A 72,089-nucleotide genomic window follows, 5' to 3' on the forward strand; every position below is an offset into this window, starting at 1 on the left:
TTAAGGCTGAGAAGCCCTAGTGTTACAATTAAACCATACTTTGGTAATTGGTATAAACATATTTGGTGCGTATAAGTTAGCGCTCTGAGTGGATCTTGAGAGAAAAACTTCTAACTTGAGAAAATCCACGTGCTCCCCAGGAATAGGAATCGACTCCTCACAGAAGTTTTGGATCTAGTATCTTTCAGAGAAACCTACCTCTGACCCAGGATACTTTTCAACTGCCAATTAATTTTATCACCTTAATGTTTTTCTAAGTTTAATTTTTAAAGCCATTCTCTACAGGACACTAAACAGCCTCATGTGATGCCCTTGGGTTTTATGGTACAAATATGGTTCTCAATATAAGTAGCCAGGAGGATCACTCATTTATCACAGAGAAATCTAGGCAGGACAACTCACTTAGCAAGACACTGAGTTTCATGATTCTATTCTTCAGGCCCCAAAGATGTAGATAAAGCAGAATCTACTTTTGCAATTCATGTAAAAATGACCACCTCTTTCACCATCATTTCTTTGGGGCTACCCACGTAAAGCTTATCACTTCCTCACCTTCATTTCCCACGCTGAAAGTGAAAGTGTTAGTTACTCAGTAATGTCCAACTCTTTGTGACCTCATGGACTGTAACCTACCAGGCTCCTCAGTTCAGTTCAGTCGCTCAGTTTTGTCCAACTTTTTGTGACCCCATGAACTGCAGCACGCCAGACCTCCCTGTCCATCACCAACTCCTGGAGTCTCCAAAAGCATCAATTCTTCAGCATTCAGCTTTCTTCACAGTCCAACTCTCACATGCATACATGACCACTGGAAAAGCCATAGCCTTGACTAGATGGACCGTGGTTGGCAAAGTAGTGTCTCTGCTTTTGAATATGCTATGTAGGTTAATCATAACTTTCCTTCCAAGGAGTAAGCATCTTTTAATTTCATGGCTGCAATCACCATCTGCAGTGATTTTGGAGCCCCCCAAAATAAAGTCTGCCACTGTTTCCACTGTTCCCCCATCTATTTCCCATGAAGTGATGGGACCAGATGCCATGATCTTAGTTTTCTGAACATTGTCAAGCCAACTTTTTCCACTCTCCTCTTTCACTTTCATCAAGAGGCTTCTTAGTTCCTCTTCACTTTCTGCCATGAGGGTGGTGTCATCTGCATATCTGAGGTTATTGATATTTCTCCTGGCAATCTTGATTCCAGCTTGTGCTTCTTCCAGCCCAGAGTTTCTCATGTTCCATGGAATTCTCCAGGCAAGAATATTGGAGTAGGCTGCCATGCCCTTCTCCAGGGGTTCTTCCTGACCTTCTGGATCTCCTGTATCACAGGTAAATTTTTTACTGTCTAAGCCACATGGGATATTTAGCTCATATTGCTTATACAGTCCTTATTACATTGTATCACTTATAGGTTCAATTGCCTGATTCATAATGTGAAATTAGAACAATCTGAAAAAATGCACAGTGTTCTATTATTGCACTCTTCATAATTATTTAATACAAAGCATTTGTTAGGTCTTATGAAGGATGCAAGAAGGTGTGTAACATCATATCCTGTTCAAGCGGGGGTAGTGGTAAAGAGTCCTGCAGGAGACACGAGAGACAAGTGTTCAGTCCCTGCTTCGGGAAGATCCCCTGGACAAGGAAATAGCATACTCACTCTGGTAGTTTTGTCTGGGAAATTCCACGGACAGAGGAGCCTGGTGTGTTACAGTCCATGGGGTTGCAAAGAGCTGGACATGACTGAGCACGCACACACACACACACACACACACACACACACACATACACACCTCACACCTGTTGGAACACATAGAGACACACTGAACACATAATAGACACACAAAATTCATCCCTACCTATCCTTACCTGGTTTCCCTTGTGGCTCAGCTGGCAAAGAATCCACCTGCAATTTGGGAGACCAGGGTTCAATCCCTGGGTTGGGAAGGTCCCCTGCAGAAGGGAAAGGCTACCCACCCCAGCATTCTGGCCTGGAGTATTCCATGGACTGTATAGTCTGTGAGTCGCAGTCAGACACGACTGAATTTCACTCTCACTTTCACTTTCTCCCAGAAACTTCGGAGCTTTTTCAACCTAAGAGTATTTGAAATAAATTCTTGGCTTAGTATTTTTAAGACAAAATAGCTAATAGAATTTCATGAACCCCTGAGAGCTGAGTTCATCATTGCAATTTCAGTGCCCAAGTATGCAGGAGTCCTCAGTTCCTTCTCACTAACTGTGGAGAAAATGCATCAGGTAAACTTACTGGCAATAGGTCACTACAGTGTAATCTGCACTCTCTCAAGGAAATGTAGATTTCAGAAGAAGAAACTGTGGTATTTGTGTGTGTGTGTGTGTGTTAGTGAGGGAGAGATCAAGAAAGAGAGAGGGTGACTGAGAAAGATAAGTACACTTTATGCTGAAGATGCTTAACTATAATGATGCCAGTAAACATAGAAACAAATGTAGCAATGCTGCTGCTGCTGCTGCTAAGTCGCTTCTGTCGTGTCTGACTCTGTGCGACCCCAGAGACGGCAGCCCACCAGGCTCCCCCGTCCCTGGGATTCTCCAGGCAAGAACACTGGAGTGGGTTGCCATTTCCTTCTTCAATGCATGAAAGTGAAAAGTGAAAGTGAAGTCGCTCAGTTGTGTCCGACTCTTAGAGACCCTATGGTCTGCAGCCTACCAGGCTCTTTTGTCCATGGGATTTTCCAGGCAAGAGTACTGGAGTGAGGTGCCATTGCCTTCTCCGAATGTAGCAATAGCATTCAGTTTTAAAAGCCATTTTACAAAACTATTCTAAATGAAAACTATCCTTAATTTAAAAGCTTTAAAATTACATTTTAAAATTTATTAGTAATCATCAACTAATTTGGAATGCCAAGAGTTTTCCAATGAATGGTGAATAAATAGTCTTACAGACAAAAGGAATTACGTTTAGCTCACCCAAATAGTAACATTAAGTAAGAGCTTAAATTCTTTAGGGAGGTTAAGTTTTGCATTACAGACACAATGATATTATTATAACTTAATCAAAACCCCCAGTTTGCTTACATACAAACAGCTTTGAAATGTTGCCCATGATGTATGTGTGAATGAATGGAAATGAGTTTATATGTGCTTCTGCTTTCCCCTGAGGAAAATAAAAGCTCACATTGGACAAAGAGGACTTCCCTGGTGGCTCATTGTAAAGAATCCACCTGCCAGTGCAGGAAACACGGGTTGATCCCTGATCCAGGAAGATCCCGCCTGCCATAGAGCAGTTAAGCCCAAATGCTACAACAGTTGAGCCTGTGCTCTAGAGACTGGGAGCCACAACTCTTGAGCCCATGTGCTAAAACCACTGAAGTCCACATGCTCTAGAACCTGCGCTGGGCAACAGGAGATGCCACTGCAATGAAAAGCCCATGAACTGCAACTAGAGATCAGCCTATGCAGCTAGAGATTCCCTCCACTGGCCACAGCTAGAGAAAAGCCCTCACAGAAATGAAGATCCTGCATATCCAACAATAAATATATAACTATAATAATTAAAAAAGAACATTGGACAAAGAGAAATATTTGTTCTCCTATACATCATTCTTATTTTATATATACATCTCTGTAGATAAATTATGCATTTTGTGATGATTTAAATGCATGATCTTAATGTGTGAATGACATTTCAGTGGCTATGCGTTTCTGTGTTGAGATATCAGGATATTTATTTGTTTACTTATATCAGAAGACATAGAAACATTATGGATGTCCAAGTTGTAAACTTGTTGCCTCATCGCTGTACTAGATGAACCAAGCTACAAGAGAGAAGCAAACTATGTTTACACTATTAAGTCAGGATGTGTTATTAAGAAAAAAGAGAGCACCCAAACATTCCTTCTTTCAAGTAAAAAGAAATTAGTATTTGATATAATAGGTAAAAAATGTGCAAAATAATCCACATGAATATTAATTTAATTTGTGAGGAGAAATATGTAGCTTTGTACTTGCAAAATGACACTAATTCTACCTACTTCTCAGTTAGAATGATGGCACTTTGGCTGGGGTACATGACATGTGCACAGTCTGGCTACACAACAGCTATTAGAATCAGTAAAAGAGAGACACTTATGCTGTTGTGTCTCTTAAATACAAAAATATTGGAAAAGGATTACATATCATAGTATTTCTATTTTCAAAACAAAGATCTATGGACAAATCTACTTTTCACATTGAAAAAGGCATTAACTGTCAGGCTTAAGTTTTTCAACTACCCAGTGAGGTTATTATAATTTGAACAAAATTCCCAATTTGTTTATGTGCAAAGAGCTTTGAAATGTTGCCCATAATGCACGTGTGAGTCAGTGGAGATGAATTCACATGTGCTTCTCCTTTCCCCACAGGAAAATAAAAACCATTAGCAAGACCACCATCTTTATGCACTTACATTAGAGAACTGAATGAAATATGTTGTTATTTCTTCTACCTCAGATTGTAGTCTAGTAGATAAATAGATAAACATTTCCTAAATTCATTACTACATTTTTGAATAAGAAAATCAAAATCTTTTTATTCTAACAAAGGATATAAACAATGTCAATACATATACCTGTGAACTTGGGCTGAAATAGTCTTCTCTATTTATTAATTTTAGCTAAGCTTGACTACTTGTATCAATGAGAGAAAATTCACTTTTTCCCTCTGAATTTTAATTTTTTCTTGTTTTTTGTAAAGGGTAAAGTTCTTACTTTTTGTGAATTCTCTAAAGCTGTGTACTAAGCAGTAGTCTTTTGACAAATGAGTATTGATGAAATGCAGAGAACAAAAGTAACACAACTTTAATTTGTTAAAACTGTCCTGCCGATCACTTTGTTCATGGCTTCTTTCACATCTTTGTTCCTCAGACTGTAGATCATGGGGTTAAACATGGGGATCACCGTGGTGTAAAACACAGCCACCATCTTCCCCTGCTCCACAGACTCCTCTGTGGGACGTCTGAGATACATGAAAATAAGGGTTCCGTAGAACATGACGACAGCTGTCAAATGGGACCCACAGGTGGAGAAGGCCTTGCGCCTCCCTTCCGCTGAGTTCATCCTTAGAACGGCGATGAGGATGAACAGGTAAGATATGATAACTACAGTTAGAGAATATACGAAGTTAATGCCAGCGAGTATGAGCATCGTATATTCTTTTACAAAGGTTCCAGCACAGGCCATTTTGATGAGAGGTGGGTCTGCACAGTAGAAGTGGTTGATCTCAACCTTCCCACAGAAATACAAGCCATAGGTCCATAATGTTGCTGCCAGACTAATCGGAAAACCATACACATACGGGAAAGAAATCAGTCGGATACAGACAGCCCTTGACATTTTGCTGCCATAGAGCAAAGGGTTCCCAATGACCATGTATCTGTCAAAGGCCATCACAGCAAGAATAAAAACGTCTACATGGACGAGAGCAATAAAAAAGAAACACTGTACCAAACAGCCAGCGTATGAAATCGTTTTTGTCTCTGATAACAGGTTTTCCAGCATTTTAGGAGTGACATTGGAGGAAAACCACACATCAACAAATGACAAATGACTCAAAAAAAAGTACATGGGGCTGCCGAGTTGTGGACTGACCTTAATTAACAGGATCATGCCGATATTACCCACCAAGGTGATCAGGTAGACCAGCAGGAAAATGACGAACAAGAGAACTTGCCATTCCCGACGACTGGTTAGTCCCAAAAGAATAAACTCTGTCACATCCATGAAGTTGAGCATTTTCTCTTCTTTAAGTCAATGTTCAATACAAACTTCTATGATAAGTTTTAGTAAATAAATTTAAAATCAAATGTTGATTATTCTCAATTTACATTTTATTCATGCTCTCTTTTATTTTTTTAATTAAATAACTATGACTTCATTTTGACAGTCTTTTTCAGCAATTTTTTTCTGAGCATCTGCTGTTTAACAAGCTCCCTGAAGGTATCTACATTGACAAATATAATACACTGACCCACTTACATAAGAGTTGTACAAAATGTGATTGAAACATGCTATTCCTAAAAATTGTAATTGTCCAAATGTCCAAGTGTATATGTGTGTGTGTGTATTCAGTTGTGTCCGACTCTTTAGGACTCCAGGGACTATAGCCCACCAGAGTCTTTCCAGGCAAAAATACTGGAGTAGATTGCCATTTCCTCCTCAAGGGGATCTTCCCAACCCAGGGCTGAACCGGAGTCTCCTGCATTGGCAGGTGGATTCTTTACCACTTAGCTACCAGGGAAGCTCAAGACTATTTCTTAAATATCCCTTGCTTTCAACTGGCATTTTGGTAATTATTCATTTTAAGATATTTATGGAGGGTAAGATTTCTCTTTTTAATGTCACTCAAAAATAATATTTTTTCTCCTTTTTAATATAAGCATGTTCTCCAGGATTATGGGCTTCCCTTGTGGCTCAGACTGTAAAGTGTCTTCCTGCAATGTGGGAGACCTGGGTTCAATCCCTGGGTCAGGAAGATCCCCTGGAGAAGGAAATGGCAACCCATTCCAGGATTCTTGCCTAGAGAATCCCATGGACAGGGGAACCTGGTGGGCTGCTGTCCATAGGGTCGCATAGAGTTGGACACGACTGAAGTGACTTAGCATGCATGCATGCATCCAGTACTCTTGCCTGGAAAATTCCATGGATGGAGGAGCCTGGTGGGCTACAGTCCATGGGGTCACAAAGAGTCGGGCAAGACTGACCGACTTCCCTATCACTTCCAGGATTATAGGGCAAAACCATTTAATCCAATAAACTGTCAGCCCTAAAGATCAGATAAAATTTGTTTTTAATCTAACCTCATACTTGGACTCATTTAAAGAGGGACAAACTGTTCACAGTAATCTTTGAAATAAAGGATTAAATTACTTACACACTTTCATATATTGTGTGTATTCCCTGGATAAGGACTCTGACAAACCTAGCATGTAATTATAATCTACTAGACACCCTCCACTGTTATGTTCTGCAGATTCAAAGATAAGACCAGGAGATCAGTGTCACTAGTGAGAAGTGGTAGTAATGTAATTAAACCTTGTAAAATCATGATGTATTCCTACAGTGTTATAATACGGGGATAAAGCAGGGAATGATTGACTCTTCCGTGGAGATCCAGTGGTCTAGGAAAGCTACAAATTTATTTTCAAATACAGATTGTATCATATGAACCTCTCCAGGACAGTACTTCACAAAATATTTTCCTGAGAAAATACTAGTGCCTTGCATTCTGTTAATAAGTATTATGGAGGAAAATCCACAAGCGTTTATTCATCAAAAAATGAGAAATTTTTGTGTCTTATCCAAATTCTTATAATTATGCAACTTACCTCATAAAATATGCAAAACAGTTTGGGAAAGAATTCTAATACACTTAGTCTAGCTAGCATTTACTTAGCTTTAAATGAGAGAAAGGAGAAAGAGATAGAGGTGACTTTAAAAGGATGTGCATAGGTTTTATGCAATCATGACACCATTGTATACAAGGGACTTGAGCTTCTGCAGATTTGGGGATCCTGGGGAGATAGGGTGGAGGGTGATGCTCTAGAAGCAATCCTTCTGAGATACGAAGGAGAGCCATATTTGTCCTAAATGTGCCACAGTATCATTTTGAGCTGCTTATGAACCTGCTCAGTCCAAGGGAACCAGAACAATAAAAACGGAACACAGAACTGTTTGTAAACCACCCAACAATGCAGCTTAATAAAAAGTTTTAAAAATAGTATGTTAGCTTTTGAATAAGATGAATGTCCTCAACAAAAAAAAAAAGGATTTTTAAAGATTGAGATATTAATGAAAGATATGTTTTAGACACCATCATAAATGATAGAGAAAATATAAAGATGAAGGAGAGATTCTGAATGTGGAAAGAGATTACAAATATGTTAATAGAGCATGTTGATATTGTGCTAACAAAATGTGCCAGGATTTTCCACTTATTTTTAAAACAGCAGAAGAGGAATTTTTATTTGGAATGTCAGATCTCACTGCATCTAACTGTACCAAGGATGATCCAGAAAGATGATATAAAAGATCAGTGTTGTTAGTACTTCACAAAGGGAAAACACATGAAAACCTGTGTGGTGGTTAGACAGGTAATTGAGAGCTCTGAGGAACTCACAGGGAAAATGGAATAGTCAGATCTGATCTTAGGAATTATGGAGACTGGAAAAAAGAGAAGGGTTTGGAGACAGACGGTTTTGCTCACCACCTTCTTCAGGCAAAAATATACACACAAACTACCCATATTGTATCTCCCTGGATTTCAAATTAAGTTACCAGTAATTGTAGATTATTTTCCCCCAGGACCAGAAAAGAGGAAACATTAAGTATTCCAGTTAGAGAATTCTGTTTCTGTTGTAAAGTGGTTTTGAATTCTGGCCCCATGACTTATTTTGTGAACTTAGGCAGGCTTTGCTCTTAGTTTGTTTTGTGTTTCATTTTTCTGTGTCTTAAGATGATGTAACAAGTATTAATTAACAGTATTAACTTCATTGTTTGAGAGTATGAAAAGACATATTCAGCTCTCTAGCAACCCCATGGGTGGTAGCCCACCAGATTCCTCTGTCCATGGGATTCTCCAGGCAAGAATACTGGAGTGAGTTGCCATTTCCTCCTCCAATAATAAATAAGAAGGTGCAATTATTACTGAATGCACTTGTGGAAACTGTAGCTTCATTAATAGCTTTTAATCATCAAATATTCAAATCTAAATATAAAATTTCTGTCTCTGACAAATAGACACCTCCATACATGGATAATATAAATGGAATAATTAATGAAGAATATAATAAAATAAAATATATAATGAAAGCTTCATCTTCCAGCTTCAGATAGATGTGTTTGTATACCAACCTCTAAATAGAGCAAAGTATTCCCAGGAAGGATGCAGAATGGGAAAGTGAATGTTGTGTAAGAGATGAGATGATGCCAGGTAGAAAAGAAACTGGAAATCCACAAGAGAAGTTTCCCTTAAATTATTGCCTTATTTAAAAAAAAAAAATTAAGAATCTTCTAGAAATAATCCTGGGGAAAGTATATCTCTAGAGGAAAAGTTGATCACTGAGTTTTTGTTTTGTAACAGATTAACAAAAAATCCACCTCCCCCATTCAAGTTATTTTGAAAGTATTCTGGGATCAAATAACGTTCTTTGCTTTGGGTTTGCATCACACTAAACTTGGTGATGACGTTCCTCAACATTCATAAGCCCAGCTTGTGTTCTGTGCTTCATGGCTCACAGGATCTTGGCCTCTGGTCCCTTATCATGCCTATGGTCTCATATTCCATTAATTTTCTCACTGCCCTGGGCTGCAGCCACATTGGCTTCCATTTGTTCTTAAAACTTTCCTTGAACGCTTGCATCTGCCTTTCCCTTAGTTACTCCATCTTCTAAAACACTGCTCCGTAAGGACCTCCATGGCTCATCTCTAAACCACCTTCATGAGATTTTTGTTCAATTATCCTCTTCTCAATGAAATCAACCTTCATTCTCATATCTGAGCCAGAGATCCCCCTTTGCTCCTTTATCTTAGAAGATGATTTTTTCCAGATTTTTCTATAACATCACTAATATACTCTAAGATTTATTTATGTATTTTCCTGATGGTTTATGCTTGTTTCACACAAATGGAATATAAGTCTCATGAGATCAAGGATTTCTTTTTCTGTTTTGTTCACTGATAACAAATAACTAAAATAGAGCCTAAAACATAACAGGCACTCAGCTAATATTCGTTGGACAAATAAGTGAATTAATTAATTCAACTGAAGGTTAAAATGCTTAGAAGTAGGCCAAAATAATTATAAATAAGTTTATGTATTTATTATTGGCATTTTAATATGATTAGGGATAGAGAGATTATTAATTTACTAATGGTAATGTCTTATGAGAATTAGTGTTGGTATCTTGCTTCAGACTGCATGCAAAAACTAAATTGCAAACTATATAAATTAAATATTTAAATATGTGTGTAATGCAATAACTTTTATGTAAATGATTATATAGTTTCTCATAGTAGTTAAAATTGCACTAGTTGCATAATTACCTCTGAAATCGTCTGGCTTTCAAATTGATTAAGTTTTATAATCTAGGGCAAGAATACAGCTAGGTAGAGAAATTAGTTCTGCTGTTGGTAAATTAGGCAGTTTAGAGTTACACACATAAATAGAAGGATAAAAATAGCATACAAGATTATGTTATTAATGTTGATTATTTTATGTGACAACTAATTTAACCCTGAGGTAAATTCTTAAACAAAATTCCTAGAAAGTATTGATCAAGTTGAATACTCTGGAACATACATATGCACACACATGTGCAAACACACATATAACCTACCTATATATGTGTAACATATATAACATTTATACTTACATATATAATGTCCACGGATAATTTTGTTTGATTTGTGGAAATCATTGTGAGAAAAACTTTATTTTTAAAATTTTCTTATAAAATATTGATAAATAAAAGAAAATGAACAGAATTTGAATATTGAAAAGAAAGCTTAAGATTCATTCACAATCAAGCAGCTATCTGTGCCTCAAATTTTTCTCATCTTTCAAATAAAAACATTTTGAAAACCAGGCAACAGTATTGCTAAAAATAAAATTCAGGATATCTGCTATATTGATAATGTGTTCATTTTAAAATCAGATATAAAAGAATCACATTACATATGTATGTACTAGGACTAGCAAGGTTTCTGCTAGTTTCTGCTATCACCAAGCCCAAAAATAGTTTTTAAAAATAAAACAAAATAAGAGTAAATATATTTTTCTATTTTCCAAAAATTGTCTAAAGATAAGTTGTTGAAATATATTTACGGAAACACATCCCAAACTCCAAATCAACAGTGAGATTATATTACCTTCTGATAGTCATTATAAGGTAAGACACAAATAGGGCCTTAAATAGAAACCATATAATTAAAATACGCTTACATATAAATGAGGTTTATTTAATTAATTAGTAAACATTTGAAAATCCAGACTCATCTAGGATACAGTTGCATTGATTAATATTATTGCATGAGGCTTGTAGCATATTTTGAATAAAATATTCCACAATCAGGGATATTATCTACAATTATAACAATGAGATACAGTGAAATAACGTCAATTTAAGCACCTAAAAATAACAGATATCCCAAACCAATATCTATTTTAGGTGCAAGAAAAGACTATTACACTTTCTCTAAAATCAGAATCTAAACAGGAAACACATGTATACCTGTGGAGGATTCATGTTGATATATGGCAAAACCAATAAAATATTGTAAAGTTAAAAAATAAAATTAAAAAAAAACTGAATTTATAAAAATTGCAACTATTTTACATAAAAGTTTTTCCAGTCACACCTACTAAATTTAGATTTCATAGACCCAGAGACTCTTGTTTCAAATGTGCTTATTTTATGTTTACAGTATTATTCCATTTTCAATTATATATAATCTTCATCTATTCTTGGAAAACATAAATGACAAATTTCCTCAAAATTACCCAAAAGAAATGATAACTGTCTACCCCTTCTATTGAACCATGGGTCTCATCATATACTTTAACTTTCAATTTTATTTAGTTAAAGCTGTTCTGCTAATTGCTTTGCTCATGACCTCCTTCACATCTTTGTTGCTGAAACTAAAAATCATAGAGTACAACATTTAGGAATTACTGTGGTGTAAAACGTAGCCACCATTTCCCCCTGTTCTACAGACTCTTCAATTGGACTTCTGAGACAAATGAAGAAAAGATTTCCATAAAATATTGGGACCGCTGTCAAGTGGGGTCCACGTGTAGAGAAAGCTTTCTTCCTTCTGCTGAGCGCATTCTCAGGACAGCAATAAGGATAAATGTGTTCAGTTCAGTTCAGTTCAGTTCAGTCACTCAGTTGTGTCCGACTCTTTGCGACCCCATGAATTGCAGCACACCAGGCCTCCCTGTCCATCACCAACTACTGGAGTTCACTGAGACTCACGTCCCTCGAGTCGGTGATGCCATCCAGCCATCTCATCCTCTGTCATCCCCTTCTCCTCTTGCCCCTAATCCCTCCCAGCATCAGAGTCTTTTCCAATGAGTCAACTCTTCGCATGAGGTGGCCAAAGTACTGGAGTTTCAGCTTCAGCATCATTCCCTCCAAAGAACACCCAGGACTGATCTCCTTTAGAATGGACTGGTTTTATCTCCTTGCAGTCCAAGGGACTCTCAAGAGTCTTCTCCAACACCACAGTTCAAAAGCATCAATTCTTCGGCACTCAGCTTTCTTCACAGTCCAACTCTCACATCCATACATGACTACTGGAAAAACCATAGCCCTGACTAGATGGACCTTTGTTAGCAAAGTAATGTCTCTGCTTTTGAATATGCCATCTAGGTTGGTCATAACTTTCCTTCCAAGGAGTAAGCGTCTTTTAATTTCATGGCTGCAGTCACCATCTGCAGTGATTTTGGAGCCCCCAAAAATAAAGTCTGACACTGTTTCCCCATCTATTTCCCATGAAGTGATGGGACCAGATGCCATGATCTTCATTTTCTGAATGTTGAGCTTTAAGCCAACTTTTCCACTCTCCTCTTTCACCTTCATCAAGAGGCTTTTTCGTTCCTCTTCACTTTCTGCCATAAGGGTGGTGTCATCTGCATATCTGAGGTCATTGATATTTCTTCTGACAATCTTGATTCCAGCTTGTGCTTCTTCCAGCCCAGTGTTTCTCATGATGTACTCTGCATATAAGTTAAATAAGTAGGGTGACAATATACAGCCTTGATGTACTCCTTTTCCTATTTGGAACCAGTCTGTTTTTCCATGTCCAGTTCTAACTGTTGCTACCTGACCTGCATATAGGTGTCTCAAGAGGCAGGTCAGGTGGTCTGGTATTCCCATCTTTCAGAATTTTCGAGTTTAATGTGATCCACACAGTCAAAGGTTTTGGAGTAGTCAATAAAGCAGAAATAGATGTTTTTCTGGAACTCTCTTGCTTTTTTCCATGATCCAGAGGATGTTGCAATTTGAACTCTGGTTCCTCTGTCTTTTCTAAAACCAGCTTGAACATCTGGAAGTTCACAGTTCATGAATTGCTGAAGCCTGGCTTGGAGAATTTTGAGCATTACTTTACTAGTGTGTGAGATGAGTGCAATTGTGTGGTAGTTTGAGCATTTCTTGGCATTGCCTTTCTTCTTGGATTGGAATGAAAACTGATCTTTTCCAGTCCTGTGGCCACTGCTGAGTTTTCCAAATTTGCTGGCATATTGAGTGCAGCACTTTCACAGCATCATCTTTCAGGTTTTGAAATAGCTCAACTGGAATTCCATCACCTCCACTAGCTTTGTTCATAGTGATGCTTTCTTTATAGTCCAACTTTATAGTCTCAGCTTTCTTTATAGTCCAACTCTCACATTCATACATGACAACTGGAAAAACCATAGGCTTGACTAGACAGACCATTGTTGGCAAAATAATGTCTCTGCTTTTTAATATGGTGTCTAGATTGGTGATAACCTTTCTTCCAAGGAGTAAAAGGTCTTCTAATTTCATGGCTACAATCACCATCTGCAGTGATTTTGGAGCCCAAAACAATAAAGTCTGCCACTGTTAGAAATGGACTTGGAACAACAGAATGGTTCCAAATTGGGAAAGAAGTCCATCAAAGCTGTATATTGTCACCCTGCTTATTTAATTTCAATGCAGAGTACATCTTGTAAAATGCCAGGCTGGATGAAGGACAATCTGGAATCAAGATTTCTGGGAGAAATAACAATATCCTCAAGATGATGACATCACCCTTATGGCAGAAAGTGAAGAACTAAAGAGCCTCTTAATGAAAATTAAAGAGGAGACTGAAAAAGTTGGCTTAAAACTCAGCATTCAGAAAACTAAGATCATGGCATCTGGTCCCATAACTTCACGGAAATAGATGGGGAAGCAATGGAAACAGAGAGATACTTTATTTTGGGTGACTCCACCCATGAAATTAAAAGATGCTTGCTCTTTGTCTAGCCAAAGCTATGGTCTTTCCAGTAGTCATGTATGGATGTGAGAGTTGGATTGGAAAGAAAGCTGAGTGGTGAATAATTGATGCTTTTGAACTGTGGTGTTGGAGAAGATCCTGAGAATCTCTTGGACTGCAAAGAGATCAATACAGTCAATCTGAAAGCAAATAAACCCTGAATATTCTTTGGAAGGACTGATGTTGAAGCTTAAGCTCTAATATTTTGGCTACTTTATGCGAAAAACTGACTCCTTGGAAAAGACCCTGGTGCTGGGAAAGATCAAAGGAGGGAGGAGAAGTGGATGACAGAGGATGAGATGGTTAGATAGCATCACCGGCTCAATGGACATGAGTTTGAATAAGCTCCAGGAGTTGGTGAAGGACAGGGAAACCTGGCTTGCTGCAGTCCATGCGGTCGCAAAGAGTCGGACACAACTTAACAACTGAACTGAACATCACAATGTGGTCAATATGAATAGCACTTCATTTTTCAGCTGCCCAAACCATATAAATGAAACTAATAGACCTATATAATTTGAATAAATGTATAAAAAATATAGCACAGAAGGCAATGGCGACCCACTCCAGCACTCTTGCCTGGAAAAATCCCATGGATGGAGAAGCCTGGTAGGCTGCAGTATATGGGGTCATGAAGAGTCAGACATGACTGAGCGACTGCACTTTCACTTTTCGCTTTCATGCATTGGAGAGGAAATGGCAACCCACTCCAGTGTTCTTGCCTGGAGAATCCTAGGGATGGTGGAGCCTGGTGGGCTGCCGTCTATGGGGTCACACAGAGTCAGACACGATTGAAGCGACTCAGCAGCAGCAGCATAACAGTATAGGATGCTTGGGGCTGGTGCACTGGGATGACCCAGAGGCATGGTACGGGGAGGGAAGGTGGGAGGGGGGTTCAGGATGGGGAACATGTGTACACCCATGGTGGATTCATGTTGATGTATGGCAAAACCAATACAATATTGAAAAGTAATTAGCCTCCAATTAAAATAAATAAATTTATATTTAAAAAATATATAGGGCTTTGATAGTGATTCAGAGGGTAAAGAATTTGCCTGCAGTGCAGGAGACCAGGATTTGATCCCACAGATTGGGAAGAGTACTTGGGGAAAAGAATGGCAAGGCACTCCAGTATTTGTGCCTGGAGAATTCTTCCATATAGCAATAATAAGAACCCAATTTGTTGGGTTCTTAAAATCCATGCAGCATATTAAAATAGCTTCCTTCATATGTTTGCTTAATTACAGCAATCCTTTGAAATATACACTATACTAACTCATTTTACAATAAAGAAATACACATGGTTTCTTTGGCCTTCTGATTTCAAATCTCATTGTCTTAATTATTAAATATTATGAGGTCTTTGAACAATTGCACCCACCTTGTTAGCATTCAGGTTTATAGTTCACAACATTTTAAGTTACTAAATAAGTTATTCACTCATTTATCTGTACATGCTTATCACAAGTTATTATTGTGCATCTTTCAAAACTCAGATGTGATGCTGGAGGCTAGAAGTAAGATGATGGACAAAACAACTGCAAAAGGTTAAGTTAGGTGGATAACCAAGTCCAGAACATTTAACTCTTGGACCCTGGCTCACAGCTCAGTTATGGAAGAACTAGAAGAGGAATCAGATATTATAGTCCCCAGTTTGCTATAGACATCACATACTTCTTTCCTCTGTAACATTCTACCTTCCTGAGGAAGTCCATCTCTTCCTCTCAGTTAAATAGACTGCTTAGGGAAAGACAATATGCTGCCAGAGTTTTAAAATTCAATTTATCTAACACTACTGCCCCCCTGCTGCTGCTGCTAAGTGACTTCAGTCATGTCCGACTCTGTGCGACCCCATAGATGGCAGCCCACCAGACTGCCCCGTCCCTGGGATTCTCCAGGCAAGAACACGGGAGTGGGTTGCCATTTCCTTCTCCAATGCATGAAAGTGAAAAGTGAAAGTGAAGTCACTCAGTTGTGTCTGACCCTTAGCATGGACTGCAGCCTACCAGGCTCCTCCATCCATGGGATTTTCCAGGCAAGAGTACTGGAGTGGGGTGCCATTGCCTTCTCCGGTTAATTAAGCACTATCATCTAAATAGTGCACAAGTTAACAAAGGCACAGAAAAAATATATATATTACAAATTCAGGGATAAAATATAGCAAAGTGAGTGACTTTTAGCTCAAGCAATACATATGTGAAATATATAAAGATTTTTTATAAGAAAAGAAACAAGACTCAAAACTATATTTCAAATTTTTGTTAAAAAATCTAGAAAAGAAAGTAAAAGGTAATCTCAAGTCATCTACATTTTTCAGATCAATGACACAAAAAGCATTTTTTCTTTCCCTAGACCTGACTATGTGTATTCACACTCGCAGATTTGAGGGAGAAAGTAGGTCCCTACAGATCAGAGGCCACAAATCAGATCCACAAACAGCTGTCTGGGAAAAGAATGATTATATTCTCTCTTCTCATTCCAGACTGACCATCAAACAAGTGCATTCATAAGAACCAGAAAGCTATCATGACCCATAGTTCACAGTTTTACTTAGTAAATTAGGGGAAGAGCACAGAAGGTTGGTCTTCTTAAAGATTCTTAGCCCCTCAAAATAGATGGTAATAAAAAGAAAATAAATTCAAAGAACTGAACTCACAGCATGTGTATCCTGTTTACTATTATCAGCAGTAAGAGCATACCAGTGCTCTAGGGAATACCTAGTAGGAATTTTCACTTAGAGAGGGGCTCCTCAAAATGAAATGACTTCAAAGAACCTAAAATTTCATTCTAAAAGCAGTTCTGAAATAGTTGATCTGAGGTGCAGAACTCTATGCTTCATTTCTAACAATATCCAAGGAGATGTTACTACTCTCAACCCAGGAAAACATATTAAAGGACAGCAGTCTAGACTTACTACAGCTTATTTATTCTCAGTCCGAAGAACAACTGAAACACAGACACATAGAATATGAAAACTGATCTTATAAATGTAGAGACATTTGAGCCAAAGATTAAGAGTTACCGCTGATTGGAAATTGAGGCATGGCCATATTAGTGACTATGTTTCTTCTGAGGACTCTCTTCAGTGCTTGTTTTACATATTTGTTCCTCAGACTGTAGATCAATGGATTAAGTACTGGACTTACAAAGGTGTAGAAAACAGCTATTATCTTGGATTCTTCCACCGTCTTGTCTGTTGCTGGTCTTACATACATGCAGAAGAGTGTCCCATAAAATAGCGTTACAGCCATCATGTGGGAACCACAGGTGGAGAATGCCTTGCACCTTCCTTCTGCTGATTTGATCCTGATGATTGCAGTGAGAATTAAGGTGTAAGAAATCAGGATGATGATGAGGGAGCTGGAGAGGTTGAAGCCTGCTGATATCAACATGGCATGCTCTTTGACATAAGTATCAGAGCAAGAAAGCTTAATGAGTGGCGGGTCAGCACAGTAGAAATGGTTGATGATGTTGGATCTACAGAAGGTCAAGTGGAAGGTCAGGATGGCCTGAAAGAGTCCATCTGAGAAGCCATAGACATAAGGAAATGTGGCCAAGCTTATGCAGACGCACCTGGACATCTTCACACTGTAGCGCAGAGGGTTGTATATGGCCACGTAGCGGTCATAGGCCATTGCTGCCAGCATGTAAAACTCAGTGAGGAGAAGTGCTATGAAAAGGTAACATTGTACAAAGCAGCCAGTGAAGCTGATGGTCTTCTTCTGTGATACCAGATTAGTCAGCATCTGTGGGGCTGCAGTAGAGGTATAGCACAAGTCTACAAAGGATAAATGAGTGAGGAAGAAGTACATGGGTGTGTGAAGGCGAGAGTCCAGTCTGATTAACACCATCATGCCCAGGTTGCCTAGGAGGGTGACCAGGTAAATGACCAGAAACAGCACAAAGAGGAGAGGCTGGAGCTCTGGGCGATCCGTGAGCCCCAGGAGGATGAATTCTCTTGGTGCGGTGTCATTGGTGAAGGGCATTTTCTGCACTTGAAACAGATGGAATCAGAGACATGAAGGTGCACTTTTTATTACTGACTGTTGAAATGATTTTTGTCTACACCTCCAGATCATTCAAAATGAATACTATTGTAAGATGATGTTTTGCTTCTACTAAGCCATTGTTTCAGGTTCTTTAATACAGAACTATTATTCTATTTCCTTCTCTTACCTACCTTGTACCTACATCTGTACCTAAAGATAACTATCCTTATAGCTATGTCCATATGTATAAGTGAACTGCATATTCCGTATCTCCCTGCACTTTTTAAGCTTCTGCATTTTACATACCTTTATAGCCCCAGCTTCAAGGTTGTCCTTTATGAAGTATTTTCACTCCTCTCCCATCATACATAAAACTGAATTACTCCCTTTCTGCTTTTTACTTCTCACACACCCTATAATCTCTCATTTATTCTTTAGCACATTACATCACTAAAATGGATCCACTTGCTCCTTATATGTTAGTTCTTCAAGGGCAGAGTAAATTATTCTTCATTACTGTTCTATGATTTCTAAGGGCATATTTATATGCTACTTTAATGGCACCCCACTCCACTACTCTTGCCTGGAAAATCCCATGGATAGAGGAGCCTGGTAGGCTGCAGTCCATGGGGTCACTGAGGGTCGGACACGACTGAGTGATTTCACTTTCAATTTTCATTTTCATTCATTGGAGAAGGAAATGGCACCCCACTCCAGTGTTCTTGCCTGGAGAATCCCAGGGACGGGGGAGCCTGGTGGGCTGCCATCTATGGTGTCACACAGAGTTGGACACGACTGAAGTGACTTAGCAGTAGCAGTTAAAATAGAAAAGAAAAAAAATAGCATGAGCATGAAATACCAAACTACTTGCAATCTTTTATTCATCTCTGAATTCCCAAAGAATGATTCACAATGTTACATCTTTCACAGGAAAAACAGGGGCTTATAAACTGTTTGACAAAACAATTGCTCCAAGAAGCTTGTTAATCAAGATAATCTACAGAACATCTGTGTCAGAAAGTCACATGGGTCAGTGGAGTCTCACACTTAACATTTATCCCGATGATCCTCACACAGATGTTCCCAGAATCACTCTTTAAAAATATAATTACAAACCAAAACACAAAGGCACAGTCACCAGAGTCCTATAAACACATGACAAATCAATGAACAAAGAATTTTTAGATGAAATGAATTCTTACACAGTATTTTGAGGATGGTCTACAGCAATGACAGAGTGTTTTCATAAAGAAAAGAAACAAGCTTGGCATAAAAGGTATTTAAGTTATTAAATATGACCTCCATCTGTCTAGGCATATGATAATATTTGGCTTACTAGTTCATCGTCACTTCTAAATAAGTGCTGAGTCCCCTATTTTGTACTCCACACATGCTTTTATGTTTTTATTTCTCTCACACTTCATTCTTTTTAAACTTGCCCAATTCTTGTCTCATTTCCAAATAAGTCACTAAAATTTACTGTAGTTATAATTTAGAAATACAGTTTTATAAAAGTGCTTTTGTACCTATACCTCCCTTCCATTTTATATTAAGTACTTAATATACATCTATGGAATATGCTAATAGTAGTTACTGATAGTAGATAATGATTCTTACCCAGAAGGTGCTTCATTTCCTTATTTTAAATGGAAATAGTAAAATCTGTTTTGTTTTACTCTAAAATCTTTACAGAGATCACAGAGTAGTCCAAAAGTATTTATTGATAATTAATACATTATGTATTTATGCACTGTAGATGGAAAAATGAGCCAAAGCTTCAAAATCCCTGCCTTTCTGGCATTCACATTCTAGTGGACACAGAAGGATAATGCCACAATAAATCATTAGTGTTTCAGATGACTCTGGCATGGAGGAAAAGAAAGAAAATGAAGGAAAGGTTGTTTAAATTTTAAACAGCAACATTAACAAGGAACTCATGTAAAAGTGACTTTTTAAATAACAAGCTGAAAGAGAAAGAAAAATCAATCAGGAATTCAAAGGAGAATATTCTAGGAAGGATAAGGACCAGAGGCAAAGATACCATGTGTGATACATTTGGAAACCTGAAGGTCTATGTGAACTGGACATGGAACAACACCCTGGATCCAAATCAGGAAAGGAGTATACCAAGGCTGTATATTGTCACCTTGCTTATTTAACTTATATTCAGAGTACATCATGAGAAATGCCAGGCTGGATGAAGCACAAGGTGGAATCAAGATTGCTGGGACATATATTAATAATGTCAGATATTCAGATGACACCATCCTTATGGCAGAAAGTGAAGCAAAACGAAAGAGCCTCTTGATGAAAGTGAAAGAGGAGAGTGATAAAGTTGCCTTTAAACTCAATATTCAGAAAACTAAGATCATGGCATCTGGTCTCATCATTTCATGGCTAATAGATGGGGAAAGAATGGAACAGACTTTATTTTGAGGGGCTCTAAAATCACTGCAGATGGTGAGTGCAGCCATGAAATTAAAAGATGCTTGCTCCTTGGAAGAAAAGTTATGACCAACCTAGACAGCATATTTAAAAGCAGAGACATTACTTTACCAACAAAGGTCCATGTAGTCAAGGCTGTAGTTTTTCCATTGGTCATGTATAGATGTGAGAGTTGGACTCTAAAGAAAGCTGAGTCATGAAGAATTGATGCTTTTGAATTGTGGTGTTGGAGAAGACTCTTGACAGTCCTTTGGTAAACAAGGAGATCCAACCAGTCCATCCTAAAGGAAATCAGGCCTGAATATTCATTGGAAGGACTGATGCTGAAGCTGAAACTCCAATACTTTGGCCACCTGATGCGAAGAACTGGCCTATTGGAAAAGACCCTGATTCTGGGAAACACTGGAAGTGGGAGAAGAGGACTACAAAGGCTGAGACAGTTGTATGGCATCACTGACTCAATGGACATGAGTTTGAGTAAACCCTGGGAGTTCGTGATGGACAGGGAAGCCTGTCTGCTGTGGTTCATGGCATCACAAAGAGTCACACATGACCGAACAACTGAACTGAACTGAGGCCTATATGTGCATGTACAGAATTCATACAGAGGAATGCAGAAAGTCAGAGCTGATACCTCCACTAAAGCACAAATGTTTCACTTCATTGAGAGACTGAGTTATCTCTGCCTATGAGATTTTATCAAGATATCACAACATTCACTGGAGAAAAAGAAGTTCATTGGTGGTTTATTTCAGCTTTCCTATAAGAAGTGTCTAAAAATGAATAAGCTGAAATCAGGTTATCTGCTTGTATGCCAGCAACAAGGTGGCTTAGGAGATTTTTCATGTTCTTCCGCACCCAAGAATCCCAGAGAGAGAAGAGGTAGTAGTTACTGGAAGAGAAAATGCTAGAAAGAAAAAGATCAGGATGTAGAAATTTCAGGTATATTAAGACATGGCAGGAAATTAGACTGAAGGACCACTCCACTATTGCAGAAGGAGTTGTTTATTACATGTCACATAATGATTGCTTCTGGGATCTGAAAAGGTCTTGACTCACAGTCTCAGTGACCTGTGTGAATCCAGCCATACCCCGACTGGAGGGCAGCAGGAGTACTGATAGGTAGCAAGATACCAAAACATCTATGGAGAGTAAGAAAGAAAATCACAGCTGACCTGGCTACCTTTGTTAGCCTAGAATGACAGGTGAGCATCTTCTTAACAAGGCACTTGTGGGTTTACTCCCTCACAGCCAAGGAGAGCCTCTCTCTGATGGAGGAAGAGACAGCAAAGGAGCAATTCAAGGACAGTTGCTGCTGCTGCTGCTAAGTCGCTTCAGTCATGTCTGACTCTGTGAGACCCCATAGACAGCAGCCCACCAGGCTCCCCCGTCCCTGGATTCTCCAGGCAAGAACACTGGAGTGCGTTTCCATTTCCTCCTCCAATGCATGGAAGTGAAAAGTGAAAGAGAAGTCGTTCAGTCGTGTCCGACTCTTAGCGACCCCATGGACTGCAGCCTACCAGGCTCCTCCATCCATGGGGTTTTCCAGGCAAGAGTACTGGAGTGGGGTGTCATTGCCTTCTCTGTCAAGGACAGGAGAAAGCTACAAATTGTTAAACCTGGGTAACTAGGACAATCTACACAATAGACACAATCCAGTAACAGAGAAAATATACAACATCCTTGTTTAAAAATAATTAAGGATTTCAAGACAGTGAGGAAGAACATTATATTTAATCTGTAAAGTTTCTGAAAACAGAGCCCTGTCAACGGCATTAGTTACATGCACATGAAATCAGCCATTCCTACAGCACTCAGGCCAGCAGAACTGGCAATAGGGTACATGGAGCAGGAGAGTATCCTCTCTTCTGCAAAAAAGAAATGGAAGGAAGAAAGCAAGCAAAGAGACAGAGTCCAGAAAGCAAGAGTTCAACCCTCGTGAGATCACCCTAGAGAGGAACCCAGCTCAGTGGGCTAGAGCTCGAGATTGAGGACTGGAGGAGAAGGGGGCAATGGAAGAGATGGGTGGATAGCATTACAGACTCAATGAACATGAGTGTGAGCAAACTCCAGGAGATAGTGAAGGACAGTGAAGCCTAGTGCACTGCAATCCATGGAGTGGCAAAAAGTCGGACATGACTAGGTGCCTGAACAATAGCTGCTGCTAAGTCATTTCAGTCGTGTCCGACTCTGTGCGACCCCATAGATGGCAGCCCACCAGGCTCCCCCGTCCCTGGGATTCTCCAGGCAAGAACACTGGAGTGGGTTGCCATTTCCCTCTCCAATGCATGCAAGTGAAGGTGAGTCACTCAGTCGTGTCTGACTCTTCGCGACCCCATGGACTGCAGCCTACCAAGCTCCTCTGTCCATGGGATTTTCCAGACAAGACAACAGCAAGTGAAACATAGAGATTAGCATCTGTATATTTTGATCAAACAGTGTAAAAGTTAGTGGACCTGCTTGAGATTTTACAACAATCTCCTCTTGACTTAAAAATAAGACAAACAAAGACTTACTTCTGGTTTGGATATGAACCCATTTTCTCAATGTCTGTTTAGGAAAGTTCATTGATGCCTCTCTAAGCTGAATACCATTGATGTATTTCTAGCAGGATTTGGGAGGTAGGAGCCTGTTCTTAAAGCAAATCTCAGAGATTTGCTTAGCAGCAGCAGAAACAAGTGTGTCACTAGGAATCAGCCCTTCAGGGATTCACTGTAACACTGTGGGATCAAAGAGCTAATCATGTGTTTCAGACATATTTTTTCATATTTTCTAAATTATTATTTGCCCTGAGAGTTACGTGGAAGGCAAGCAATGATTTCATTTTCACATTTTGAAGATGGTCTTATTTTATGTTTTATTTTTCTTTTATACTGAAACTTCCTCTTCTCCTAAAATCCAGAGCTCTTAGCAATGTCCTTTCTAATGGACATCCATGTCTTGGACAAGATTAGGCATGAGGAGGACTATGAAATAGACTATGAAATTGGCAATCACCTTATTGAGCACTTCTTGTGTGAAGCACTTTCCCTTGGCAATTTAATTGATTCCTCAAAATGACACTTGGAGGTAGGAACTCCTTCCTGTCATTTCAGCTAAAGAATCAGACCTCCACTAAAGGAACAGTAAACCCTATGCCACATGTCTAGACAGTGGCAGGGTAGGTTTGTTTTTTTTGTTTGTTTGTTTTTTTAATTTATTTATTTATTTATTTTACTTTACAATATTGTATTGGTTTTGCTATACATTGACTTGAATCAGACACGAGTATACATGTGTTCCCCATCCTGAACCCTCCTCCCACCTCCCTCCCTATCCCATCCCTCTGGGTCATCCCAGTGTACCAGCCCTGAGCACCCTGTATCATGCATCAAACCTGGACCGGTGTAGGTTTTGAATTTCTGCCTTCCTGTACCCAACTGACTAGTTTTTCTTTTTCTTTCTTTTTTTATTTTTTAAATTATGAAAGTGTGATAACACATATGCAGGAGACTTGGGAAATACAGAATGAAGTGACATATAGTTCCACTATATTTTACAATTATTTTTAAGTATGAAAATAAATTTTTAGTTGAAGTTTTAATATCAAACTCTCAAAAATTAATAAAAAAATATATAGGAACATAGAAGGGTATAGTAGTCCTGAAAACACCACGAATCAATTCAACATAATTAAGATTTATACAATTTTCACACAATAGTAAGATAAACATTCTATTCAAGTTCCCACAGAGTATAAACTAAGAGACACTGGAACATATCCAGGGACATAAAAGAAGGTGCAAAATGTTCAGGGTCTGAACGTATTGAAACCATACAGAGTCTGTTCTCTTATCACTGGAGAATTATGTTAGAAATTGATATCAAAATATATTTGAAAATAACCCACATATTTTCAAGAACAATGTGACATTTGCCAAGAGAGATCTTTGACTTAGCCACTGAAAGCTTCAATAAAGTTAGAAAACTGAAAAAAAAAAAAAGAAAGAAAGAAAGAAAGAAAACGGGTGATTGCGGAGAAGAACGCATTTAAATGAAAAATTAATATCAAAGATACTTTCAAAACCACTTTTTCCACTATGGGAAGGGAAGCTGCCTTTCCTTAACGTGAAGTCAGTTTGTCCTCTTTCTCTCACCTTTCTTTAAAATTCTTGTTTCCGTTTCTTTTCAGTCAGTGCTTTCCTTGTTCTCCTCTGGTTCATGTTAATCTTGAAACTAGGAAATGCTTACATGGAAGGATTCTCAAAGGTTGCTTTCTTGCTTCCACAAAACTGGGTTTCACCTCCGTCCTCCACTCTGTCTTACCACTTTGCCCCTTCCTTGGCTGACACACTCAGTTTTCATCTCCTACTAATATTTCTGTTGCCACCACTAGACTGCAATCTCTTATCTGTAAGAACTGTAATCTCCACAGTTTAGCTTGTGCCCTGGAGATTAATACTTGATCAACAAGCACTGATGGGGAGAATCAAGATCCCACATGCCATGTGTCTCATGATGTGGCCAAAAAAAAAAAAGTTAACAAATATTGATGAATAATTTAAGGGTTGTGTGCAGTGTATAATTCAGCAAATATACTGCACTTCTTGTCTTCTTGTATATTGCTTCCCAAGTACATTTGCATTTATTGAATACACAACCTCATCCCTCACACTTGAAATTCTGCAGGAAGATCATATGGGGTGAGTGACTCTCTTGTTTAAAAACTGCAGGGGAAAAAATGAATGGAAGTAATTGATTATGGGTAATAGACATCAAATCCTTAATATGTGTGAGGAATTGACCTCACCACTTTACATGGATTAGTTCAGTCAATTCTGACAAACTCTTTGGGTCATCGGTATTATTATATTCACTTTACAAAAGGGAAACTGAGGACAGTGGAGGATAATTAACTTTCTCTGTCATATTGCTATTAATAAATTTTGAGAAAGGGTTTAAACAGATTAACAGATAGTCTTTGATATCATGTTGTTTAGGAAAGAAATGTGGCAAGCTCATGCAGTGCTACATTCTGGGTAGAGGCAATCATTCATTCATTCATTTCTTCATTAATCCATAGAGTTAATAAATTTTCAAGGAAAAACTTTTGCTTGCACTTTGCTATGAATATAGAGAGTATAATAGAAACCTAAATGATGATTTGTATCCTTAAACCATTTCTTTTTCACAGTGGGAAAGATGAGGCATACATAATTTAAAGTCACACAATAGGATTTTAGATTGTTAAGAATTCTTCTTGAAGACCATTCTGGAAAGTGGTAGTGTGTAGAGGTTGCACTTAATTCTCCATAATGAAAAAGGGCTATAATAATAGTTCAAGAAATATTTATTGAGAATCATCTTATTTACAGGTTTTGTGATAAATGTTCACTTCAGACAGTGAGCAAAACTACACATGAACCTTGCCCCCATGGAGCTGAGACCTCCAAAGTTATGCTGTTTCTCCTGGTTCATGGACAACGTATTGAAGGGCAACAGCCTAGACTACTAAGTGTAGTTCATTGTTCCAGACCTGAGTATTTTTTGGTGAAATATTCTTCCATAAAGACATATGTCGGGAGCCGCGTTAGGCATTACTGACAAAATGGAGGCACGGCCCCAACCCCCTCTCCTCATTCCTCAGGCACGGTCCCGGAATGAAGGAGTTAGCTCTTGTGATTCTGACTTGTTTCTTCCTTTCTTCTGTTGAGTTGGCTGGAAAGAATGTTAAGGGCTTATTGTTCTTGACAGGAGCGTGAGAAAGCACAAAGCCTTCTTCAGTTGTGCCCAGAAAATAATCCATAAAGTTAACCACTGACATTTATTCAAGGATCTTTACAAAGAATGTTCCAGGATGAGCACATAGGCCACAGCTTGAAGCTAGGGGAAGGATTGTTATCTGAGACCTGTTTGTGAGGGGAATGTTTATGGCAAAAGAAGTTTGCTGAGCTTAGGGTTAATTAAGAATAGATAGAAGCCTTTTTAGGGGACAGTGATCTTAAGATACTAGGGGCAAACAGGATTTAGAAAGATAAGAAATAAACTGAGGAATGTAGCATAAGTCACAATGTAATCACAAGTTAAGTATAGGACACATAAGAGGAAGTAGATAATAGATAATAAAGCTGATTCTGAGAGAATCGCTGAAGCAGGAACTCTGTAGGACAACAATGATTTTTGGAGACAATAAATTTGGGTGGGGGAAACTAAAAATGTCAAACCTATGACCTAATGCTTTTGTCAAAGTATAAAAGAAAACCTGAAGTTTGAAATAAACATGTAGTCCTGTACTTTGAGTCAGAGGCTACATCATTGCCCGCCGACACCACTCACCCCTTCAGGCTGATTCCCTGGCTGCTGGAGCTGGACTCTGGCAGATATAGTCATAAAGAACCTGAAAACCCATCATGATAATGCAAAGGCCCTTGAGTCAAAGGTTAAGAGTTACCATTTATTGGAAATTGGAGGCGTTGCCATCTGAGTGACCATATTTCTTCTGGGGACTCTCTTCAATGCTTGTTTTACATTGTTGTTCCACAGGCTGTCAATCAATGGATTAAGTACTGGATGTACAAAGGTGTAGAAAACTGCTATTATCTTGGATCCCTCAGCATTCTTATCTGTTGGTGATCTTAAATATGTGCAGAAGATTGCCCCATAATATAGGGTTACAATCGTCACGTGGGAGCCACAGGTGGAGAATGCCTTGTGCCTTCCTTCTGCTGATTTGATCCTGAGGATGGCAGCAAGAATGAAAGCATAAGACACAGGATGGTGATGAGGGAGTTGCAGAGGTTGAAGCCTGCTGATATGAGCAAAGAAAGCTCTTTGACATGAGTTTGAGACCAAGCAAGCTTAATGAGTGGTGTGTCAGCAGAGTAGAAATGGTTGACTACATTTGACCTACAAAAGTTCAAACAAAAAGTCAGGATGGCCTGGAAGAGTCAAGTTTGTGCAGATGCACCTGGACATCTTCACACTGTAGTGCAGAGGGTTGCATATGACCACATAGTGGTCATAGGCCGTTGCTGTCAGCATGTAAAACTCAGTGAGAAGAAGTGCTATGAAAAAATAACTGTGCAAAACAACCAGCAAAGCTGATGGTCTTCTTCTGTGATACCAGATTAGTCAGCATCTGTGGGGCTGCAGTAGAGGTATAGCACAAGTCTACAAAGGATAAATGAGTGAGGAAGAAGTACATGGGTGTGTGAAGGTGAGAGTCCAGTCTGATTAAAACCATCATGCCCAGGTTGCCTAGGAGGGTGACCAGGTAAATGACCAGAAACAGTAAAAAGAAGAGAGACTGGAGCTTTGGGTGATCCATGAGCCCCAGGAAAATGAATTCTCTTAGTGCAGTGTCATTGGTGAGGGGCATTTTCTACACTTGAAACAAATGCAACCAAAGGAGATAAGAAGGTACACATTTTATTACAATTGAAATGATTTTTCTAAAACTCCAGATGTTATTCAAAATGAATATTGTCATACACTGCTGCTTTACTTCTATTAAGCTATTGTTTCAGTTTCTTTCTCTTTTTTTAATACTGAACTATTATTTTATTTCCATCTTTTACCTATTCTTGTATCTATGGCTGTATCTATAGATAGCTATGCTTCTAACCATAGCTACATTCATGGTCACAAGTGAGCTGCATAATCGTTATCTCCCTGCACTATTTTTTCTTCTGCAACTCTACTTATCTTATAAGACCAACTTCAAGGCTAGTCCCTTGTGATGCATTTCTCACTCTTCTGTCATTATACCTGAGATTGAATTAACCCCCTTCTGTTTTATACTTCCCAAATACCCTATAAACTCTAATTTATTCTTCAGCACATTACATCACCAAAGGAGATCCACTTTCTACTCATGTGTTAGTTCTCCAGTTCACTTCAGTTCAGTCACTTAATCGTGTCTGAATCGTTGCAACCCCATGGACTGCAACAGGCCAGGCTGCCCTGTCCATCATCAACTCCCGGAGTTTACCCAAACTCATGTCCATTGAGTTGGAGAAGACATACAACCATCTCATCCTTACCATCCTCTTCTCCTCCTGCCCTCAATCCCTCCCAGCATCAGAGTATTTTCCAATGAGTCAACTCTTAGCGTGAGGTGGCCAAATTACTGGAGTTTCAGCTTGAGCATCAGTCCTTCCAATGAACACTCAGGACTGATCTCCTTTAGGATGGACTGGTTGGATCTCCTTGCAGTCCAAAGGACTCTCAAAAGGCTTCTCCAACACCACAGTTCAAAAGCATCAGTTCTTTGCCACTCAGCTTTCTTTACAGTCCAACACTCACATCCAAACGTGACTACTGGAAAAACCATAGCCTTGACTAGATGGACCTTTATTGACAAAGTAATATCTCTGCTTTTGAATATGCTATCTAGGTTGGTCATAACTTTCCTTCCAAGGAGAAAGCATATTTTAATTTCATGGCTGCAGTCACCATCTGCAGTGATTTTGGACCCCAAAAAATAGTCAGTCACTGTTTCCACAGATTCCCCATTGATTTGCCATGAAAAGATGGAACTGGATGCCATAATCTTACTTTTCTGAATGTTGAGCTTTAAGCCAACTTTTTCACTCTCCTCCTTCACTTTCATCAGGAAGCTCTTTAGCTCCTCTTCACTTTCTGCCATAAGGTTGATGTCATCTGCATATCTGAGGTTATTGATATTTCTCCCCGTAATGCTGGTTCCAGCTTGTGCTTCATCCAGCCCAAGGTTTCTCATGATATAGTCTGCACATTAGTTAAATAAGCAGGGTGACAATATGCAGGCATGGCTTACTCCTTTTCCTATTTGGAACTACTCTATTGTTCAATGTCCAGTCCTAACTGTTGCTTCCAGACCTGCATACAGGTTTGTCAAGAGGCAGGTCAGGTGGTCTGGTATTCCCATCTCTTGAAGAATTTTCCACATTTAATTGTGATCCACACAGTCACAGGCTCTGGCATAGTCAATAAAGCAGAAATAGATAGTTTTTTGTTGTTGTTTTTTTTTTTTTTAAACTCTCTTTCTTTTACCATGATCCAGCAGATGTTGGCAATTTGATCTCTGGTTCCTCTGTCTTTTCTAAAACCAGCCTGAAAATCTGAAAGTTCACAGTTCATGTATTCCTGAAGCCTGGCTTGGAGAATTTTGAGCATTACTTTGCTAGTGTGTGACATGTGTGCAATCATGTGACAGTTTGAACACTCTTTGATATTGCCTCTTTGGGACTGGAATGAAAACTGACCTTTTCCAGGCCTGTAGCCACTGCTGTGTTTTCCATATTTGCTGACATATGGAGGGCATCTTTTTCACAGCATCATCCTTTAGGATTTGAAATAGCTCAGCCTGGAATCTATCACCTCCACTAGCTTTGTTCACAGTGATGATAGTGATACCTCCTGAGGCCCGCTTGACTTCACACTACAGGTTGTCTGACTCCAGGCAAGTGATGATACCATCGTGGTTATCTGGGGCATTAAGGTCTTTTTGTATAGTTCTTCTGTGTATTCTTGCCACCTCTTCTTAATATCTTCTGCTTTGTTAGGTCCATACCATTTCTGTCCTTTATTTAGCCCATCTTTGCATGAACTGCTTCCTTGGTATCTCCAATTTGCTTGAGGAATTCTCTAGTCTTTCCTAGTCTATAGTTTTCCATTTCTTTTCACTGATCACTTGGGGTTGCTCTCTTATCTTTCCTTGCTATTCTTCCGAAATCTGTATTCAGATGGATATATCTTTCCTTTTCTCCTTTGCCTTTCATATCTCTTCTTTTCTCAACTATTTGTAAGGTCTCCTCAGACAACCATTTTGCCTTTTTGTGTTTCTTCATGGGGACGGTTTTGATCACTGACCAAGTACAATGTTATGAATCCTCGTCTGTGATACCCCAGGCACTCTATCTATCAATTTATTTCCTTGAATCTATTAACCTCCATCAGATCAGATCAGAGTAGTCGCTCAGTCGTGTCCGACTCTGCGACCCCAGGAATAGCAGCACACCAGGCCTCCCTGTCCATCACCAACTCCCGAAGTTCACTCAGACTCACTTCCATCGAGTCAGTGATGCCATCCAGCCATCTCATCCTCTGTCGTCCCCTTCTCCTCCTGCCCCCAAACCCTCCCAGCATCAGAGTCTTTTCGAATGAGTCAACTCTTCGCATGAGGTGGCCAAAGTACTGGAGTTTCAGCTTTAGCATCATTCCTTCAAAAGAACACCCAGGGCTGATCTCCTTCAGAATGGACTGGTTGGATCTCCTTGCAGTCTAAGGGACTCTCAAGAGTCTTCTCCAACACCACAGTTCAAAAGCATCAATTCTTCGGTGCTCAGCCTTCTTCACAGTCCAACTCTCACATCCATACATGACCACAGGAAAAACCATAGCCTTGACTAAACAGACCTTTGTTGGCAAAGTAATGTCTCTGCTTTTCAATATGCTATCTAGGTTGGTCATAACTTTCCTTCCAAGGAGTAAGCGTCTTTTAATTTCATGGCTGCAGTCACCATCTGCAGTGATTTTGGAGCCCTCAAAAATAAAGCCTGACACTGTTTCCACTGTTTCCCCATCTATTTCTCATGAAGTGATGGGACTGGATGCCATGATCTTCGTTTTCTGAATGTTGAGCTTTAAGCCAACATTTTCACTCTCCACTTTCACTTTCATCAAGAGGCTTTTTAGTTCCTCTTCACTTTCTGCCATAAGAGTCGTGTCATCTGCATATCTGAGGTTATTGATATTTCTCCCAACTGTCTTGATTCCAGCTTGTGTTTCCCCCAGTCCAGGGTTTCTCATGATATACTCTGCATATAAGTTAAATAAACAGGGTGACAATATACAGCCTTGACGTACTCCTTTTCCTATTTGGAACCAGTCTGTTGTTCCATGTCCAGTTCTACCTGTTGCTTCCTGACCTGCATATAAATTTCTCAAGAGGCAGATCAGGTGGTCTGGTATTCCCATCTCTTGAAGAATTTTACACAGTTTATTGTGATCCACACAGTCAAAGGCTTTGGCATAGTCAATAAAGCAGAAATAGATGTTTTTCTGGAACTCTCTTGCTTTTTCCATGATCCAGCGGATGTTGGCAATTTGATCTCTGGTTCCTCTGCCTTTTCTAAAACCAGCTTGAACATCAGGAAGTTCATGGTTCACATATTGCTGAAGCCTGGCTTGGAGAATTTTGACCATTACTTTACTAGCGTGTGAGATGAGTGTAATTGTGCGGTAGTTTGAGCATTCTTCGGCATTGCCTTTCTTTGGGATTGGAATGAAAACTGCCCTTTTCCAGTCCTGTGCCACTGCTGAGTTTTCCAAATTCGCTGGCATATTGACTGCAGCACTTTCACAGCATCATCTTTCAGGATTTGGAATAGATCAACTGGAATTCTATCGCCTCCACTAGCTTCATTCGTAGTGATGCTTTCTAAGGCCCACTTAACTTCACATTCCAGGATGTCTGGCTCTAGGTCAGTGATGACACCATCGTGATTATCTGGGTCGTGAAGAACTTTTTTATACAGTTCTTCTATGTATTCTTGCCACCTTTTCTTAACATCTTCTGCTTCTGTTAGGTCCATACCATTTCTGTCCTTTATCGAGCCCATCTTTGCATGAAATGTTCCCTTGGTATCTCTGATTTTCTAAAAGACATCCCTAGTCTTTCCCATTCTGTTGTTTTCCTCTATTTCTTTGCATTGATCGCTGAAGAAGGCTTTCTTATCTCTTCTTGCTATTCTTTGGAACTCTGCACTCAGATGTTTATATCTTTTCTCATTTGCTTTCTGCTTCTCTTCTTTTACAGCTATTTGTAAGCTTCCCCAGACAGCCATTTCGCTTTTTTGCATTTCTTTTCCATGAGGATGGTCTTGATCCCTGTCTCCTGTACAATGTCACGAACCTCATTCCATAGCTCATCAGGCACTCTATCAGATCTAGGCCCTTAAATCTATTTTTCACTTCCACTGTATAATCATAAGGGATCTAATTTAGGTCATACCTGAATGGTCTAGTGGTTTTCCCTACTTTCTTCAATCTAAGTCTGAATTTGGCAATAAGGAGTTCGTGGTCTGAGCCACAGTCAGCCCCTGGTCTTGTTTTTGCTGACTGTATAGAGCTTCTTCATCTTTGGCTGCAAAGAATATAATCAATCTGATTTCGGTGTTGACCATCTGGTGATGTCCATGTGTAGAGTCTTCTCTTGTGTTGTTGGAAGAGTGTGTTTGCTATGACCAGTGTATTTTCTTGGCAAAACTATTACTCTTTTCCCTGCTTCATTCTGTATTCCAAGCCAAATTTGCCTGTTACTCCGGGTGTTTCTTGACTTCCTATTTTTGCATTCCAGTCCCCTATAATGAGGAGAAGGCAATGGCACCCCACTCCAATACTCTTGCCTGGAAAATCCCATGGACAGAGGAGCCTAGTAGGCTGCAGTCCATCCGGTTGCTAAGAGTTGGACATGACTGAGCGACTTCACTTTCACTTTTCACTTTCATGGATTGGAGAAGGAAATGGCAACCCACTCCAGTGTTCTTGCCTGGAGAATCCCAGGGACACGGGAGCCTGGTGGGCTGTCATCTCTGGGGTCTCACAGATTCGGACATGACTGAAGCGACTTAGCAGCAGCAGCCCCTATAATGAAAAGGACATCTTTTTTGGGTGTTAGTTCTAAAAGGTCTTGTAGGTGTTCATAGAACAGTTCAACTTCAGCTTCTTCAGCTTTACTGGTTGGAGCATAAACTTGGATTACTGTGATATTGAATGGGTTGCCTTGGAAACAAACAAAGATCATTCTGTCGTTTTTGAGAGTGCATCCAAGTACTGCATTTAGGACTCTTTTGTTGACCATGATGGCTACTCCATTTCTTCTGAGGGATTCCTGCCTGCAATAGTAGATATAATGGTCATCTGAATTAAATTCATCCAGTCCAGTCCATTGCAGTTCCCTGATTCCTCGAATGTCAACATTCACTCTTGCCATCTCTTGTTTGACCACTTCGAATTTGCCTTGGTTCATGGACCTGACATTCCAGGTTCCTATGCAATATTGCTCTTTACAGCATTGGACCTTGCTTCTATCACCAGTCACATCCACAGCTGGGTATTGTTTTTGCTTTGGCTCCATCCCTTCATTCTTTCTGGAGTTATTTCTCCACTGATCTCCAGTAGCATATTGGGCACCTACTGACCTGGGGAGTTTCTCTTTCAGTATCCTATCATTTTGCCTTTTCATACTGTTCATGGGGTTCTCAAGGCAAGAATACTGAAGTGGTTTGCCATTCCCTTCTCCAGTGGACCACATTCTGTCAGATCTCTCCACCATGACCCGCCCATCTTGGTTTGCCCCACGGGCATGGCTTAGTTTCATTGAGTTAGACAAGGCTGTGGTCCTAGTGTGATTAGATCGACTAGTTTTCTGTGAGTATGGTTTCAGTGTGTCTGCCCTCTGATGCCCTCTTGCAACACCTACCATCACACTTGGGTTTCTCTTACCTTGGGCGTGGGGTATCTCTTCATGGCTGCTCCAGCAAAGCGCAGCCAATTATCCTTACCTTGGGCGAGGGGTATCTCCTCACTGCTGCCCTTCCTGACCTTCAATGTGGGATAGCTCCTCTAGGCCCTCCTGTGCCTGGGCAGCCACAGCATGGGGTTGGTCCTCCCAGCCACTGCCCCTTGCCTCGGGCATGGGGGGCGTGGAGTAGTTCCTCCCTCCCACCACCCCTGGCCTCGGGCTTAGGGGCATGGGGTAGCTCCTCCCGCCCACCGCCCCTGACCTCAGATGTGGGGTACTGCATGCTGTATTACCACTCTGCCTTATCCTTGGCTAACACACTGCTTTCATTACCTACTAATATTTCTGTTGCCACCACTGGACTGCAAACATTTTTGAAAGATGTGATACCCACAGCTATTAAGGTCCCTGGAGATAATAATTGAAGGGCAAATATGTGCTGAATAATTTAAGGAAAGTGCAGTGTTCATTTAATTCAGTGACTGTACAACGATTTTCTTGGCATTTCTCTCTCAGGTAATTTTGCATTCATTGAAGACATATCTTTCTCCCTAGAAATGGAAACTCTGTAGGGAGATGATATGGGATAAGGGACTCTCTTGTTTAAAAAATATAGGAAAGAAAACAGAATTGGAGTAGTTTTATATAGATCATAGGCACTGAATACTTAGTATGTGCCAGCATTAGGCTTATCACTTTACACGTATTAGCTTAATTAATCCTCACAAGACCATGCGCCATTAGTACTATTGTCTCCATTTTTTAGATTGGAAACTGAGGTTAGTAGAGGTTAATTAATTTCTCTGGGAGAGATAACTAGTGAATTGTAAGGCTGGGATTCAAACAGACTAATAGATAGTTTTTGTTTTTTTTTTTTTTTTTAATATCAGTTTAAGAAAGAAATGTGACAAGTTTACATATTATTACATAGCCTCTGGAGGTTTGTAACATTGTACAGATGACAGAAATCAAGACCATCCCCAAGAAAAAGAAATGGAAAAAAGCAAAATGATTGTCTGAGGAGGCCTAACAAATAGCTATGAAAAGAATGGAAGGGAAAAGCAAAGGAGAAAAGGAAAGATATACCCATTTGAATTCAGAGTTCCAAAGAACAACAAGGAGAGATAAGAAAGCCTTCCTCAGCAATCAATGAAAAGAGGAAAACAATAGAATGGGAAAGACTAGAGAACTCTTTAAGAAAATTAGAGATACCAAGGGTACATTTCATGCAAAGATCGGCTCGATAAAGGACAAAAATGGTATGGACCTAACAGAAGCAGAAGATATTAAGAAAAGGTGGCAAGAATACACAGAAGAACTGTACAAGAAAGATCTTCACAACCCAGATAATCACAAAGGCGTGATCATTCACACTCTCCTAGAGCCAGACATCCTGGAATGTGAAGTCAAGTGGGCCTTAGGAAGCATCACTACAAACAAAGCTAGTGGAGGTGATGGAATTCCAGTTGAGCTATTTCAAATTCTAAAAGATGAGGCCGTTAAAGTGCTGCACTCAATATGCCAGCAAATTTGGAAAACTCAGCAGTGGCCACAGGACTGGAAAAGGTCAGTTTTCATTCCAGGCCCAAAGAAAGACAATGCCAAAGAATGCTCAAACTACCACACAATTGCACTCATCTCACATGTAAAGTAATGGTCAAAATTCTCCAAGCCAGGCTTCAGCAATATGTGAATCGTGAACTTCCTGATGTTCAAGATGGTTTTAGGAAAGGCAGAGGAGCCAGACATCCAATTGCCAACATCCACTGGGTCATCAAAAAAGCAAGAGAGTTCCAGAAAAAAAACATCTATTTCTGCTTTATTGACTATGCCAAAGCCTTTGACTGTGTGGGTCACTATACACTGTGGAAAACTCTGAAGGAAATGGGAATACCAGACCACCCAACCTGCCTCTTGAGACACCTATATGCAGGTCAGGCAGCAACAGTTAGAACTGGACATGGAAAAACAGACTGGTTCCAAATAGGAAAAGGAGTACGTCAAGGCTGTATATTGTCACCCTGCTTATTTAACTTATATGCAGAGTACATCATGAGAAACGCTAGACTGGAAGAAACACAAGCTGGAATCAAGATTGCCAGGAGAAATATCAATAACCTCAGATATGCAGATGACACGACCCTTATGGCAGAAAGTGAAGAGGAACTAAAAAGCCTCTTGATGAAAGTGAAAGAGAAGAGTGAAAAAGTTGGCTTAAAGCTCAACATTCAGAAAATGAAGATCATGGCATCTGGTCCCATCACTTGATGGGAAATAGATGGGGAAACAGTGGAAACGGTGTCAGACTTTATTTTGGCGGACTCCAAAATCACTGCAGATGGTGACTGCAGCCATGAAATTAAAAGATACTTAATCCTTGGAAGGAAAGTTATGACCAACCTAGATAGCATCTTCAAAAGCAGAGACATTACTTTGCCAACAAAGTTCCATCTAGTCAAGGCTATGGTTTTTCCAGGAGTCATGTATGGATGTGAGAGTTGAACTGTGAAGAAAGCTGAGTGCCAAGAAATTGATGCTTTTGAACTGTGGTGTTGTAGAAGACTCTTGAGAGTCCCATGGACTGCAATGTGATCCAACCAGTTCATTCTAAAGGAGATCAGCCCTGGATGTTCTTTGGAAGGAATGATGCTAAAGCTGAATCTCCAGTACTTTGGCCACCTCATGCGAAGAGTTGACTCATTGGAAAAGACTCTGATGCTGGGAGGGATTGGGGGCAGGAGGAAAGGGGGACAACAGAGGATGACATGGCTGGATGTCATGACCGACTTGATGGACGTCAGTTTGAGTAAACTCCGGGAGATGGTGATGGACAGGGAGGCCTGGCATGCTGCAGTTCATGGGGTCACAAAGAGTTAGACACACGACTGGGCCACTGAACTGTGTTCTCTTAATTAAATTAAATTATTTCCATTAAATTCTCTTCTATTAATGAGTATAATTTTGTTTTGCCTCTGGAGTTTGACCTCCATTCACCATGCCGTCTACCTGTCTGCCCTACCCTTGACTAACACACTCTGCTTTCATTACTTACTTATATTTCTAGCGTCAATGCTAGAATTCAAATCTTTGTGAGCAGAGGTGTCATTTCCATAGCTAGCACAATGCCTGGAGATAACAGTTACAAACCAATATTTCCTAAATTCTTCAGGGAGTGTGCAATGTGTATTTATTGAGGACTGTAAAACAATTTTTAGTTTTCCTGCTCTCAGGTAAATCTGCATTTCATTGAATGCATAATCTCAGCCCTCAAGCTGAAAGTCTACAGAGAGAGGATTTGGGATAATGACAAACTTGTTTCAAAGTCACAGGAAGAAAACACAAGAGGAGTAATTAGTTATAGGTAACAGGCATTGAGTAATTAATATGTGCCAGACTTAGGCTTAACAGCTACATACGTATTAGCTCAGTTAAACTTGGAAATGGTGTAGGTTCTTAGTATTAGCACCTTCATTTTACAGATAGGAGACTGAAACAAGTAAAGGTTAATTAACATTCCCTGGAACTTACAGTTAATACATTGTGAAGCTGGGATCAAACAGACTATTAGTCAATGATATCATATTGCTTAGAATAGAAATGTGGCAAGTTCACACAATGCTGCACATTCTCTGGGTATAAAGGCATTCACTTATTGATTAATCCGTTCACACATCCATCCACATAGTTGTGAAATATTCAGAGAAAATCTTCTGTTTGCCACTGTGTGGTCAATGGAGAAAGTGTAAGGAAAAGACAAAGATGGTTTTTGTCCTTCAAATGTTTCTGTTTCATGGTAGGAGGCATAGAAACTGTACAGTCAGATTCTAAATAAAAATTGAATAAAAATTATGTTGGAAAGTGGAAGGGAGTAGATCTTTCACTACTCAAAGAACTGTAATGCAAAGGTCATAGTGATATTTTATTAACTCAAGTGATATTTATTCAGAATATTTCTATTCAAGGTTTTGTGATAAATTCTGACTTTAAATTAGTGAGCAAAGCTAGACAAGGACCTTTAGACCTGGCCCTCATGACACTGAGAATACTGGGCATAATATAATCATGAGTCAATCACAATGATAATAATAAAAATGCAGTTTTAAAATTTCTATGAATTAAAGTTATATGATATTGTGAGAATATATTCTAAGAGGATATGACTTTAAGAGATCAGCAAAGAAGCACTGAAAATACAAAAGCATAAATATAACTAAATCCCAACAAACACTGAAACTGAATATTAGAAAATGAAAAAGATAGTATCTTACCCAAAGAGAAATAACAAATAATCTGGTGATACATCCATCTGCATCAGTTCAGTTCAGTCGCTCAGTCATGTCTGACTATTTGCGACACCATGAATCGCAGCACGCCAGGCCTCCCTGTCCATCACCAACTCCCGGAGTTCACTCAGACTCACGTCCATCGAGTCAATGATGCCATACAGCCATCCCATCCTCTGTCGTCCCCTTCTCCTCCTGCCCCCAATCCCTCCCAGCATCAGAGTCTTTTCCAATGAGTCAACCCCTCACATGAGGGGGCCAAAGTACTGGAGTTTCAGCTTTAGCATCATTCCTTCCAAAGAAATCCCAGGGCTGATCTCCTTCAGAATGGACTGGTTGGATCTCCTTGCAGTCTAAGGGACTCTCAAGAGTCTTCTTCAACACTACAACAGTTCAAAGGCATCAATTCTTCGGCGCTCAACCTTCTTCATAGTCCAACTCTCACATCCATACATGACTACTGAAAAAACCATAGCCTTGACTGGACGAACCTTTGCTGGCAAAGTAATGTCTCTGCTTTTCAATATGCCATATAGGTTGGTCATAACTTTCCTTCCAAGAAGTAAGTGTCTTTTAATTTCATGGCTGCAATCACCATCTGTAGTGATTTTGGAGCCCAGAAAAATAAAGTCTGACACTGTTTCCACTGTTTCCCCATCTATTTCCCATGAAGTGATAGGACCAGATGCCATGATCTTCATTTTCTGAATGTTGAGCTTTAAGCCAACTTTTTCACTCTCCACTTTGACTTTCATCAAGAGGCTTTTGAGTTCCTCTTCACTTTCTGCCATAAGGGTGGTGTCATCTGCACATCTGAGGTTATTGATATTTCTCCTGGCAATCTTGATTCCAGCTTGTGTTTCTTCCAGTCCAGCGTTTCTCATGATGTACTCTGCATATAAGTTAAATAAGCAGGGTGACAATATACAGCCTTGACGTACTCCTTTTCCTATTTGGAACCAGTCTGTTGTTCCATGTCCAGTTCTAACTGTTGCTTCCTGACCTGCATATAAATTTCTCAAGAGGCAGATCAGGTGGTCTGGTATTCCCATCTCTTGAAGAATTTTACACAGTTTATTGTGATCCACACAGTCAAAGGCTTTGGCATAGTCAATAAAGCAGAAATAGATGTTTTTCTGGAACTCTCTTGCTTTTTCCATGATCCAGCAGATATTGGCAATTTGATCTCTGGTTCCTCTGCCTTTTCTAAAACCAGCTTGAACATCAGGAAGTTCACGGTTCACATATTGCTGAAGCCTGGCTTGGAGAATTTTGACCATTACTTTACTAGCGTGTGAGATGAGTGCAATTGTGTGGTAGTTTGAACATTCTTTGGCATTGCCTTTCTTTGGGACTGGAATGAAAACAGACCTTTTCCAATCCTGTGGCCACTGCTGAGTTTTCCAAATTTGCTAGCATATTGAGTGCAGCAGTTTCACAGCATCATCTTTCAGGATTTGAAAGAGCTCAACTGGAATTCCATCACCTCCACTAGCTTCGTTCGTAGTGATGCTTTCTAAGGCCCACTTGACTTCACATTCCAGGATGTCTGGCTCTAGGTCAGTGATCACACCATCGTGATTATCTGGGTCGTGAAGATGTTTTTTGTACAGTTCTTCTGTGTATTCTTGTCACCTCTTCTTAATATCTTCTGCTTCTGTTAGGTCCATACCATTTCTGTCCTTTATTGTGCCCATCTTTAAATGAAATGTTCCCTTGGTATCTCTGATTTTCTAAAAGACATCCCTAGTCTTTCCCATTCTGTTGTTTTCCTCTATTTCTTTGCATTGATCACTGAAGAAGGCTTTCTTATCTTTTCTTGCTATTCTTCAGAACTCTGCATTCAGATGCTTATATCTTTCCTTTGCTCCTTTGATTTTCACTTTTCTTCTTTTCATAGCTATTTGTAAGGCCTCCCCAGGCAGCCATTTTGCTTTTTTGCATTTCTTTTCCATGGGGATGGTCTTGATCCCTGTCTCCTGTACAATGTCACGAACCTCATTCCATAGTTCATCAGGCACTCTATCTATCAGTTCTAGGCCCTTAAATCTATTTCTCACTTCCACTGTATAGTCATAAGGGATCTGATTTAGGTCATACCTGTATGGTCTAGTGGTTTTCCCTACTTTCTTCAATTTCAGTCTGAATTTGGCAATAAGGAGTTCATGATCTGAGCCACAGTCGGCTCCTGGTCTTGTTTTTGTTGACTGTATAGAGCTTCTCCATCTTTGGCTGCAAAGAATATAATCAATCTGATTTTTGTGTTGACCATCTGGTGATGTCCATGTGTAGAGTCTTCTCTTGTGTTGTTGGAAGAGGGTGTTTGTTATGACCAGTGCATTTTCTTGGCAAAACTCTATAAGTCTTTGCCCTGCTTCATTCCATATTCCAAGGCCAAATTTGCCTGTTACTCTAGGTGTTTCTTAACTTCCTACTTTTGCATTCCAGTCCCTTATAATGAAAAGGACATCTTTTTTGGGTGTTAGTTCTAAAAGGTCTTGTAGGTCTTCATAGAACCGTTCAACTTCAGCTTCTTCAGCTTTACTGGTTGGAGCATAAACTTGGATTACTGTGATATTGAATGGTTTGCCTTGGAAACAAATAAAGATCATTCTGTCGTTTTTGAGAGTGCATCCAAGTACTGCATTTAGGACTCTTTTGTTGACCATGATGGCTACTCCATTTCTTCTAAGAAATTCCTGCCTGCAGTAGTAGATATAATGGTCATCTGAGTTAAAATCACCCATTCCGGTCCATTTCAGTTCGCTGATTCCTAGAATGTCAACATTCACTCTTGCCATCTCTTGTTTGACCACTTCCAATTTGCCTTGGTTCATGGACCTGACATTCCAGGTTCCTATGCAATATTGCTCTTTCAGCATCAGACCTTGCTTCTATCACGAGTCACATCCACAGCTGAATATTCTTTTTGCTTTGGCTCCATCCCTTCATTATTTCTGGAGTTATTTCTCCACTGACCTCCAGTAGCATATTGGGCACCTACTGACCTGGGGAGTTTCTCTTTCAGTATCCTATCATTTTGCCTTTTCATACTGTTCATGGGGTTCTCAAGGCAAGAATACTGAAGTGGTTTGCCATTCCCTTCTCCAGTGGACCCATTCTGTCAGATCTCTCCACCATGACCCGCCCATCTTGAGTTGCCCCACGGGCATGGCTTAGTTTCATTGAGTTAGACAAGGTTGTGGTCCTAGTGTGATTAGATCGACTAGTTTTCTGTGAGTATAGTTTCAGTGTGTCTGCCCTCTGATGCCCTCTTGCAACACCTACCGTCACACTTGGGTTTCTCTTACCTTGGGCTAAGTATCTCTTCATGGCTACTCCAGCAAAGCGCAGCAGCTGCTCCTAACCTTGGGCGAGGGGTATCTCCTCACTGCTGCCCTTCCTGACCTTCAATGTGGGATAGCTCCTGTAGGCCCTCCTGCACCTGTGCAGCCACGGCTCCTTGGACATGTGGTTGGTCCTCCCGGCCGCCGCCTCTGGCCTCGGGCGTGGTGATGTGGGGTAGTTCCTCCCGGCCGCTGCCCCTGACCTCGGACGCGGGGTAACTCCTCTCGTTGCAGCCCCTGACGCGTGGTAGCTCCTCTCGGCCGCCCCCTTGATCTCGGATGCAGGGTAGCTCCTCTAGGCCGTTCCTGCGCCATCGAAGCTTGGCACTCTTGGCCGCTGCCCCTGACCTCGGACACGGGGTAACTCCTCTTGGCCGCCGCCCTTCAGGTATGGGGTCCTCCTGGCTTCTGCCCCTGACCTCAGACGTGGGGTAGCTCCTCTCGGACACGCTTAGTGCGCCGGTCGTCGCAGCCGCCTGCGCTTAGTGCGCCGGTCGTCGCAGCCTCGCCGGTCGTTGCAGCCGCCTGCATAGCTAAACAAAAATAAGCCAGAATATAAGATATTTTAAATACTGAAAGCAAGTATCTGTCTTTCTACATTCATACCCAAATAAATTCTCTGAGAATGGACAAGTGATATTCTCAGATAAGTGGATAGAGAGGGACTCTCACTGAAAGAACTGATTAAGGATATATATCACACAGAAGAAAACTAAACCATAAATGAAGAATGGGTGCCATATAATGTGAAAGTGAAGTCGCTCAGTCGTGTCCGACTCTTTGTGACCCTGTGGACTGTAGCCCACCAGGCTTCTCCGTCCATGGGATTCTCCAGGCAAGAATACTGGAGTGGGTTACTATAATAGTGAGAGAAAAATTGATAAATGTCATGAAAGTTAAAGGAACATGAACATTGAATCACCATTTAATATAACTGTAATCATATATAATAAAGATAATATTTAAAGTTCATTAATAAATAATTTACTATTGATGATTTATTCTATACCTGCAAATGACAGTTTATAAGTTAGAAGCAGGATGAATTCATAATTAAAATATTGTATATTCCTTTTGGGAGAAGGCAATGGCACCCCACTCCACTACTGTTACCCAGAAAATCCCATGGATGGAGGAGCCTGGTAGGCTGCAGTCCATGGGGTCGTTAAGAGTCAGACACGACTGAGCAACTTCACTTTCACTTTCCACTTTCATGCATTGGAGAAGGAAATGGCAACCCACTCCAGTGTTCTTGCCTGGAGAATCCCATGGACGGAGAAGCCTGGTAGGCTGCAGTCCACGGGGTCGCACAGAGTCGGACACGACTGAAGCAACTTAGCAGCAGCAGCCTATTCCTTTCATTATTTAATATCAATGTAGATATACTGATTAATGAAAACTAAGTTAAGACAAGTATGCATACACAATTTAAGGGAACTTACTAATAATAGAAAATAGAATGTGTCATAGTCAAACAAGGATTAAAAAGGAAAGAAAGTTGCAAAATATGATTTAATTGACAGAAGGTAAACAGGAGAAAAAGCACAAAAAGTTTGTGAAAAGCACAAACTAAGTTGTCAGAAATATTCAAAAGTGTCAATATCCACAATAAAATAAGAAATAGTGATCAAAAGGACTCTGGGCCTGAAAATAAAAAAGGTAAAAATAAACATACTGGACATAACCAACTAAAAACAAAAAATAAACAGCCAAATATATGTGAATAACAGACAAATCAGACTTTTAGACTTTATACATCATAGAAGGGATAGAAAGTATAAGTGATAAAAGGAATAAAAAAAAAAGGAATAATACCAGTTCAGTAGTTGATAAGACCTAATAATATAGTCTAAATAGTTTTAAAAACTACAAAAGAAAATAGGCAAGTCCACATCATCGTTCTCCATTTTCATGTCTGAAAATTCAAACATCTATAAGGACACTGAAGATGTGATAAAAGAAAATTCACTGGATTGACTTAATAGGACCCTGCTCTGCTCAGTTCCCACCTCTTCTCAGCATGTTTCAGTGTCATAGTCTTTCCCCCAGATATGCTTCAGGAGGAGATGCCAAAGATGAGCACTAGTGTCCATGACATGGAGAGGTGATGGATCTGAGTTTCTGAAACAATGAAATAAAAAGACCTGCTGTTATAGCACAGGGAGGACTGCTCAATATTCTACAATAGTCTAAATGGGTAAACAATTTGAAAAATATAGATACATGTATAGTTATAACTGAGTCGCTTTGCTGTACACCTGAAACTCACATAACATTGTTAATCAACTATGCTCCAAGATGATAAGAAAGCTGTGGTACATATACACAATGGAGTATTATTCAGCCATTAAAAAGAATACATTTGAATCAGTTCTAATGAGGTGGATGAAACTGGAGCCTATTATACAGAGTGAAGTAAGCCAAAAAGAAAAACACCAGTACAGTATACTAATGCATATATGTGGAATTTAGAAAGATGGTAACAATAATCCTGTATCAGTTCAATTCAGTCACTCAGTCATGCCCAACTCTTTGCGAGCCCATGAATCGCAGCATGCCAGGCCTCCCTGTCCATCATCAATTCCCAGAGTTCACCCAGACTCACGTCCATCAAGTCAGTGATGCCATCCAGCCATCTCATCCTCTGTCGTCCCCTTCTCCTCCTGCCCCCAATCCCTCCCAGAATCAGAGTCTTTTCCAATGAGTCAACACTTCGCATGAGGTGGCCAAAGTACTGGAGTTTCAGCTTCAGCATCATTCCTTCCAAAGAAATCCCAGGGCTGATCTCCTTCAGAATGGACTGGTTGGATCTCCTTGCAGTCCAACGGATTCTCAAGAGTCTTCTCCAACACCACAGTTCAAAAGCATCCATTCTTCAGCGCTCAGCCTTCTTCACAGTCCAACTCTCACATCCATACATGACCACAGGAAAAACCATAGCCTTGAATAGACAGACCTTTGTTGGCAAAGTAATGTCTCTGCTTTTCAATATGCTATCTAGGTTGGTCATAACTTTCCTTCCAAGGAGTAAGCGTCTATTAATTTCATGGCTGCAGTCACCATCTGCAGTGATTTTGAGCCCCAAAAATGAAGTCTGACACTGTTTCCACTGTTTCCCCATCTATTTCTCATGAAGTGATGGGACCGGATGCCATGATCTTCGTTTTCTGAATGTTGAGCTTTAAGCCAACTTTTTCACTCTCCACTTTCACTTTCATCAAGAGGCTTTTGAGTTCCTCTTCACTTTCTGCCATAAGGGTGGTATCATCTGCATATCTGAGGTTATTATGAGACAGCAAAAGAGACACTGATGTATAGAACCATCTTTTGGACTCCATGGGAGAGGGAGAGGGTGGGATGATTTGGGAGAATAGCATTGAAACATGTATAATATCATATATGAAACAAGTCACCAGTCCAGGTTCAATGCACGATACTGGATGCTTGGGGCTGGTGCACTGGGATGACCCAGAGGGATGATACGGGGAGGGAGGAGGGTTCAGGATGGGGAATGCGTGTATACCTGTGGTGGATTCATGTTGATATATGGCAAAATCAATACAATATTGTAAAGTTAAAAAATGAAAAAAATAGAAAAAAATTTAATAAATGAAAAATATGGCATTGTGTGATATCCTAACACTGCTAGTTATCCTGACACTGATAGTCTATGCTGTTTTATATTTTGGATGTATGCTGGAAATTGTTCATAACAAAATAAAAAAAAATTGGAGCCTCAAAACTAGTTTTGTGATGGGGATATAGATAGATTAAAACACTTAAAATATATAATGAAAATATTCTGTAGGATATTTAGGATTTACTTCAACAAACTTATGAATGAAGATTCTATTGGACCACTACTAATAGCTAAAGATATATCTTGGAATAATAACCTGAGATTCCTAAAGATTTTCACTTCTATATAATTTGAATAAAAAATACAAAAAAAAAAAAATCCAACAAGCAAGTTCACATATTTGGTGACTATGGGTAATGTAGATAGAATAATCTGTTTTTTGCTAATTTTATACAACAATGGCAATGCTGTTTGGTCTTGTGTCTTAATATATGTGTGGTATTATTTTAATATACTGAGTCAAAACTAACAATTTGATAACATTCTTCCAAGTCTTATAGGTGAATTATAAAAGGAAAAGAATAGTCAATAGGCAAAATGATTTGTTAATTTAAAGTGCTCACTGATTGATCAGAGAATACAGATATGTTACATACCAGTGACCAAAATGTCTACACTATTTGGCAAATAGCTTCTCTTGAATCGCTCTTCTTACTGCTTTTTAAACATTTTCTCCACCAGTGGATCTTCCCAACCCAGTTCTGAAAACTGCATTTTCTGAGTTCCCTGAACTGCAAGCAGATCCTTTACCACTGAGCCATTGGAAAAGCCTCTTTAACAGTTCTAAAAATTGTAAATCACTATGCTGAACACCAGGCTTCCCTGGTGGCTCAGACTCTAAAGAATCTGCCCGCAATGTGGGAGACCTGGGTTCGATCTCTGAGTTGGGAAGATACCCTAGAGAGGGGCATGTCAACCCACTTGAGTATTCTTGCCCAGAGAATCCCCATGGACAGAGGAGTCTGGCAGGCTACAGTCCATGGGATCACAAAGAGTCGGACACGACTGAGCGACTTTCAAATGTTGCATACCTGAAACTTAAAATTACAAATCAGTTATAAATCAGTTTTTTTTGTCTTTTATTTTATTTTTTTTAACAATGCACTCACTTTATTTTTTTAACAATAATTCATTTTAATTTTTTTATTTTATTTTATTTTTAACTTTACAATACTGTATTGGTTTTGCCATATATCAAAATGAATCCGCCACAGGTATACATGTGTTCCCCATGCTGAACCCTCCTCCCTCCTCCCTCCCCATACCCTCCCTCTGGGTCGTCCCAGTGCACAAGCCCCAAGCATCCAGTATCGTACATCGAACCTGGACTGGCGACTCGTTTCATATATGATATTACACATGTTTCAATGCCATTTTCCCAAATCATCCCACCCTCTCCTTCTCCCACAGAGTCCAAAAGACTGTTCTATACATCAGTGTCTCTTTTGCTGTCTCGTATACAGGGTTAGGGTTAGGGTATTACTCAGCCATTAAAATGAATATATTTGAATCAGTTCTAATGAGGTGGATGAAACTGGAGCCTATTATACGGAGTGAAGTAAGCCAGAAAGAAAAACCCCAATACAGTATACTAACACATATACATGAAATTTAGAAAAATCAGTTTTTTAAAAAATCAACTCGATTGACCTAACAGAACCAAGTTCTGCTCAACTCTCATCTCTTCTGAATTTTCCAGCATCGTGAGTTTCCCCAACTTGTATGTCCCGGGGGAGATGCCAAAGGTGAGCAGCCAGGTCCATGAAATGGAGATTTGTGCAAATTTGAAACAAGCGTCATTGTGTGAAAACTTAATGATGATTAGTTATGCTTCGAAAAGTGTTCTTTATATCATTCACTATTTTTGTCTGTGAGCTGGTAACAGAGCATAATTTAAAAAAAAAAAAGTGAAAGCCTAATATAAGTTAGTGCTGGAGGCATATTGGTTTAAAAAAATTAAAAGAAATAATTTTTTAAAAATCTGAAGGAAATTTGGCATTTCTGTCAAACATTTAATCAATGAGGATTCCGTTAGTATAGTTCTTAAGTAATAATTTAACATACCCAAAGATCTTGGACATATAATGTGAACAAAGGAAAAAAGCAACCAACCAAAGAAAAAACTTTCCTCCTTATACGATTGACAAGTTTTGGAAAATAATTTGGAAAATATTAAACCCCTCAAATCAAACAAATTGGCAATCTCTTAGGATCATTGGTAATTCTGCCTTTTACAACTTTCTACCTTTATAAGTACTGTGCACAGAATTATCTGTCCTTTACTAATATTACAAAAATAGCAATGCTGTCTGGTCTTGTCATTGAATTTCCATGTGGTATTCCTTTTAAATACACTGAAATGACACAAGCTAATGATCTGACAGATTCTTTCACATTTCATAAGTGAATTTCAAAAGGAAAAACTAAGTCAATGACAAAAAGTGACTTATTAATTTAAAATTCTCTCTAATCAGTCATAAAATACAAATATATTACATACCTCTGGCCAAATGTGTACGTAATTAAACAAAAATTTTCTCTTGCATTACTCTCCTTATCGCTCTTTTAACATCTTTGTTCCGAAGGCTGTAGATCAAAGGGTTAAGCATAGGACTCAGAAAGATATAAAAAACAGCTGCAGTTTTGGTCTGTTCTACAGATGCCTCAGAAGGCGGCCTCAGATACATCCAGAACAGTGTGCCATAAAACATAGTGACAACTGTCAGATGAGACCCACAGGTGGAGAAGGCCTTGCGCCTCCCTTCTGGAGAATGCATTTGCAGAATGGCTGTAAAGATGAAAGCGTAGGAAATGAGGATGATGGTGAGAGAAAACACGAGGTTGGAACCAGCCACCACGAACATGGCAGTTTCATTGACATGAGTGTCTGAGCAGGCCAGGACTAGGAGAGGTGGGTCCGCACAATAAAAGTGGTTGATTTCATTGGGTCCACAGAAGGAGAGGCGGAGCATCAGGATGGTCTGTGCGAGACCGTTTACAAAGCCATAAGTATAAGATGTAGCAACGAGAGAGAGACAGACACCTCGGGACATTTTGCTGCCATATAACAAGGGTTTGCAGATGGCCGTGTAGCGGTCATAAGCCATTGCTGTGAGCATATAGCTATCTGTGAGCCCCAAGGAAATGAAAAAGTCAAACTGTATAAAGCAACCAAGGAAGGAAATAGTTTTTCTCTTGGATAAAAGATTGACCAGCATCTGAGGAGTGACATTGGTTGCATAACAGAGATCTACAAAGGAGAGGTGGCTGAGGAAGAAGTACATTGGAGTCTGAAGCTTTGAGTCAGCTCTGATTAACAAAATCGTGCTCACATTGCCAAAGACTGTGATCAGGTAGATGACTAGGAAGACCACAAAAAGGACAGGCTGCAACTCAACTCGATCTGTCAGTCCCAGGAGGATAAACTCTGTCACTTCTGTGTAATTTTCCCTTAACATTGTGTTTGCTCAGCTTCCAATGATGTCTAAAGTAAATGAAATAAAAATGCATTTGTTTTTTATCATTTTCCATTACTCACATCATCAATGCCTACTTCTTTCAAACTTCTAAACACATATGGCATAAAGAAGTTACATAGGGGACTTTCTAGGTGATTCAGCAGTTAAAACTTCATTTTGCAATGCAGGGAACAAGGATTTGAACGCCTTTTAGGAAACTATGATCCCACATGCCTCATGGCCAAAAAAGCAAAACATAAAACAGAAGCAATATTATAAGAAATTCAGTAGTCTTTTAAAATGTTCCACATCAAATTTTTCTTTAAATATCCAGAAATAACCTAGTAATCATGCACTAGATGCTTCAATATTTAACTTAATATAGAACACAATTACATAGTTTCAAATGCTTTTCTGCAAGTCTTTTCATAGTTGAGAAGCTTAGATCTTTTCTACAAATCATTATCATGAATAGGTCACTTACCATCCCTTTAAATATTGCTTTTCTTTAAAACTATGATTCTTTGTTTTCAGAATGATTTTGATGTGGTGTCTAAAGAGTCAGTAATTGAAATTCATTCTGTTCCCCCCACAGGTGAATGATTTAGGGAAACGGAACAGATAGATCTTTATAGAACCAGTGTCTGCCTACCTGCCACTCTAACCTCAAGGTCATTTTCAAGCTAGTCCCTCACCCTGTGATGTATGTTCATTTTATCCACACTTGCCTACCTCAGGTTGCCCTTACATTACCAAATCTTACTTCAGTAAGGTATCCCAAGCTATCCTTAGCTTTGTATATTTCAGCCAATTATTTGGGGCAATAATTGACTTAGCAGCAGCAGCAATTGGCTCATGGGACACAAAATTAAATCAGTGTTTTTGTATAAATACAGGTAAAAATATAGTACATAAACAATATGTGATTATTTTTATATATCCAGATTTATCAGTGGTATTAAATATTAAAGGAGGCAATAATTGGGATAAAATAATGTATTAAAAATGTCCCCTTGAGGAGAAGACATTTTTTTAAAAAGTGATTGACACACTCATCCCCAAACTCTAATAATTTCGTTGTAACTTTACCTCATTTTAACTCTTTCATAATGTAAGAATAAGTTGTATGATTGGGATTCAATTTGAGTTCTGTAAAGGTCACACTGATAATAATGATAGTACTTTTTATAAAACTGAGACAGTATGTAATAAATCATAAAGTGCATTTTGCAACTTTTGTACATGATAAAGGAGACCATCTCCTTGGAAGAAAATCTATGATGATCCTAGACAGCATATTAAAAAGCAGAGACATTACTTTGCTGACAAAGGTCTGTCTAGTCTAAGGTATGGATTTTCCAGTAGTCAGGTATGGATGTAAGAGTTGGACCATAAAGAAAGCTGAGCACCTAAGAACTGATGTGTTTTGGATTTTTTTTAATTTTATTTTATTTTTAAACTTTACATAATTGTATTAGTTTTGCCAAATATCAAAATGAATCCACCACTGGTATACATGTGTTCCCCATCCTGAACCCTCCTCCCTCCTCCCTCCCCATACACTCCCTCTGGGTCGTCCCAGTGCACCAGCCCCAAGCATACAGTATCGTGCATCGTTTTTGAGCTATGGTGTTGGAGAAGACTCTTGAGAGTCCCTTGGACTGCAAGGAGATCCAACCAGTTCATCCTAAAAGAAATCAGTCCTGAACATTCATTGGAAGGACTGATACTGAAGCTGAAGCTCCAGTACTTTGGCCACCTGATGCGAAGAACTGACTTGGCAAGGTAGTCTTAGAGAGTAGTGGACAGAAATGGCTTGTGACACTATAAACCTTTCTATTCTTGACAGACGCTCACGACCTGAGGCTCTGTCTTGTGCCCTTTGATCTATTTCTTTTTCCATTGTGATACCACTCTATGGTATATTTATAGATATTTGTACTATGAGAAAAATAGAATTTTGCTTAGCTGGTAAAGAATATGCCTGCAATGCAGGAGACGCCGTTTTGACTGCAGGGTCCAGAAGATCCCCTGGAGAAGGGATAGGCTACCCATTCCAGTATTCTTGGGCTTCCCTGGTGGCTCAGATGGTAAAGCATCAGCCCTCAATGCAGAAGACCTGGGTTTGATCCCTGGATTGGGAAAATCCCCTGGAGGAGGCCGTGGCAACCCACTCCAGTATTCCTGCCTGGAGAATCCTCATGGACAGAGAAGTCTGGTGGGCTACAGTCCATGGGGTCGCAAAGAGTCAAACAAGATTGAGTGACTAAGCACACACCACAGCAAACTGTGCAATACCTAGTCCTACCTAAGAAAGAAGGTGACTTCCCAGTGACAGAACAAATATGTAGAAGCTGAGAAATTTATACCAGAATTGTCACAGAGGGATCAACACCTTAGGGCTCAATTATTTTTCACAGAAAATCATTTAGACTATAAACCACCATTAGTAATTTACTCTTTTTAAAATCTTAAGCCCATTGAGGACATGATTCTTGCCTCTCCCCAGTATTTTCAGGGAATCAAATCTTCTGAAATGGTATACTAATGGGACTCATTTTTTTTAACTTATGCCTAAATGTCTTGATATTTTGAGACTTGACTTGAGTAAGTTATTAAGTTATCATGCAGATAGAAGACTGAATGATATAGGAAAACCATCAGACAGTCAGATAACTTTGGCTGCATTTGAACTACTTATTTACTGATTCTGAACCTTGCTATGAACCACATAGCAAAGGGAACACCATGGATATACAGATAATATAAATGTGCTAATGATGCTTCTTTTGTCAGTCTAGACCATCTGTACAGTTTATCGTTTTTATCTTTTTTTTTTTTTTTTTTTTTTTTGGTCTAACTGGAGCTTAATCTTTAAATTCCATCAATAGGGCTCCTTGAGTGTCTAGTTTCCATCTGAGTTAGGCCAATGGAAGAAACCAGGAGCATAACAGAAATGAGAGGAAGATAAAAGTATGCAAATTTCATTTTCTCCCAGTTTCACAATGAAGTGCAAAGGTGGCTGCATCTTTTCAAGGAAAATTCCTGCTAAGGTGTGTGTTGAAAAGGTGGCCTGGCATGCTCTTCCTGGATCTTGTGACACTAGAATCCTGACAGAGGCCCTTGTGTTGACTGCTTTGGGACTGGTATGAAAATTGCCTTATGAACTTAGCCTCTAGGTACTTCAAGTTCATGGACTGATTTACTTAACACTGCCAGTATTCTCCTTATTAAATTAAATTCTTTCCATTAAATTCTCTTCAGTTAAAACATCTGAGTATGATTTTGTTTTGTCTCACATCCCTGACTCAGACCAGAGTGTTGCACAATAATTATTCAATAAATGTGATTGAAGTGATATTTCTGGCTTCACCATTGCTGGATACAAAAAGGACCATTGAATCATCATCCTTCTGGGTCATGGATCACTTGTAGACTACACACAGGAGTCAGAGATTAAAATTAATAGAATTGTGCTGTACTTATTCACTCAACTAGTCTGACTCTTTGTGACTTCATGGACTGTCACCTACCAGGCACCTCTGTCCATAGGGATTCTCCAGGCAAGAATGTTAGAGTGGGTTGCCATGGCCTCCTCCAGTGGATCTTTTCAATCCAGGGGTTGTACCCAAGTCTTTGCATTGCAGGCAGATTCTTTACTGTCTGAGTCATCAAGGAAGCCCAAGAACACTGGAGTGGGTAGTCTACTCCTTCTGCAGGGGAACTTCCTGACCCAGGAATTGAACCACGGTCTCCTGCATTGCAGGTGGATTCTTTATCAGCTAAAATACCAGCATTATTGCAGATAAAACTGGATATGAGAATGTGGCTTATACATGCTTCTCCACCCCCTTTCGTGAGAATTAGAGTCACCTGGGCAAGCAGAATAGTGAGATAATTCTTGCTCCCTCCTCCCCTTTGACATGACCAAGCAGTATCTCTGACTGAGATGGACATGGGTATCAACTACACAGAGCAGAAAAGGACATTTCTATTGATGATGAGGCACCTGTAGTTATCTTTTTCTTCATGTCATATGTTTCCATTCATCAAACCAGTGTAGTTAAGTGGGAATCTATACAGAGGATCTGAAGTGTCCTTCAAAATCAACACTGCTTTTACACTTGCCTCTGGATATCTTTGAAAGAAAGATAATGTACACTATTGTACAGTAGAATACACAAAAGCACAACCAACTTGTAGAGGATTTACACACATAATGTACACCAGTCATGAGAACTAAATTATGTGATTTGACATGTGAACAACACATTCACATTTTTGAAAATTCAGAGTTTAAAGGTTCATATGTAAAGGATTTATTGTATATGAATACAGTTTTGCTGTTTGTGAGAACATGGATTCATTTGGAGGGTATTAAACTGCTGAAATAATGCAGAAAGAGAAAACACACAAATATTGTATGATATGACATGTATGTGGAATAGCAAAAATATAAAAAACTTGATAAGTAAACAAAAAAAAGAAGTAAACTCAAAAATATAGAAACCAAACTATGGCTACCAGTGGGGAGAGGGAAGTGGGGAAAGGCAATATAGGGTTAGGGGAAAATCGAGTTATTAGAATATGTAAAATCATGTGTATGAAACTTGAAAATTTTAAAACATTGAAGAATTTTAAAAATCTTTCACTAAACAATGATGGAGGTCCTAAGATGGCAGAGGAATAGGATGGGAGACCACTTTCTCCCCCACAAATTCACAGAAGGATCATTTGAACGCTGAGCAAATTCCACAAAACAACTTCTGAATGCTGGCAGAGGACCCCAGGCACCTAGAAAGGCAACCCATTCTCTTCGAAAGGAGATGTTTTATCATCAGTGTGATATAGATGAAGAAGTCTTGAGGCTACTATAAGAATAAGACTGAAAACCAGAGGCAGGAGGCTTAAATCCAAAATTTGAGAACACCAGAAAACTCCTGACTCCAGGGAACATTAATTGACAAGAGCTCATCCAAAAGCCTCCATACCTACACTGAAACCAAGCCCCACCCAAGAGTCAAAAAATTTCAGAGCAAGACATACCAAGCTAATTCTCCAGCAACACAGGAATATAACCCTGAGCATTAATATTCAGGTGGCCAAAAGTCACACCAAACCCATAGACACCTCAAAACTCACTACTTTACACTTCATTGCACTCCAGAGAGAAGAGATCCAGCTTCACCCACCAGAACACCAATGCAAACTTCCCTAACCAGGAACCCTTGACAAGCCATTCATCCAACCCCACCCACAGGGAGGAACCTCCACAATAAAGGGGAAACACAAACTACCGGCATACAGAAAGGCCACCCCAAACACAGCAATGTAAACAAGATGAAAAAGCAGAGAAATATTCAGCAGGTAAAAGAACATGATCAATGCCCACCAAACCAAACAAAAGAGGGGGAGATAAGGAGTCTATCTGAAAAAGAATTCAGAATAATGATAGTAAAAATGACCCCAAATCTTGAAAACAAAATGGAGTTACAGATAAATAGTCTGGAGACAAGAATTGAGACTATGCAATAAATGTTTCACAAGCACCTAGAAGAAATAAAAGAGTCAATCAATAATGAATAATGCAATAACTGAGATCAAAAGCACACTGGAGGGAACCAACAGTAGAATAACTGAGGCAGAAGATAGGATTAGTGAGGTGGAAGATAGAATGATGGAAATAAATGAAGCAGAGAGGAAAAAAGAAAAAAATAAAAGAAATGAGGACAACTTCAAAGACCTCTGGAACAGTGTCAAATGCCCCAACATTCGAATCATAGGAGTCCCAGAAGAACACAAAAAGAAAGGTCGTGAGAAATACTTGAGGAGATAATAGTTGAAAAGTTCCCTAAAATGGTGAAGGAAATAGCCATCCAAGGCCAAGAAACCAAGCAAGTCCAAACAGGATAAACCCAAGGAGAAACACACCAAGGCACATATTAATCAAATTAATTAAGATCAAACACAAAGAATGAATATTGTCTTTCAATAAAAACTCTTCAGGCCAGAAGGGAATGGCAGGACATACTTAAAGTGATGAAAGAGAAAAGCCTACAACCCAGATTACTGTACTCAGCAAAGATCTCATCCAAATATGAAGGAGAAATTAAAAGCTTTACAGACAAGCAAAAGCTGAGAGAGTTCAGCAGCACCAAACAAGCTCTACAACAAACGTTAAAGGATCTTCTCTAGACAGGAAACAGAGAAAAGGTGTATAAACTCGAAACCAAAACAACAAAGTAAATTTAAATGGAATCATACTTATCAATAATTACCTTAAATGTAAATGGTTTGAATGTCCTAACCAAAAGACAAAGACTGGCTGAATGGATACAAAAACAAGACCCCTATATATGCTGTCTACAAGAGACCCACCTCAAACCAAGGGACACATACAGACTGAAAGTGAAGGGCTGGAAAAAGATATTTCATGCAAATAGAGACCAAAAGAAAGCAGGAGTAACAATACTCATATCAGATAAAATAGACTTTGAAATAAAGGCTGTAAAAAGAGACAAAGAAAGACACTACATAATGATCAAAGAATCAATACAAGAAGAAAATATAACAATTATAAATATATATGCACCCAACATAGGCACACCACAATATGTAAGGCAAATGCTAACAAGTATGAAAGCAGAAATTAACAGTAAAGCAATAATAGTGGAAGGCTTTAATACCCCACTTACACCTATGGATAAATCAACTAAACATAAAACTAGCAAGGAAACACAAACTTTAACTGATACAAGGGACGGGTTAGATCTAATTGATATCTATAGGACGTTTCACCCCCCCCCCAAAATGAATTTCACCTTTTTCTCAAGTGCACATGGAACCTTCTCCAGGACAGATCACATCCTGGCCATAAATCTACCTTTGGTAAATTCCAAAAAATGGAAATCATTTCAAGCCTCTTTTCTGACCACAACGTGGTAAGATTAGATGTCAACTACAGGGGGGAAAAAAAAAAAAAACTATTAAAAATGCAAACATATGGAGGCTAAACAACACACTTCTGAATAACCAACAAATCACAGAAGAAATTTTAAAAAAGAAATAAAAATATGCACAGAAACAAATGAAAATGAAAACACAACCCAAAACCTATGGGATTCAGTAAAAGCAGTGCTAACGGGAAGGTTCATAGCAATACAAGCTTACTGCAAGAAACAAGATAAAAATCAAATGAAAACCTAACTCTACACATAGAGCAACTAGAAAAAGAAGAAATGAAGAACCCCAGGGTTAGTAGAAAGGAAGAACTCATAAAAATTAGGGCAGAAATAAACGAAAAAGAAAAAGAAAAAAAAGAAACAAAACTATAGCAAAAATCAACAAAGCTAAAAGCTGGTTCTTGAGAAGATAAATAAAATAGCCAAACCATTAGCCAGACTCATCAAGAAAAAAACGGAGAAGAATCAAATCAATAAAATTAGAAATTAAAATGGAGACATCACAACAGACAACACAGAGATACGAAGGATCATAAGAAACTACTATCAGCAACTATATGCCAATAAAATGGACAACTTGCAAGAAATGGGAAAATTCTTAGAAAAGTATAACTTTCCAAAACTGGCCAAGGAAGAAATAGAAAATCTTAACAAACCTATCACAAGCACAGAAATTGAAACTATAATCAGAAATCTTCCAACAAACAAAAGCCCAGGACCAGACAGCTTCAAAGCTGCATTTTACCAAAAAATTCTACCATTCTACCATTTAGAGAAGAGCTAACACCTATCCTCCTCAAACTCTTCCAGAAAATTGCAGAGGAAGGTAAACTTCCAAACTCATTCTATGAGGCCACCATCACCCTAATACCAAAACCAAATAAAGATGCCACAAAAAAAGAAAACTACAAGCCAATATCACTGATGAACATAGATGCAAAAATCCTTAACAAAATTCTAGCAAACAGAATCCAACAACACATTAAAAAGATCATACACCATGACCAAGTGGGCTTTATCCCAGGAATGCAAGGATTCTTCAATATTTACAGATCAATCAATGTGATATACCACATTAACAAATTGAAAGATAAAAACCATATGATTATTTCAATAGATGCTGAGAAATCCTTTGACAAAACTCAACATCCATTTACAATAACAATTCTCCAGAAATCATTCATAGAAGTAACATACCTCAACATAATAAAAGCAATATATGATAAACCCACAGCTAACATTATCCTCAGTGGTGCAAGATAGAAAACATTTCCACTAAAGTCAGGAACAAGACAAGGGTGCCCACTCTCACCACTACTATTCAACATAGTTTTGGAAGTTTTAGCCACAGCAGAAGAAAAGAAATGAAATCCAGATTGGAAAAGAAGTAAAACTCTCACTGTTTGCAGATGACATGATCCTCTACATAGAAAACCCTAAAGACTCCACCAAAAAATTACTAGAGTTAATCAATGAACATAGTAAAATTAACACACAGAAATCCCTTGCATTCCTATACACTAACAATGAGTAAACAGAAAGAGAAATTAAGGAAACAATTCCATTCACCATTGCAACAAAAAGAATAAAATACTTAGGAGTAAATCTACCTATGGAAAAAAAAAAGACCTATATATAGAAAACTATAAAACATTGATGAACAAAATCAAAGATGACACAAATAGATGGAGAAATATACCATGTTCATGGATTGGAAGAATCGCTATAGTGAAAATCAGTATACTACCCAAAACAATCTATGTATTCAATGCAATCCATATCAAGCTACCAACGGTATTTTTCAGAGAACCGGAATAAATAATTTTGCAATTTGTATGGAAATACAAAAACCTCGAATAGTGAAAGGAATCTTGAGAAAGAAGAATGGAACTAGAGGAATCAACCTGCCTAACTTCAGACTATACTATAAAGCTACAGTCATCAAGACAGTATAGTACTGGCACAAAGACAGAAATATAGATCAATGGAACAAAATAGAAAGCCCAGAGATAAACCCACAGATCTTATCTTTCACAAAGGTGGCGAGGATATACAATGGATAAAAGACAATCTGTTTAACAAGTGGTGCTGGGGAAACTGGTCAACTACTTGTAAAAAAAAAAAAAAAAAAAGAATGAATCTAGAACACTTTCTAACACCATACACAAAAATAAACTCAAAATGGACTAAATATCTAAATGTAAGACCAGAAACTATAAAACTCCTAGAGGAAAACATAGGCAGAACACCCTGTGACATAAATCATAGCAGGATCCTCCCAGATTTATGGAAATAAAAGCAAAAATAAACAAGTGGGGCCTAATTGAAAGCTTGTGCACAGCAAAGGAAACTATAAGCAAGGTGAAAAGACAGCCTTCAGAATGGGAGAAAATAATAGCAAAGGAAGCAACTGACAAAGAATTAATCTCAAAAATATACAAGCAGCTCCTGCAGTTCAATTCTAGAAAAATAAACGACCCAGTTAAAAGACGGGGGCCAAAGAACTAAACAGACATTTCTCCAAAGAAGACATACAAATGGCTAATACACACATGAAAAGATGTTCAACATCACTCATTATCAGAGAAATGCAAATCAAAACCACAATAAGGTACCATCTCACGTCAGTCAGAATGGCTGCTGTCAAAGTCTACAAACAACAAATGCTGAAGAGGGTGCACAGAAAGTGGCAAAGATGATGGATGTCACTTACATAATTAGGCAATATAAAATTGTTACTTTTGTCTTGCCAGTAGTATCTCTTTCTCTCTGGATTTGAGATAAGCAGATATATTGCGAGTTTCCTTAGGAAGATACCATTGTGACAATGAACTGTGTGTGGACACTTTCAGGAGCCAACAAGAAACTGAAGTCAATGAGGTACCATCTCACGCTGGTCAGAATGGCTGCTATCAAAAAGTCTACAAACAATAAATGCTGGAGAGGGTGTGGAGAAAAAGGAACACTCTTACACTGTTGGTGGGAATGCAGACTAGTACAGCCACTATAGAGAACAGTATGGAGATTCCTTAAAAAAATGGGAATAGAACTACCATACGAACCAGTAATCCCATTACTGGGCATACACACCAAGAAAACCAGAATTGAAAGAGACACGTGTACCCCGATGTTCACTTCAGCACTGTTTACAACAGCCAGGACACGGAAGCAACCTACATGTTCATTGGCAGATGAGTGGATAAGAAAACTGTGGTACATATACACAATGGAGTATTACTCAGCTATTATAAATAATGTATTTGAATCAGTTCTAATGAGGTGGATGAAACTGGAGACTATTATACAGAGTGAAGTAAGTCCAAAGAAAAACACCAATACAGTATATTAACGCACATATATATGGAATTTAGAAAGATGGTAACCATGACTCTCTGTGCAAGACAGAGACACAGATGTAAAGAACAGGCTTTTGAACTCTGTGGGAGAAGGCAAGGGTGGGATGATCTGAGATAATAGCTTTGAAGCACGTATATTATTGAAAGGTTGTTATTGACTCACGAAAAGATGCCAGGATTCTTGGCCTCTGGAGGAGAATTCAACCCAGGGCCAGAGACGAGGCTTGATCGCTCAGAGCTTTCGTGTAATAAAGTTTTATTAAAGTATAAAGGAGATAGATAAAGCTTCTGACATAGGCATCAGAAGGGAGCAGAAAGAGTACCCCCCTGCTAAGTAGGACACAACTGAGCAACTGAACTGAACTGAACTGAGCAGTCTGTTAATGAAAGAAAGGAATGTCTTAAAACTCAGAATGGCACCAGGCCCCTCATCCATAAGATGCATTTTGGGATAATCTTGGCACCAGAAGATTCATCCTGGGACATAAAATGATTGACTTGAATCTTGTAGAAGGGCAGATTACCATACAAATAGTTTTGTTTACATAGATTCAGTTCAGTTCGGTTCAGTCGCTCAGTCATGTCCGACTCTTTGCAACCCCATGAATTGCAGCATGCCATCACCAACTCCCGGAGTTCACTCAAACTCATGTCCATTGAGTCGATGATGCCATCCAGACATCTCATCCTCTGTCATCCCCTTCTCCTCCTACCCCTAATCCCTCCCAGCATCAGGGTCTTTTCCAATGAGTCAACTCTTTGCATGAGGTGGCCAAAGTATTGGAGTTTCAGCTTCAGCATCATTCCTTCCAAAGAACACCCAGGACTGATCTCCTTCAGAATGGACTGATGGATCTCTTTGCAGTCCAAGGGACTCTCAAGAGTCTTCTCCAGCACCACAGTTCAAAAGCATCAATTCTTTGGCACTCCGCTTTCTTCACAGTCAGGGGAACAATATCTGAATATAACATAACTGGTTTGTCAAGTAGATTCTGAGCTATTAGGTGGAACCAACTTGAAGACAAAGTCTGGGGTAAATGCATAGTACATTAACATAGCTTAAGACAAACATTTCCATAAGAAAAATGCATTGATTAACTCAAGGTTTGAGAACAGTTAACTTCAAGTGAAACCAAATGTCATTATGGCAACACAGTATTTTAAGAGAAACCTTTTAAATTTGTATAGAGAAGGAAAAAAAATATCGCTAGTGCGTTTCCTCCTGCCGCTCAAGAGAGAGAAAAATGTCTGACACACGCAGTCTATTTCCTCCATTTGGAAACCCCTAGCCTTCCTACTTGTTACCCTCTCGTTATCATATGTGAAAGAGATCACCAGTCCAGGTTCAATGCATGAGACAGGGTGCTCAGGGCTGGTGCACTGGGATAACCCAGAGGGATGGGATGGGGAGAGAGCTGTGAGGTGAGTTCAGGATGGGCAACACATGTACGCTCATGGCTGATTCATGTCATTGTATGGCAAAACCCACTACAATATTATAAAGTAATTAGCCTCCAATTAAAATAAATTAATTAATTAAAAAATACAGGGAAAATATTACATTTTATATATTTTGGTATTTCTTTGTTTTTCTACAATTAATATGTTCAATTATTTTTGTAACTAAGTTAGTGTGATTTAATTGTTAATATTAACTGCATTAAAAGTGGTGTTCACCGAAAATAGTATCTTTGAAATGTAAACCTTATACTATCAAATGAAACTCAAGATTTATATATAGCACATGATTCCAATTTTGCTTTATCAATTATAATAATATATGTGCATAATATTATTGAGAAGCAATATTTAAAAACACAAAGAGAATTCATTCATTGGTTTAGAACACATAACTCATAAAAGTTATTTCTTCACATCTGTTTTTATTTTCTAGTCATTTATAATTAACATGTATGTTTTATCATCTGAAAAATATATTCATAAAATATGGTCAAAATAAATCTTCCACATATCAAAATTGCCTGCTTTACATGGAACAACAAGACAGTTCTATTATATTACCCACAAATTATCCTGAGGACATGTAGAAGAAATTCACATTAGCTGTTATTAGTTATCTTGCTCTCATTACAATCACCATGATCATTTATAGCAATAGACTGGTCAATTCATCACCCCCAACATCCCATCCGGTATTTGTTGTATAATAAGTGGTTTATTAATACACACACACAGAAGACAAAGAAACATCAATGAAGACATAAACTATATATTTATAGTGAGTAGAAAATATTATTTCTTTTTGTGAAAATTATTTTGTTTTTAAAACAAGTGTATCAATTACTAAATAAAAGTGGCAATAGTTTAAAAATAAAAAATAAAAAAATAAGTGGTTTAGCTGAGTTCTTCAGGTGGTTCTAGTGCTAAAGGAACCCCCTGCCAAAGCAGGAGAGGTAAGAGATGCGGCTTCGATCCCTGGGTTAGGAAGGTCCTCTGGGGGAGGCATGGCACCCCACTCCAGTATTCTTGCCTGGAGAATCCCATGGTCAGAGGAGCCTGGTGGGCTACAGTCCATAAGGTCACAAAGAGTCAGATACAACTGAAGTAACTTATCATGCACACAAAAGAGGTTTAGCCACTTCAATATGAATTTGAAAGAGAGAGAATATGAAATCAAATTGCCTTTGTGCTACTAAATGGCTGAATGACTTTGGGTAGATCCTAAAGGGTCTCCCTGTGCCTAACAAAGTAAAACTTATAAATGGAGATGATCATTTTCTCACTAGTTCATTTGTTAGGATTTAATGCATAATGACATAAAAGTGAGAACTCAAATATAATTGTGTTACTTATGATTATTTTCATACATGTTGATGTATACTCTCAATAATTTCTGAGGTAAGTTTCACACAAAGACTTACAGAGTACAAAAACATAAATCACAAATAGAGGTCAATAATTAGAATATTAAAAAATAAGAGACTCCAAATAGGTCAACCATTGGATTAAGAATTGCAAAGACTGAGTTTAAATTTGGGTCCTAAAAGCCACAGTGATTTTCAAGACTACAAAATTTAGGCAAAATGTTAAGTACTTTACAATGATTTTAAAACACATTTTCAAACTGGATATAAATCTTGACATCAGAATATTCTGTTGGCTAAGAGTGAAACACAGCTCTTTGCTTAACCAAAAGAAGAGATTGCTATACGTCATGTCCCAATGTCTAAATGATTCTGATCCTCAAAAAAAAAAAAAAAATGGAACCTGGAATTCTATCACAGTTAGAGTTCTGTGTTATTCATTTCTAATCTCTATAACACAAAGTTGCTATGGACACTTAGTCATATCAAGTGAACAGATGCTTAAACTGCAATTTTATGAAAGATTTCTCTTAATCATTTGCTGCATGGCTTGGATCACATCCTTGTTCCTCATACTGTAGATCAATGGGTTCAACATTGGGCTCAAAAAACTATAAAAGACTGCAAATATTTTGGACTCCTTTACAGACTTCTCAGTTGGAGGCCTCAAGTACATGCAGAAGAGGGTTCCATAAAATAGAGTGACTATTGCCAGGTGGGAACCACAGGTAGAAAAGGCTTTGTGCCTGCCTTCCACAGAACGGATCGCCAAGATAGATGCAATGATGAAAACATAAGACAGAAGAATGATGAACAAAGAACTCGAGAGAGTGAAACCAGCAACCACAAACATTGCCATCTTTTTGACATAGGTGTCAGAGCAGGCCAACATTATCAGAGGAGGATCAGCACAGTAGAAATGGTTAATCTCAAGGGAGTCACAGAAGGACAAGTGAAAGGTCAGCAGTGCCTGAGAGAGACCATTGAAGAATCCACAAGTATAAGGGACTGTGACTAGAAAGATGCAAATGTCCTTGGACATCCTGGTGCTGTAATATAGAGGGCTGCAGATGGCTACATAGCGGTCCAAGGCCATTGAAGCAAGGAGATAAAACTCAGTGATCACCAGGGCAATGAAGAGAAGGCACTGTGTGAAGCATCCAGCATAGGAGATGGTCTTCTGGTCTGAGAGGAAATTGTGCAGCATATTTGGAGTAACATTGGAGGAATAGCAAAGGTCTACAAAGGAGAGGTGGCTGAGGAAGAAGTACATGGGGGTCTGGAGGTGGGGATTGGTCCTGATCAGCATGATCATGCCCAGATTCCCTGCCAGTGTGACTAGATAGATCACCAGGAACACCCCAAACAGGGCCTTCTGTAGCACTGGGTCATCTGTGAGTCCCAGGAGAATGAATTCAGTCACTGCAGTGTGGTTAGGGGAAGACATATTATCATCCCTTAAAAACTGAAAGTGGTAAAGTGAAGAATTCTATCTGATCCTGATTCTGCATTTATTCCATTCTTTTGTCATTTACTTTTGACCTATCTCTCTATAAGGAAATTACTCTTCTCAACCAATGCATCGGAGCATCTATGTAAATATTTGCACCTTATCTCTTTGTGATATATTTTTCTATGTATATACTGGAAACACACTCACAAACTCACACATTCTCTTTCTCCTTCTTATTTGTAAATCTTGTATACGCATATACAATTAAACCTGTTTTCTTGGGAAACTCCATATTCAGTATTTTTTTTTTTTCAAATTCTGTGAAAAAGAAACCCAAAAGAATTAAAACCAGGTCTGGAAAGCAGCAGGTCAGTGGCATCATTCAAATGGACAAATGAAGGATGCAGAGTTTCTATGGTCCCTGCACCTCTGATACACTATTGTTTTTGACACACATTAGAAGACATGTTCAGTCCAGCATTTTCTCCTGAAACCCATACTTGTCTAGCTTAAATTCATTCAGAAGACATTTAATTAGTAGATGCATCTCTTGACATATGGCTAAGAAGGTACAGAATTAAGAATTGTTCTTTCTGCTTTTTAAATTCACCCACTCATTATTTATGGAGGCTTTTTTTTTTTTTTCTATTCTAGCTCCTGGGGTTACATGAGTGAGCAAATTACCTATCCTGGTGAACCATATATTGTAAGAGAGGTAATAGATATTTACCACATAGACAAATGTTTACCGCAGTGTGTCACTTAGAAGAAAACACTATGAGGAAAATTAAAGGTGGAGTGCTTTTAGATGGCCATTCAAAGAAAATCTAAAAGGGCAGAATTTGAACAGTAAATAAAGAATTCGAATATCTGAAGAGGAATTTGTTTCCATTATTTTTTAAAACTGACACACCTCTGAATATATTTGTTTAGGAAAACACATCAGGATAATATTTAAATGCAGACTTAGCTCCTAGCTGGAATTATCATTTCTGGTTGTTTTTTTGTTTTTGTTTTTGTTTTTGTTTTTTGTGAAAGTAAGATATGACTGGAAGCATTCTGCCTCAAGAATCTCACCTTAGGGCTTTTTAAATTTAGTTTTCACATACACATCAGAAAAACCTGTATATAATACTTGATTTTTCAGAGATGCCATGAAATATTAACATTTGAATAGAAAAGTATAAATGATGAAAATAATTTTTTCAATATTGGTGAGAATATTAATTTTCACACAAAATAAAAAACATATTTTTAGTGAACAAATGTAGAAAATGACTTACCTGTAAAACTGAATTACTATATTTTCTAAAACAAGGTGGGAAGATTTATAGTGTTTCTTAGGAATATTCCCTAGAGTATTTTTTAAAAAATTCTTATAATCCAATTAAGATAGATTTTGTTCCCTCAAGGGAATAACCTTAATTTCATGCGTTGAGATCTTTAATTTTCCTTCAAGACCAAAATCTCTATGCAACATCTTTGTACCCTGCTTTATACTATGTGGCTGAAATCTTTGGCAAAAAAAAAGAAGTTCACCATCACTTTTAATAGTATGAAAGGACAAAAATATGGTTGGATGAATTTCGCATTTTTTGTGTCTAAAAGTGACTGAGAACCAGGATCATTCATAAAATTGATGTATCACAAAATTGGCAATTTAGGAGGAGAGGTCAAATATGAGTAAAGAATATGTGAATATTGTTTGATACTGCATTTGTTAGAGAATAAAGGAATTTATAGATGGTCTCAGTAGCCTCTATCTTCCAGGGCATTGATAACTCCAGCCAATTCAATCAAGGGAATTAAAGTAGAGTCTCATTAAGACAAGAGAGGCATCTCTGATTGTTTTAGATTTCCAAATACTGGGTTATAGTCTGAGAAATCAGTCAGTGAAATAAAGCTGTATATCATTATAAAAATATATATTGTCATCAACTTAGCACATTAGGAGAGATTTAAGCATAACAGTGTATTTTTCAGATTGGGGTCGAAAATATTTATTTATCCCAACATTTTCTGTTTTACCTTGATTCCTTGAACAAATTAAATAAAAATTTAAAGTGTAAAATCCTAAATATTCCCATGAAACAAAAGTTTCTTATATGATTGTAAGGCTAATTGTAGGATAGTAGAGCTCTTATTTCCTGACCCCTTAATGTAAAGATTCCTTATCTTGCATAAAGATACTTGAATGTTTGACCCTTCTTTAAGCTGAATGTCAGTGCTGGTTTCCTAAAGTACTTATATATGTATGTAAGTACATTCTGATATGGGCTTCTCTGGTGGCTCAGATAATAAAGAATCCGCCTGCCAAGCAGGAAACACTGGCTCAAGCCCTGAGTTACGAAGATCCCTTGGAGAAGGAAATGGCAACCCACTCCAGTATTCTTGCTTGGAGAATCCCATGGACAGAGGAGCCTGGGGGCTACAGTCCATGGACACACAAGAGTTGGACACGACTCAGTGATTAAACCACCACCACCACTATATCCTGATATACTTTAATATAGAATACCGTTGCAATAATCATAATATTTACAAACAGATTTTTCCAAGAAGAGGTAGGACTAACTCAGTAGCAATTGAACAAGTAGGGAAAAAGTAGTGAATTAACTCTGGATAGGCAAAATAACAATACTTTTCAGTATGGGATTACTTGATCAAAATGTCACGCATAAGAAGTAAATGCTTATTTATTTTACATGTATAACAACAAGTAATACTGGAGGGCACAGAATTTACCTATCTACCATTGATACTGGTTAAAAGAAGGCTTTTCGGCATTCTTATTTTATTTTCCTAGAAAGCCTTCAGGAGATTCTATTTAATTTATATTTGAAGACACAAATGCCTTAGTTAATATCACTCTGCTTCAATTGCAATGACCAGTTGACACATGTCTGCTAAAAGAACACATAATTGCTTTAGCTACACAAATGTCAAACAGTCAGATAATTGAAACTATCTCACTGACCCTGCTATTTGTGTTCTTATGATTATTTAATTCACTATATTTTTGGTTATGGCAGATTCAATAATATACTGGAAGTTCTAATCTATGTAATAAAATTGTATTGACTGAAAGCACAAAAAAATAAAAGCATCCTATTCATAGATCGCTTAATAGTTTATATGCTGCTGCTGCAGCTAAGTCCTGTCTGACTCTGTGCGACCTCAGAGACAGCAGCCCACCAGGCTCCCCCGTCCCTGGGATTCTCCAGGCAAGAACACTGGAGCGGGTTGCCATTTCCTTCTCCAATACATGCAAGTGAAAAGTGAAAGTGAAGTCGCTCAGTCGTGTCCGACTCTTAGCGACCCCATGGACTGCAGCCCACCAGGCTCCTCTGTCCATGGGATTCTCCAGGCAAGAGTACTGGAGTGGGGTGCCATTGCCTTCTCCGAATAGTTTATATAGAATCTCCTTTTAAGATACACAAATAAAATGTTAACTAGATTTATTGTGGTGATCATTAAGTTGTACATCCCATTTTTTAATATGCAGAAGAAAAGCTAAGAGTACATAGTGGAAGGTCACAAGGTAAAGATCAATATGCAAAGATTATTTATATTGTTATGTAAAAGCCAACCATAACTAGAAAATAAATGCTTCTATATATCACTTGGAGAAGGCAATGGCACCCCACTCCAGTACTCTTGCCTGGAAAATTCCATGGACTGAGGAGCCTGGTAGGCTGCAGTCCATGGGGTCGCTAAGAGTCGGATACTACTGAGCGACTTCACTTTCACTTTTCACTTTCATGCATTGGAGAAAGAAATGGCAACCCACTCCAGTGTTCTTGCCTGGAGAATCCCAGGAACGGGGGAGCCTGGTCGGCTGCCGTCTATGGGGTCGCACAGAGTCGGACACGACTGAAGTGACTTAGCAGCAGCATATATCACTTATAATAACATCAAAAGAGTAAGCCACTTAAAAATGATTTTTTAATAAAACTTCAGGAGTTACATACTGATAACCACAAAACACTGCATGCAGAGAGAAATTAAAGGAGACTTAAATAATGGAGAGATATATCTTCCTTGTGGATTGTAATATTCAGTAGTTTTAAGTCCAATATTTTTAAGTTACCAATTTGTCTAAAATTGATCAATAGTTTTAATGCCAGTTCAGCTTGCTTATTTTTAATAGACAAACTGATTCTAAGTTATATAGTGGTTGTTAAAAAAAAAAAATCTTAAATTATCCAAAACAATTTTGAGACAGAAGAAAAATCTTTAAATGATTTACACTATCTAATTTTAAGAGTTAATAAGGAACTACAGCACTCAAAACAATAAATTTAGCTACACTGAACAAGATATTTTCAATACGGGTGAAATAGCTTTATATTGGAAGGAGATGTTATCTAGGGCTTCCAAAGCTAAAGAGAAGTCAAAGTTTCAAAGGACAAGGTTTGCCTCACTTCAAACCTTCAAAGGATTGACTGACTCTCTTGTTAGGGGCTAATGTAGCTCGAGGCTTCAATTGAAGCCAATGCTCATTTACCACTTTGAAAATTCTAGGGCCCTTAAGAAGTATGCTAAACCTACTCTGCCTCTGCTCTATAAATAAAACAACAGTGTAGATGATAGCGCATCTGCTTACAACATGCTGCTGCTGCTAAGCTGCTTCAGTCGTGTCCAACTCTGTGCTACACTATGGACTGTCACCTGCCAGCCTTCCTCTGTCCATGGGATTCTCCAGGCAGGAATACTGGAGTGGGTTGCCATGCCTACTCCAGGGGAATCTTCCCGACTCAGAGTTTGAACCCACGTCTCTTGTATCTCCTGCATTGACAGGTGAGTTCTTTACCACTAGTGCCGCCTGAGAAGCATGGTTTGCTAAATATTTTAAGCTCACTGTTGAGATCTACTGCTCAGAAAAAAATAAAATAAAAGGAAGAAAATAAGATTTCTTTTTAAAGTACTATTACTTATTGACAATGCACCTGTTCACCCAAGAGTTCTAATGGAGATGTACAACAAGATATGTGCTGTTTTTATGCCTGCTAACACAACAGAGCAATCACATTCCCCATCCATTCTGCAGCCTATAGATCAAGGTATCATTTCAACTTTCAGATGTTATTATTTTAAAAATATGTTTTGTAAGGCTATGGCTGTTGTAGTTAGTGATTTCTTTGATGTCTGGGCAAAGGAAATTGAAAGCTTCCAGAATTGATTCATTATTGTGAATGCCATTAAGAACATTCATGATCCATTTGGAAGAAGTAAAAATACTAACATTAACAGGATTTGGGGTAAGTTGTATCCCACCTTCATGAATGACTTTGAGGAGTTCAAAATTTCAGTGGCGAGAGTAGCTGCAGATGTATTAGAAATAGTAAGAGAACTTGATTAGAAGTAGAGACTGAAGATGTGTCTGAATTGCTGCAATCTCAGGATAAAACTTTAGTGGATGAGGACTTGCTTCTTGTGGATGTGCAAAACAAATCGTTTCTTGAGATTGAATCACTCCTGGTGAAAAATGTTGTACAGATTGTTGACATGACAACAAAGGATTTAGAATATTACATAAACTTAGTTGATAAAGCAGTGGCATCCTTTGAGAGTATCAATTTGAGATTTCAAAGTTCTGCTGTGGGTAAAATGCTGTGGAACAGCATTACATGCTACAGGCAAATCTTTTGTGACAATGTCAATTGATGTAGCAAACTTCATTGCTGCATTTTAAGAAACTGTCACCACAACCCACATTTTGAGCAACTGCCACCCTGATCACTCAGCAGTCATCAGCAGTAAAGCAATACCCTTCACCAGTAAAATGATTGTAACTCACTGAAGACTAGATTTTAATAAAGTATTTTAACTAAAATATATATGCTTTAGACATAATGCTGTTGCATACTTAATAGACTATAATATAATATAAATATAACTGTTACATGAGCTGGGAAACCAAAAAAATTGTGTAATTTGCTTTATTATGCCATTCATGTATTGCAGTGGTCTAGAACAAAGTTTACACTATATTTTAGGTATGTCCATTTTGAGTTTTATGCTCCTAAATAGGGAGTTGAACTATGATAATTGGTTTTTTCAAGCATATAAGTTCTCTGGAATAAATGGGATTTATATACAGCAATCATATTCCTGAGGATGCTTGGAATATTTGGTCCAATTCCACTAGTAAAAAAAAAAAAAGCAAAAACAAAACAGGAAACCTCATGACAGAATGACATGGAGCCAGAGTAAACACATGTGGATTTGACCATTTCTAAGTTCCCTCTGAGCCCTAAAAGCCCATGCTTTGGCAATTCTAAGTACAGAAGCAAAAAGAGGATGTTTTAAAAAGGGCTGGTACACTGGGATGACCCAGAGGGATGGTACAGGGAGGGGGGTTCAGGATTGGGAACACGTGTACACCCATGGCAGATTCATGTTGATGTATGGCAAAACTAATACAATATTGTAAAGTAATTAGCCTCCAATTAAAATATATAAATTTAAATTAAAAAATTTTTTGCCAAAGGAAACTTTGACCTCCTTATTTCTCAGACTATAGATGAGAGGATTTAACATGGGGATGACCACCATATAAAACACAGACAGCACTTTGTCTTGGTCCATTGAGTATCTGGACCTGGGGTGCAGATACATGAACAGGATTGTGCCAGAGAAGATGGTGACCACCATCAGGTGGGACGCGCAAGTGGAGAAGGTTTAGTGCCTCCATCAGCAGAGCGGATCCTCATGACAGCATTGAGGATGCAGAGATAGGAAGTGAGAATGGTCAGGAGGCAGCTCAGCTCATTAAAACTGGCAAAAGCAAGAATGACAGCTTCATTGACACGAGTGTCAGAACAAGTGAGTTTCAGGAGGGGTGGAATGTCACAGAAAAAGTGGTTGATGACACTGGAGTGGCAGAAAGGCAGCTGGAAGGTGAGGCCCATGTGAATGGCAGCATTTATGAAGCCAGTGAGGTATGTGGTCAACACCAGCAGGACGTTAAGTTGGGGGGGACACAGTGACCGTGTAAAGGCGAGGTTTGCAGATGGCCACCTAACGGTCATAGGACATCACAGTCAACAGGAATCCCTCAATGTCAGCAAAAGAACCAAAACAGAAGAACTGAGTGGCACATTCATTGAATGAAATGACTGGGTTCTCTGCCCAGAAATTTACGAGTATTTTAGGGGCAATGACAGAAGAGTAACAGAAGTCAACAAGGGACAGGTTACTGAGGAAAAAATACATTGGCATGTGGAGATGTGAGTCAATCTTGACTAAGAGGATCATGCCAAGATTTCCAAACACAGTGATCATACAGATGACTAGAAATACCATAAAAAGAAGACTGTAGCTCTGGATGATCGCTGAGCCCCAGGAGAATAAATTCAGTCACTGTCGAATGGTTGCTCATCCCTTTGTCTCAGAATGGATGATTGGCTTGCTGAGATAAGAAAGAAATTGGTGATATAAATTATGAAAAAAAAAAAAAAGAAAATCAAACAGTTTATTCTCTACTGTAGAATTACTTCTAAAATGTCCAAAGAACATGTATATTAACGCTATTTATTTTTTTAACTGAAGAACAACAAAAAGATTTCTTAAGTGAACTCAGCAACTTTTATTTTAAAATGAGCATTTATCCATGTGTGTGTGAAATTGTTGATAATCAACCCCTGCTTGTCTATATCTAACCTTACCTCCCGAAGTTTTTCACGTCTTCCGTTGACCTTTTTGCCTTCACTGTCTATTATCCAGTTCCTTTACATTCTCTTTGGCAATGAAATGTAAGACATACTTGGATATATAATAAATACTTCCTGAATTCAGTTTGTTTTTTTTCCTGTTTTCTCTTAAGCCCACTCTAATCAAACTTTCACTCCATCACTCCACAGAAATTGTTCTTGTCGAGGTTGTTAGGGTTCTTTATGCTGCTAAATTCAGTGGTCAGTTCTCAATCTTCATCTTTTTGATCTATTGATAATATTTGGCAGAGTTAATTGCTAACTACTCCCTGAAAAACTATCATCTCTTGTCTCCCAGGACACACCATTCTGAGTTTTCCTCCTACCATATGGGCTGCTCCTTCTCAGCCTTCTTTGTTTATTCCTCTTTTCTCTGACTGTTAAGATTGGAGTAGCTCAGAACTCATTTTGTGATCTTCTTCTATTTTTTTTTTCCTATTTACACTCTACCTTCATGATCTTATTCAGTCTCATGACTATAAATACTATCTATATATTTACAACTCCTGAATTTATTTCAGCCCTGACCTCTTTCCCAAATCCCAGACTTATAATGCAATCACTTACTGACATTTTCATACTAATATCAAATAATGACTCAACCTAACTCAGAGCTGATTTGCTCATGTCTTCCTTTAATTTTCCCAAACATAACATTCTCTGTCTCAAGTCAGTGACAACTCTCTACTTCCATGTGTTCAAATAAAAAATAAATACAAGCAAATAAATATTAAAGAAATTGTTCTCTTTTCTTTCTCGCATACTATGTAACTAGTCTATCAGATAATCATGTTGTCTCTATTTTCGAAATGTCTATGTCAACAAGCCAACTTTATTTATTTCTACCATTAAGGCTCAAGTCAACATCATCTTTCACCTAGATTACTACAATAGTCCTTTAACTGACCGTTCTTTCTTTAAAATCAGTTAAATTCCACCCTATAAAATACCATTTAAAAAAATTCACAGCCATTTTGTAGATCTCTACTTTATACATATAAATATATATATATACATCTATATATATGATATAAATTATATTCTACATGACATATATGACCTCATATGTGTGTATGTGTTTACATATGTTTCTGTATATAGATAGATAAAGGCTGGCAATTGCAGTA

The 72,089-nt window shown here is 38.7% G+C and overlaps 4 protein-coding genes and 2 pseudogenes across 4 annotated transcripts; all 6 read right to left on the minus strand.

The window, feature by feature from the left end:
- Positions 1-4,805: 4,805 nt before the first annotated feature.
- LOC129627937 (olfactory receptor 5M3) lies at positions 4,806-5,738 on the minus strand. Its single transcript, XM_055547374.1, has one exon. It carries the CDS (start codon positions 5,736-5,738, stop codon positions 4,806-4,808), a length of 933 nt encoding a protein of 310 aa, XP_055403349.1.
- Positions 5,739-17,014: 11,276 nt separating this feature from the next.
- On the minus strand, positions 17,015-17,989 carry LOC129628546 (olfactory receptor 5M11-like). The gene has a single exon (XM_055548001.1). It carries the CDS (start codon positions 17,987-17,989, stop codon positions 17,015-17,017), a length of 975 nt encoding a protein of 324 aa, XP_055403976.1.
- Positions 17,990-26,856: 8,867 nt separating this feature from the next.
- Positions 26,857-27,794, minus strand: LOC129628547 (olfactory receptor 5M11-like; annotated as a pseudogene).
- A 19,921-nt stretch (positions 27,795-47,715) lies between these two features.
- LOC129628549 (olfactory receptor 1030-like) lies at positions 47,716-48,651 on the minus strand. Its single transcript, XM_055548003.1, has one exon. It carries the CDS (start codon positions 48,649-48,651, stop codon positions 47,716-47,718), a length of 936 nt encoding a protein of 311 aa, XP_055403978.1.
- A 13,657-nt stretch (positions 48,652-62,308) lies between these two features.
- Positions 62,309-63,241, minus strand: LOC129628550 (olfactory receptor 5M10). The gene has a single exon (XM_055548005.1). It carries the CDS (start codon positions 63,239-63,241, stop codon positions 62,309-62,311), a length of 933 nt encoding a protein of 310 aa, XP_055403980.1.
- Positions 63,242-69,340: 6,099 nt separating this feature from the next.
- On the minus strand, positions 69,341-70,631 carry LOC129627938 (olfactory receptor 1020-like; annotated as a pseudogene).
- Between the last annotated feature and the right edge of the window lie 1,458 nt (positions 70,632-72,089).

This window comes from Bubalus kerabau, chromosome 15 (assembly GCF_029407905.1).
Source record: "Bubalus kerabau isolate K-KA32 ecotype Philippines breed swamp buffalo chromosome 15, PCC_UOA_SB_1v2, whole genome shotgun sequence".
Lineage (NCBI taxonomy): Eukaryota > Metazoa > Chordata > Mammalia > Artiodactyla > Bovidae > Bubalus > Bubalus kerabau.

Bases quoted from the DNA above. Each gene is read 5' to 3' on its own strand.
- LOC129627937 (XM_055547374.1), bottom strand. From the start codon at position 5,738: ATGCTCAACTTCATGGATGTGACAGAGTTTATTCTTTTGGGACTAACC.
- LOC129628546 (XM_055548001.1), bottom strand. From the start codon at position 17,989: ATGCCCTTCACCAATGACACCGCACCAAGAGAATTCATCCTCCTGGGG.
- LOC129628549 (XM_055548003.1), bottom strand. From the start codon at position 48,651: ATGTTAAGGGAAAATTACACAGAAGTGACAGAGTTTATCCTCCTGGGA.
- LOC129628550 (XM_055548005.1), bottom strand. From the start codon at position 63,241: ATGTCTTCCCCTAACCACACTGCAGTGACTGAATTCATTCTCCTGGGA.